Raw genomic sequence first — 72,089 nt, forward strand, 5'->3', positions numbered from 1 at the left:
TATTCAAGTCATTGGATTGCCTTGATCTCCTAGGCCAACCTTTATATAGGAGGCCAAGTCCCACATTGCTTAAAGATGACTATTGTATTGCCTTGGCCTCCTATATAAAGATTGCCTAGGAGTCCAAGACAATCCAAAATCTAACTCTAATGAGTTTAAATTCTTTTTATATTTATAAATTTTAATTTATTATTTTAATTATATTATAATTTTGATCTATGCGGGGGGCGGGGGGTGGGGGAAAAACCCCCATCCCCACATTGATGCGGGGCGGGGTGAGGGGGAGGGTACCCCCCGCCCTGCACCATGCGGGTATCACCCCTATATTGGCCTGTTAACACTGATGGTATGCGAATAAGAGTGTTCAACTGGGTTCTGGACCAGATTTCCAGGTATACCTGGCCCAGAGCCCTGGCTTCAAAACCGGGCCCGGTTTCGGCATGGGTACACCCGGGTTATGACCCGAGCCGAAATCCAGATGAATCCGAGTTTAAGCAACCCGGGGGGGTTTTTTTTTTTTTTTTTTAAAATAAAAGCCTAAAGTATCTAATTTTTTCTAGGAAAAAAAATATTGCTGTGAAGTTGAGCACTGATTTCAAAAGTTAAAAATAGAATTCATAAATTCGATGCTCAATTGTTTAACCAAGAAAAAATAACAAGGATTAATAGATCCATAAGAGATAATATCCCCTTTTCAACAACAAAACATGTTACACTAAAGATCTCTACCCGAACAATAAACCATAAGAAGAGGAAGCATCATCCATTAGACAACAAAAGATACTCAAATAATTTTCAACCCAAACCCAGATCAGACTCACGGAGAAGCCCAGAAATCCAAACCCAGATCTGTTCAATACTTTTCTCTCTTGGAAAGCCAAACCCAGAAATCCAATAGAGAGAGAGAGAGAGGGAGATAGAGAGAGAGAGAGAGAGAGAGAGAGAGAGAGAGAGAGAGAGAGAGAGAGAGAGAGAGAGAGAGAGAGAGAGAGAGAGAAGGGGGTTTCCTTAGGAGGCGTAAAAAGTGGGCAAAGTATCATTTTTCTTTGACTGCAGGAGGAAAAAGTAATCAACGACTTGCGTCCTTGTGTACTGCTTTTGCAGCACCATATTGTGGGCCTCTAATGTAACCAAAGAGGTTACAAATCTAATGTAACTAACATCCAGCAAAGATAACATAAAAAAGCCACCAAAGAGTTATACTAGATAGCCACTGTAGTTGTGTACATATTACACACCTACGTGATTGCTGGTTTTTTATTTTGTTTTTTTTTTTAAAATGCAAAATGTAGGTTTTGCTCAGTAGTGTTTTCTCTTCTTCCCAATTTGAATTTCGCCCGCGTCAACCTCTTGATTTTTCACCCGCGTCGAACCTCCTTTGCCCACCGCCACCAGCGACGCTGTCTGTCTTTCCAGCAACACCGAGCTCGTCTACATACAACCCGTCCCCTATGCCGCGTCAATTTCTTCCTCTCCTCCCTCCTGTTTCTTTTCTTCCTATCCCCACTCCTCCCCGCGTCACCCCCACCACCCGCGACGGCATCCTCTCCCCCACCCCTACACCGCGTCGCCCATCCTCCACCCCCACCCCCACCCCCACGTCTCCCAAACAATGCCCTAGTTGCCCCGCACCCCCTCTGCCCAGCACCCCTTCCCTCTGCCCATCCTCTGATTGCCCAGCTTGAAAAGGTGTTATTTCTACTGAAGAGATCTGCGGGCACGAGCTACTAAGGTATGTATGTTTTCATCTTATGAATCTAATGGAAGATGATGCCATGCAAAGCATTAGTATGCAATAGGGGTGTTCAACCGGATCCGGATCCGGATGCTAAAATCCGGATTTAATCCGGATCCGGGTTATAACAGGATTTAATCCGGATTATAACCGGATTTAATCCGGATTATAATTGGATCAATCCGGTTTTAATTTTTAATTTTTTTAAAAAAAGACTTTAAAACTTAAAAAAATGTTTTATAGCACTTGTTTTTTTTTTTTTAAAAAAAGTAACAAACAAAATAAATAAAAATGCAAAATAAAATAATATTGTTGTTACATCACAATGCAAAACATAAATTTACAAAAAACAAAATAAATAATAATACATCACAACTAATTAACTAAAACATAAATTTACAAAGAACAAAAGAAATAATAATACATCACAAAAATATAAATTTACAAAGAACAAAAGAAATAATAATACATCACAACTAATTAAACTAAAATATAAATTTATAAAGAACAAAAGAAATAAATTTACAAAGATCAAAATTTATTAGTCTTCACATCTTGAATATGGAATAGGGGGGAAATAAGGATGCCCAATACATCACATGCGATCTCCGTAAGGATGAGATATCTAAATGAGTCTTCTTCCACCAATGCTAAATGCAGACTCGGATGCGACGGTGGAAATAAGGATGCCCAATACATCACATGCGATCTCCGTAAGGATGAGATATCTAAATGAGTCCTTCTTCCACCAATCCAAAATATCAAACTCGGGTACTTTCGGTTCAATCACATCCGAAAAATATCTATCCATGTCTGGGCTAAGTACTGAACTGTTTTGCTTCTCAAGATGTTGCTCTAGAGCTATATCAAAATCTTCACAGTCCAGGTCATCACCAATAATACTTGAGGAACTTCTATGAGCCATATTTGATCTTCCACTACTAGTCCATAAAACTTGTGGTATTACTCAATCAAACGATTCATGAGCAATCTTACGTTGACCTCAATTCTATCTCCGCATTCATCTCCTTTGCACCTTTTCAACCAATATGACAAGACTGTAATCTTATATCGAGGGTCAAGGACAAAAGCTACATAAACAATCATGTTCATCCTATCCGTTTTCCCCCAATATTTATCAAACTTAAGTTTCTTAGTAGAAGCCATCCTCATCAACATATCATTCTCAATCTGACCCATGTTATTCAAAGTGTTCTCAATTGTACAAATTTGTTGAAATAACATATTAGAAGTCACATACAATGAGTTAGAGATTTTCAAAGTGACATCATAAAAAACTTTTAGAAACTTAATAAAAATACGAGCCATTTGCCAATCTTCAAACGGAGGCACCAATAGTTGTGACTCCTTCACTACCATTAGTACAAAAGCTCTTTCGTATTTTTCAGCAATACTAAGCATTAGGTATGTTAAATTCCATCTAGTAGGAACATCTAGACACACCATTTTTCCACACACAATATTCAGCTCATTTGCACATGTTTTAAACATATCAAGCCTTGCCAGTGAGGACCTCACAAATTTTATTGCTTCTCTAATCTTATTTACAACGTCATGAATAATTTTTAAACCATCACATACAATGAGGTTTAAAATATGTGCAGCACATCGCACATGTATGAACTCGCCTCCCAAAATTGTGAACTCATTATCTCTTATGTTCCTCCTCACATGATCAATAGCAACATCATTGGAGGAGGCATTATCCATGGTGATCGTACAAAGATAGTTAATCTCCCAATTCGTCAAGCAAGACTAACATCCAAGCAATGGTCTCACCCCTATGATTAGGAATCTTGAAAACCATTATAATTTTCTTGTGTAATACCCAATTTTGATCAATATAATGGCATGTAACACAAATATAATTCTTGTTTTGCACTGATATCCATATATCGGTGGTCAAACTCACTCTTTGACTGCTCAACAATACCTTCAACTTTGCTTCTCCACCTTATATAAACCAATACACTCTTTTTGGAAGGTGGTTCGGGATGACAAGGTGTGTCTAGGCTCTAAATAACTCAAAAGTTTAACAAATGCCAGATGCTCTATAACCTTGAATGGCAATTCACACTGGATAAATAAATTGGAAATCATCGCCTTTAATTTTTCACGATTATATTGTCCTAACACTTGAGGACTAGATCATTTACCATCCATCTTAACTCCAGTGTGTGATAGTGATTTATCATTCCCAAGATTTTTATTCTCTCTAATAGGAGAGTTTGAACAAGCATATTTTAGATGGTGTGACATTGATGAAGTACCATTTTTATAATGGCATTCATAAATTTTAAAGCAATAATTGCATTGAGCTTTGGGTGCAATGGGATCAATAGGTTTAACCCTTGTAAAATGATCACATACAAGAGATTGGTTCGTAGTCTTCTTGGCTTTTTTCGACTTTGGGAGGAGAGATGGTGTGGGGTTTTGGGTATTCATAGAGGAAGGCACTAAAGGACTAGTGTTTTCCTCTATGTCCAATGAAATAGGCACTGATCCACCAATACTATCACTAAAACTACATTCCATCTGTTTTAAACATAAGAAAAAAAAAGAAATATAATAAAAATCAAACCAACAGCTAACGTAAAACTTTGGTTCATCTAGTAGTAGTACTAGTACATATGCTAAAGCAAGCAGCCTTATAAAACTTTGGTTCATCTTTTCTTATTTATAATGTTTTTTTTCCTGCAAATTAGGTGGGGAGTAACATTTCTCTCCAATAGCTGCTATCATACATTCACAATGACTTATACACAGCTGAAAATGAACAACAGACCCAGAACAAAAGACTTTACAGTTACTCATCCTTGAAAAGAAACTTTTGGACTTGAAGTGAAAGATGAGTACCCTAAAACTTTGATATGTACCCATTGAACAAAATAATGACTGCTAGTGACTAAGATCTAATTCACATGCATGCTTTCAATGCATGCATCTATAAAACAGGATCAATCTTTTGTCATGCATTGGTAAAAGGGAAAGAATAGAAAATGCCAGGGAATTAATCTTTTGTCAAGACAATGCATGCATGCATATAGTTGTTTATTTTGTAATTGTCACCTAAAACAGGATCGAACACTGCATCAAATAATGCCATAAACTGCAAGCCAACATTACAGCCAAGAAAAACTAGTTTTTTTTATTGGTACAACCAAGAAAAACTAGTTGAGACCATTATGGTTCTGCTCATCCACAAAATCAAGAATTTCTTCTCAACTAGGAGAGAATGATACATAGAAGCACTTCTGTCTCTAATTAGATTTCTTTATGACAAGTTGAATTGGGGACCTACTCATAAGAGTAAAACCTTTCCTTTTTTCATTTTAAGAGAAAGTAACAATCGTAGATAGCCATTGAAATAAACACCAACAACGTCAGTTCGAAGATATTTGACCTTAAACTCGAACTGCTCGCACAAGGTGTGAAGAACCAACCTTGAGTGCAACTGTAACCAGAGTAGATAAGCTGCATGACAGATTGATCAAATCGCACTCGTGTTAGAATGACCTAGATACTTAATATAATTTCTTATAAAAAAAACATATAACTTAAGAACGTCTTCCTTGTACGTAGCACAAAGCTAATATTGTTGGTAACATATGTAATGATTCTTTTTTTTTTTTTGGTTGAATAACATGTGTAATGATTCATTCCCAACAAAAATAACAAAATGAATGAAAGAGGTTCACAGTTTTCGTATATAATTCAAAACTTCAGGTTTCTAACGTATGTACTTAGGGGATGCTTAGGGAATGAGATGATTGAAGTTAAAGCATACACTTTAAAAAGATATATTATAACAAAATATATTAATAAATACAATAAAAAGTTAAGATAGTAATATATTTTAGCTAACTCAATTAGTTAAAGAGTATTTGCAACATGAAAATCAAGTGATTGACTGATTATATAGTTTAAACTCGGCTTATTTTAGAAATCTCCAATGCTTTACAAAACATACACTTTTTTTTAGATAAGAACTTTATAAAACATACAAAATAAGGACTCAAAATAATGTATATGCTTGAGTCAAAATATACCCATAAGGCAATGACCACAAAAGCACAAAAATTGTAGATATTGACTTCTGTAGTTCTGTGCCAATATAGAATGCAATCCTGAAGTATATAATGGTCCTTCATAATTTATTTTTAAAAGCTAATCATCCTCATTATTAAAGCATAGGACTATAATCATTGTCATCAAAAGGTTTGAACACTCATCATCTTCCTCATCTACTTAATCTAAAATTAATTGGACAGGCAAACGGTAATAGAACTCATTTTATTTAACTTTTTCAAAAAGTTACAAAAGCACTTTTTTTGCACTTAAGCTCACTGGAAAAAGCTATAGAAACCGAACTTAATTTTCATTTTTGCACTTAAGTTTGCCTTTACCAACACTAGTGTCATTGGATTATTGCTCCGTTTTAGTTCGTCTTCATTACAGATACATCTTTCTTTTATCATTGTCAGGCTATCCCATCTAAACACTTTAAAAAAATTCGATATTGGTTTCAAACCAAAACTATGAGAGCAAACAAAAAGGTATAATGCCATAAACCCACTGTAATGGCAAGAAAACTAAATCCCATGTGAAAAACAAAGCAAAAGAAAAATAATATAAACCAAACAAACCGAGTATTACATAAAACAGTGATTAAAACTAAATCCCATGTGAAAAATAGAACAAAGGAAAAAATTCACTAATAAAGTGTCGAAATAAGCTTACAGAGCAAAGGAAAATATCTTAAGAGCTTAGAGAGAGAGAGAGAATATGGATGGTAGCCTCCGCGTGTCTCACCCAGATGCGCAAAGCACTTTGAAGATTCTGTTTTCGTGTTTCGGTGAGGTCGAAAGACTTGAGAGAGAAGGCCAAAAGGGATTGGAGAAGATGAGAAAGCGAGACCGAGAGACTAAGAGAGAAGGCATATTTGAGACCAAGAGAGCAAACCCTAACGATTCGAGAAAGCAAAGCCCAGGATGTCGAAGACAATTTCGATTGAAGACAATAGAAAGGGGGGGATTTTTTTCGTTTTAAAAGACCCGGTTACGGATAACCGGGTCACATAACTGGATCCGGAATTTTTTAACCACCCGGGTGTAATCCGGGTGGATCATCGCCCGGATGCACCTTGATTTCTGAGTTTCGGACCGGATCCGGAAAAAAACCGGTCCGGTTGGACACCCTTAGCATGCAACGCCGCAACAACAACATATTGGAATGCATTGTTTCACTTGCAATGGATTGAAGCACAATGTTTTACCTTTTAAAAGTTTAGGCATACATAAATGTTCTGATATTTTTTTTGGGTGCTTGTTTTTGCATAATGGTTTTTTCACCTAATTGTGAACAAAATTTTCTGATATTTTTTGGGTTCTTGTTTTTGTACAATAATTTGAAATTGTTGTTGAAACTATTTTGGAAATTTTGTGTTTGGTTTGAGAAGCAAAGGAATACCAAACAAAGCCTTAAGTACCCTTTCCATGAACTAAAATGCCATGTCTTCTTGGTGTTCACATAGATCTGTCGTTGTTTACACAATCTTCATTGTTATGATCATCCATGACGGCGCATGCGCCATCATATTGATCGAGAGTTATACCTCCTTCTCAACATTGTCATTGTGACTAATACCACCTTCAATTGCATGGTCCTGTTGGCAACACCATTGGTGTATGTTGCATTTTATTTTTTATGGAATTCCTATTACTTGGACCTGACATGTATTGGAGCATGTTCTTTTTAATTTTTCCATGTGGCAAAAATCAGGAGCCACTCAAACAAATGCTTTTGCTCATTAATGGCCACTTTGTTCTTAGTTCTCAAAGCAATAAACTAAACAACTCTGCCTTGATGCCCACTGTGGCCTGTGCTGGGTTTGAACCTAAGCCTACTTGGTGAAAGTAACCATACTAAAAGACCTAGTATAATTGCAAATCCCCCCAGCCATACAAGTTGCTTCTAACTGCAAACCATTGTAGTTTCCCTTGTCATTTCATACTTATAAAAAAGTTATCCCTTTTCATTATTATTTTCTCTCAAATAATATCTCATCATTTAATTTTTGACTTCATAATAGTTTCATGCTCAAGCAATTTGAATAAAAATTGCCCTGCCTTTGCAATTAGTAAATCTCCATTTGTAAATGCCTACATAAGATTGTCTAGGATGTACAGAGATTTTTAGATCATATGGACACCACTGTCTAATTGTGCTTACACTATTTGATTGTTGGCCAGACTAAAAGTAAATTATGTCGATTTGGCATCTATAGGTTTTGTTGATTTTGTCATATGTATTAAGTGTTACTTTTCAGATTTTGTATCAAGTGTTATAAGAGTTTAAGGTTTACTTTCTCTTTTTTATTTTTCAGATTCTTTTTTATTTTTTATTTTTTATTTACTGCTATCAATTATGAGAGTTTAATGTTCCTTTTTCTTCGTTTGCCTCTCGGAATACATTCTCAATTTTAGTGTGATGGGAGAAGAGGAAGATGGAATGACAAGTCTTCGATGTGAACTTCACAATCATTAATGACGCCTCAAAAAACATGCGGAAATCCAAACATTTACCATGTGAGTAGGCAGATTGATGTCTTTCATTTTTTAATAAAGTGTGTTTGATGTGCTCATGAATCTAATTAATTGCATAATGGCAGCATCATTTTTTAATAAAGTGTGTTTGACGTCCTCATGAATGGGAGAGGAGTCTCAACCTTTAGATCCCCTTTTTGATAAGTTGGTAATTTTTTTTTAGAAGAGCCAAGGTTCACCTGTCCATGAGTGACTCTGTCCCAAATTTTATTAATAAACCCTCACTTGTGGCGGAGGAAAACCGTGATTACAGACCGGCACCTGGGGTTACAAGATAAAGTTCCTAAACCAGGTGCCAAAATTACTGAAAGCCTCTAACCAAAAGAAAACTACATCAGACAAGACATACTAAAATATTTAGCAAGAAAACCATTCCTGTAAAAGAATCACAAACAACGTTAACTCAAAAACATAAAATCTTACCAATCCAACCAAAAATCCACATGAATAATGACGCTAATAGCAACGCAAAGATGGCAAACCTAGTATATCCAAACGGATTAATCCTCGAAGCAACCTAGGCACATCCCTGAGAAATCTCCATTTAGAGTTCAATCTAGTCGCACCTCTCCGTGCCAACCCATCAACAACTTTATTTTCCTCTCTATAAACATGTCTAACTATGCACACCATAGAATCCATAAGTGCTAGAGTCTCTTCCCAAAAATATTCCAGGTACCACACCCCACACCGTCACCTATTCCACCATGAGATCACAACTTGAGAATCTAATTCAATTTTCACAAAATTAATCCCCAGATCCTTACAGGCTTTGAGACCCTGCAGAATAGCTAACAATTCAGCTATATTATTTGAACCATAACCAATATAAGAATTGAAGGCATAAACCATATGGCCTCGATCATTTCTAATAATACCACCCACTCCTGAAGAACCTAGGTTACCAAGACTACTACTGTCTGTATTCAACTTAAACCACCCTTGAGCTGGCTTTTGCCAAGCAACTAGCTTTAAAAACTTCCTATTAGGAACCAAAGCCAGAATATTCAATATCTGTAAAATCTGTAAGTCATGTCTAGAACATTTACTAACCTTTTTCATATCTCGACTTACTAAACGCATCCAACTTCTAATAGAAAGCCAGACCGAACTAATAGACTGAATACTACCCTCCATGCGTGCAGTACATCTCCTAGATTTTTCATAGACTGAATCTATATAGCCTAGCAGATTTAGAAAGGTGACCAAAAACACTAGATTTTTCATAGCCTCTACAGTACCTCTCCCCCATATACAACAAAATGCATGATCAAGTACCTAATCAGGGTTTGCCTAATTCAAGGGGGAGTACCGTTCAGTTGATCCATACAAGAAAAATAAAGAAAATATCCACCTATTTCATGTGCCCTATAGTTTATCCGAACCAAGCAAAAACTATTACAATTGATACAACCCAGTACAAACACAATAATATTCATGCATTTCTATTCTCGACCCTCCTCAAATTTTGTTCAACCTCAACCTTCTGAGCATTTGTCTCTTTCTCTTTAGTTTATCTTCCATTCTTCGCAATATGTCCTCCTCCCTCTTCTGAACTGCAAATCCATTATAACAAGCATACTGTGAAGCATCCAAGTATGTGAATCATTAACAAGTAGATACAGACAAATGGGATAAACAGGGGCATATAAATAAAAAAGGGTGACAAAATCAGTATCAATTCTTATGGAAGTGTTGGACAAACAAGAGATATTAAAGTTATAAAGTTATCTTGAGCACAAATAGAACAAATACATAGCATTCATAGATATTCTACAATCAAAGGAAAATATTGAAGAAGAGAGGAGGACGATGAGATGAAGGCACGGGGAGATCGGGCACGAGGAGATGAAGGCTCGAGGAAGTCTGGCTCTCAAGTTATGAGGAGATGAAGGGTCAAGGAAAAGGATCATCCAAATCGATCATGTTTTTCTTGCAGACTTTCTTTTGCATATCCTACCCATTATAGCTCTTATTTTCCTGATTATTTACAATACAAGCAAATCATATTTAGAAGAGAATTTGGCTAGATGGAGATTATAAAATTCTTTAATCTAATATCAATCTAGGAGATGATGGTTTTATTATAGTTGCATCATTCAAAACTGGAGGAGATAATAACAAATCCTAAAAAAAATCTATTATTTTCTTAGAATCTTTGCGAGAAACTCCAAAATAGATGCTTCTTGCCGATAATACATGCACAGCAGTTACACTCGATTAATCTTTGTAGGATATAGTCTTGTCATTAATTTTGTCAAAAATTATGTAAGACAAGTTCAGATTAGAATGAAAAAATCAAAATTAATGAAGATTCCATTTTATATGTGATTCCACTCATGAGCTTAAATACTATTCATCATCATTTTAACTAACAACATTTTATCATTTCTTGAGGCATCAACTATTAATAAATAAGTGAAAAATAACAGACAATTTTCTAATAATTTATTCTACATATCAAAAGATGATAGGATAATAGTTAAGAAGAAGAAGACTTCTATTTCATTTTACCACCAATGTATTACTAAGGTGACCAAGTGGTTGAAATTTACTTTCGAAATTGTGTTTATGCATACATGTAATCAAAACCACAAAATTTGTTTTTCTCTATTCACATCAATGAATTGGGGAAAAGAATGTAAGGTAGCCACACAGTTGGATAAGAAAAATAAGAATGCAGTAATTTTTTTTTCATTTTTACTCAGGAAATCATTTCAAACAAGAATCCGATGATCATATCAGCTGAATGCCTTTGGATGAGACCCAGGAAAGAGGTGCAAGGCTTCACTGTAATGGAATACAGAAAATTCTAGTAATGCAACCCAATTATTTCCATGATCAAAACAGCTAATGAAAAATATAAAAATTTGCGCACCATATCAAGAGAAATTGAGGAATAAGCATAAACATTGGTCTTGATGACAATAGGATTACTCCTTGTTCCATGATGAGCGATCCTTCTGGTGGCTGCCAAGAATACGAGAAATCTCTAGCCCTCTGCTAAATGCTTGGTTAAAGAGCATACAGGTCTGGAATTCAGAAACAAAGGGAGAGGATTGGTGGTAACATGGGCAACTAGGGTAGAGGATGGATGAGACAGTGACAACTAGGGCAGAGGCTAAACGTAATAAACATTTCTCTAACAATGGTGGTAACAATGAAAGCAATATTAAATGTAAGCTATCATACAATCAAACCCTAGAATTTCATATACTATAACCCTATATTTCATATAATCCTTTTTGAAAGCATTTTATAAGAATAAATACCTTAGCTCATCAGAGGGGGTGCTAGGTAGAGGGAGATTTGATGACAACGGAGGTGATGGGCAGAGGGAGGGTTGGGGGAGAGAGTGGGCGACGCAGGGGTAGGGGGAGAGGATGCGCGACACGGGGGTCGGGTAATGACACTGGAAGGGATGGGGGTGGGGGAGAGGATAGGCGAGATGAGGGGGTGAGTGGGGGGAGAGTGCAGACGGAAGGAACGCGAGGGATGGGGGAGAGGATGCCTGCTGGGAAGATTCAAATGGGTGGAATCTGAGAGACGTGTGAGTTTTGTTGCGGGGAGAAATTGATAATTTTGCTAGGGTGCGTAATGGCTGCTGCCAAATAGTGGCTTTTCCTGAGATTTTTTCTTTAAATAATTACCTTTCAACTTCTCCCATAGCCACAACCATTTCTTTGCAGAGCTTCATTGGTGGTGGAAACGGCTTGCTTTGGATCGCGCCCAAGAATGAACCCAAAATCAACATGGAAAAGACGCCCATCATGTCATCTGTAAGGAGAAGCTTGTCGAGGTGCCTAGGGATGGAAGACAACTAATGGCTTAACAAATGAACTTCAAATTGGTATATGGATAGAACTGCCCTAGGAAGTGGAAAAGTCGGGCATGCTTTCCTAGTGACCTATCCATGACAATCCACAAGACAGACACCAATAACATAATCTATCCATAAAGGGAATGAACGACATTATATTCTAAGTCTGGGATGAAAAACCTAAACCGTGATGTTGAATTCTTATGAAGCATAAAACATGTCCAATGAGCTTGTATATTCTGTAAGTAATATTAACAGCATTATCACTACTGATAAATAAGTGTTGCAACAAAACAAGAGAACTTGGACAGAAAAATAGTTCTATGCTTCTATGGTCAAAGCACTTTTTAACATTTTATCCTTTTGATGCCAACTTCTTAGTTGAACCTCACGTCGATGCCAAGAAGAGCAAAAAAAGAATACAAGCACATAATCCCTCTCTATAAAGTTGGAATCTCTCCAAGAAAATAAATCAACAAGTTTCTAGTGTCTCACCAGACTAGTCCCATCTCAGGATCAAACATGCAATTTCATTAATCATTCAAAAGTGCCTTTAATTGTACATCATTTGATCCTTAAATTGCCAACAAAATAGAATACTACTCTAACTAGGAAATAACAATTGCAGATAGAATAAAACTTGGAAATACTAATCTAACTAGGAAAGCAATAAATCTTGATTTGCATCAATTGCCAGCTCCCCTAAAGAACTTGACTCTAGCAAGTTTTGATGAGTGTAAGCAACAAATAGATGTGGATGTAAATGGTGGACTTCCGATGCTTGCAACCAAATTGATTCCGAATTTGGACAATTTTTCCACTGCACTAAAAACTTGTAATACCCTCCTCGTCGAGTTGTAACAAATTGATGATCAAGTATGGAGGCAATCTCATCTCGGGTAGTTGTATTTTCTGGGACACAAAGAGTTGGTGTTTGTGATGCCTCTAGAGTTGGTAATGTGAAAAATTCATTTTCATCACCCTTAAACTCAGTGAGACATTCTATGTTAAAAATTGGGCCAACACCAAAATCAGAGGGCAAATCAATGACATACACGTTGGTGCCCAATTTCTTGGTGACTTTAAAAGGACCCGCCCATTGTGCATGAAGCTTGGTAAAACTCCCCGGAGGAAATCGTTCTGGTCTTAAACGAATAATAACCATATCACCCACACTGAATTGCCTATCTTTGCGCCTTGCATTTGCAGAAACTGCATAAGAATTTGTATTAAAGGTAAGGCGTTGTTTGCATTGTTCATGAACGTCCCTCATATAGCTAGAAAAATCTAGTGCAGCTTCCCTTGGTCTGGGGGGCAATGGTAAGGAGCTGTTATCGATTGAAGTGCTAGGTCGGAAACCATAAACCACTTCAAATGGGGGTGCACCCTGTTGATCTGTTAATAGAATTATCGAAAGCAAATTCTGCTTGTGGAAGTACCATATCCCAGCTGGTGACATGATCTGCGATGAGTTAATGTAATCAATTTCCCAAGCTGTTGTTGGTTACTTCAGTTTGACAGTTTGTTTGGGGATGGAATGCACTAGGAAACATTAGTTTCATCCCCATTTTTGTCCACAATGTCTTCTAGAAATAACTCACAAATTTTACGTCCCTGTCAGACACGATAGAAGCTAGAACACCATGTAATCAGATTACTTCTTGCAAGAATAATGCAGCAATCTTTGAGGCATCATTATTAGTCTTGTGACATGGAATGAAATGCGACATCTTTGAAAAATGATCTACGACCACCAGAATTGAATCATGTTGCCGAAGAGTTTTAGGTAACCCAAGAACAAAATCCATGCTAATGTGCTGCCATGGCTTGTTTGGAATGGGAAGGGGTGTATAGAGCCCCGCTTGTTGCTTGGTTCCTTTATTTATTTGGAAAATCCTACAACGATCAACCGCTAGATGCATGTCTCTATGCATCCGAGACCAATAGAACTGATCAACAACATTAGCAAAAGTTTTATCATATCCGAAATGCACAGCTAAACCCCCGTCGTGGATTTCCATAATTAGGAACTCGTGGAAAGACCCACGCGGAATGCACAACTGTAAACTGTAAAATAGATACCCATCTCTCAAAGAATATTCACCACTAGATGTGCGCACATGAGTGGAGAGATTACTCCACACGTTGCTGAAGTCCTCGTCGTTAGCATACTGCATTTTTAGATTATCAAATCCTGCAAAATTAGCTGAAAACATATGTAACAAGTGAGGTCTCCTACTTAAGGTGTCAGCCACCTTATTTTTAGTCTCTGACTTATGCCTAATAACAAACTTGAACTACTGCAAATCGTCCATCCAACGAGCATGTCTGGCATTTAGCTTACTTTGGGAATTTAGATGCTTCAAAGAGTCACGATCAGTGTAAAGAATAAACTCTCTATGAATCAAATATGGTCGCCAATGCTTGAGAGTTTGAATTAAAGTATAGAATTCCATTTCATATACTGAGTATCACCGGCGAGTGTCATTAAGCTTCTCACTATAAAAAGCGATAGGGTGACCTTCTTGACTCAATACTCCTCCGATTCCCACATGTGAGGCATCACAAGCCACTTCAACAACTTTAGAGAAATTAGGCAACTTAAGAACTAGTGCTTGTCCCATTTTCTCTTTAATTTCGGTGAAGGCCTTGGCAGCTGCGGCACTCCACAAATATTTTTTTGCTTTCAAGCACTTGATGATTGGAGCCATTATAGTGCTAAACCCGGGAATAAATCGCCGATAGAACGTGGCCAAACCGTGAAAGCTCTTGACTTCTCAAAAATTTTGGGGCGTTGGCCAATCTTGAACAACTTGCACCTTTGTGGAGTCGTCCTCGACACCTTGATCAAAAATTATAAAACCCAAAAATTTGGCCCTTGTCTTCATAAATGAACACTTGTCTCGATTGATATAGAGTTGTTCAGCTCTCAAAGTCTTCAATACCTGCTTGACATGGTCTAAATGGTCCTGCAAACTTCGGCTAAAGACTAGGATATCTTCAAAATAAACAACGACAAATTTGACCAAGAATGGCTTGAGAGCTTGTGTCATAATGCGCATGAAGGTGCGTGGCACATTGGTTAATCCGAAAGGCATGACTAGCCATTCGAACAAACCATCTTTGGTTTTGAAGGCTGTCTTCCACTCGTCACCCGGCCGAATTCCAATTTGGTGGTATCCACTTTGAAGGTTGATCTTAGCGAAAATAGAGGCACCACCTAGCAAGTCCAACATGTCATCAAGACGGGGAATGGGAAATCAGTATTTCAGGGTTATCTTGTTAATTGCTTGGCTATCTACGCACATCCGCCAACTACCATCCTTCTTGGGCGTAAGTAAAACAGGAACAACGCAGGGACTAAGACTCTCTCGGATGAAGCCTTTGTCTAACAGTTGTTGAATTTGCCGGCTGAGCTCTTCATTCTCAATGGGGCTCATGCAATAATGCGGTAAATTAGGCAAGGTTCACCCGACAATCAAGTCTATAGCATGCTGCACATGCCACATTGGAGGTAATTGGTTCGGCATCTCATCCAGCATAATATCCTGAAATTCCTCTAGCACTATGGCGAGTTCTGCTGGAATAGAACCATCCTCTTGCTTCATTTCGCGCCTTACTACCATTAGCACCATATTGTCATCATGCATGACTTGAGAAAATTGACGCATGGTCAACACTAGGACAGCTTCCCTTTGAGTCTCAAATTCTGGGATCTGCAAAGGATCCAAAACAAATTTCTTACCTTTAAAATTAAAGGAATAAGTGTTAGCATAACCATCATGGGAAACCCTCCGATCATAAAGCCATGGACGCCCCAATAACATGTGACAAACGGTCATAGGGATCACATCACACCAAACTTTGTCCACATATTTTTTTCCCAACGAAAATTTAACCAAGCATCGATGTTTCACTAGGACTGAGTTGTCTTCATTAACCCAATTGATCCGATAAGGAGTAGGATGCTTCTCAATCTTCAGCCTCAAACATTCATGACAGTTTTAGAAATCACATTCATGCTGCTGCCATTATCAATAATGACATTCAAAGCTCGACCATCATGTTTCATGCATGTGTGGAAAATGTTGGTACACAACCACTCAGGATTATGTTATGGATTGAGGAAGTGCTGGAGTGGAAGGCTTGCAGTCTGCTTAAGGGTGCAGTTAGGGGGCAAGGTGTGATGAGGATGGAAGCTTCTGTGTTGTGTTCGTAAGCCAGGAATAGAAAGGTGGTTGGTGACAGTTAGTTGCATACGTGAAGCTAAGAACGGTGTCGTGTGATGCATAATTAGTTTCATTCCTTTAAATAGAACGTTGTCGTTTAAATATCCCTTCTTTTCAATAGTTGTAAACGCAGTCGTTTTCTTTTACAATAAGTGTTGTTAAACACTACCGTTTTGTTCAAACAAATACTATAAATAGAAGGAATTGGGGGGAAAGATCCCAAAGAACAATTCATGCAATTAACAAACTTGCTTCTTCTTCTCCTTCTTCTATTCTCCTTCCTTAACCTAATTCTGGAGAGTGACTTCTCGAACTAGTCAAGTTGGGTCCATTACAGTTGGTATCAGCCATGGCAGAAGGAACGCGTTCGTATACTCAGATCGTGGATTCTATGAATCACTTACGACAACAACAAGATCGGCAACAAAAACAAATTGAGGATGCGATTGGTTTATTGTTTCAGCAGCAGGAGGCTGCGAGATCCGAGCGAGAAACACAGGATAAGATGTTTCGGGATATTTGACAACAAATCTCGAAGATTTCATGTAATGATTCTGAAGATCCTGGTAACTCACGTCGAGATAATCAAGAGCAACAAACGTTGCACAGAAATGAAGATATGGAGGAACGCATGGAAGGAATGCGTAACAGAGAGCTTGTGGATAGAGGTTTTGTAAGAGGAATTAAGCTAGACTTTCCTCGCTTTCGTGGTGGTAATCCATCACCATGGATTTATCACGCGAATCAGTACTTTTTGTATCATCAGGTTCCCCCTGGTCAACGTATCTTCATTGCTTCATTCCACATGGATGATGAGGCATTGGTTTGGTTCCCGGATGATAGTGAGGTAGGAACATTTCACTCTTGGGAGGACTTCATCAAAGCTGTTCAGATTCGATTTGGATCTACTCCATATGATGATCCAATGGAGTCAATTACTCGAATCAAGCAGGTTAGTACAGTAACCGATTACAAAGCTGAATTTGAGATTCTTTCCAATCGTATTAAAGGCTTGTCAGAAAAGAATAAGTTGAGCTGTTTCTTGAGTGGCTTACGTGATGAGATTAGGTTACCTGTGAGGATGTTGAATCCTTTATCTTTGAATGATGCGTTTGGCTTAGCCAAAATTCAAGAACAATATGTAGTATGTAAAAGGAAGCCTTGGAGAAGTTCACTTACTGATTCAAGTAAGTTTAGTCCAGAGTTAAGTATGTTGAAGTCTGGACAATCTCCTTCAATTCTAGGCACGCCAAGAGTTTCACCCCTAGTCAAGCTTCCTTATCATAAGGTCTCTGAATCTCAAATGATAGAGAGGCGTAAAAAAGGCCTCTGTTATTTCTGTGATGACAAGTGGCAGCCAGGGCATAAGTGTGCAAAGCCAAAATTATTTCTGTTAGAAGGTATGGAATTTGATGATTCCATTTGTGAACTGGATGTTAATGCTAGTGGGGAAGTGGTTGTTGAGCCTGTGGAAGTTGAAGCTGAAATAGCTTCTATCTCATTTCAGTCTATTGTTGGAGCTGGAGGACCTAAGACAATGAGGCTTATTGCTTCTATTGGCAAGAAAAAATTGGTCATTTTAATTGACGCTGGCAGTACACATAATTTTGTGGATACTGCAGTGGCTACCCGATGTAAGTTGCTTGTGCAATTAACCCAAACTATTCCTGTTAAGGTGGCTAATGGCAATCTTATTAACAGTACTGGCAAGTGTACTGCTATTTCCTTGTTAATTCAGGGTATGTCATTTGTAGTGGATTTTTTTACTCTTCCTTTGGGAGGATGTGATGCAGTTCTTGGCATTCAGTGGCTATCTACATTAAGTCCTATTCTCTGGGATTTTGTGAATATGAACATGCAATTTCAGTATGCTGGTCAGACAATTTCCTTGAAAGGATTGACAGTACCTCAGTCTGATCTTATTGATGATGATGAGTCTTTCAAGACCTTTGGCTGTGGCAGCAAAGGATTTTTTCTGCAATTAATTGCTGGTAACTGCATTGAGTCTCCAGCTTTGCAAGATGAACAAGTGCATCAACTCTTGCAACAATATAGGGATGTTTTTGAGGAACCTACTGGATTGCCACCCAATAGATCACATGATCATAAAATTAATTTGAAGGCAGGCACTTCTGCTATCACTGTGAGGCCTTATCGATATCCATTTTTTCAGAAGACAGAAATTGAAAAAATTGTTAAGGAGCTCTTGACTTCTGGTGTTATAAGGCCTAGTCAATCACCCTTCTCCTCTCCTGTTTTGCTAGTCAGGAAGTCTGACAGTACTTGGAGAATGTGTATTGATTATAGGGCTTTAAATGAAGTCACTATTAAAGATAAATATCCCATTCCTGTTGTGGATGAGCTCTTGGATGAACTTTCAGGTTCTGCATTTTTCTCGAAATTGGATCTGAGAGCAGGGTATCATCAAATACGCATGAGGGATGAGGATGTTCATAAGACTGCTTTCAGGACTCATGAAGGGCATTATGAGTTTCTTGTAATGCCTTTTGGTCTTACTAGTGCCCCTTCAACTTTTCAAGGCCTTATGAATTAAGTTTTCTGACCATTCCTTAGACAATTTGTCATTGTTTTTTTTTATGACATACTGGTTTATAGCAAGGATATGCCTTCTCATTTAGCTCATCTAGCTACTGTGTTGCAAACCTTACAGCATCATCAGCTTTATGCTAAACAATCGAAGTGTAGATTTGCATGTCAAGAAGTAGAATATTTGGGGCATTTGATTTCAAAGGAGGGAGTGAAGGCAGATCCTAGGAAGTTGGAGTCTATGGTCACTTGGCCAATACCTAAAAACCTGAAGTCATTAAGAGGTTTTCTAGGATTGACAGGTTACTATAGAAAATTTATTAAGGGCTATGGTCAAATTGCTGCCCCTTTGACATCTTTGTTAAAAAAAGATGCTTTTGCTTGGACAGATTCTGCTACTAAGTCTTTTGATGCCTTGAAAGTTGCTGTCACAAGCCCTCCTGTTCTGGCTTTACCTGATTTCACAAAGAGATTTGTCATTGAGTATGATTCTTGTGCAACTGGTGTGGGAGCAGTTTTGATGCAAGATCAAAGACCATTAGCCTTTATGAGTCAAGCTTTGAAAGGCAAGAATTTAGTTCTTTCTACTTATGAAAAAGAGTTCTTGGCCTTGGTGTTGGCTATTAAGAAATGGAGGCCATACCTTTTGGGAAGTCCTTTTGTGGTCAGAACTGACCACCATAGCCTTAAATATTTACTTGAGCAGAAGATTGGCACTGTTGCACAACAGAGGTGGCTTTCTAAACTCCTTGGCTATGAGTTTACCATTGAGTATAAGAAAGGTGTTGAGAACAAGGTGGCTAATGCCTTGTCTCGCAAAGATCAAGTTGATGGGATTGGGGAACTGGCAGCTTTATCATACCCTACACCAATATGGCTCTCAGATTTAAAAATAGCTTATGCTGCAGATCAGGGTACACAGAAATTAATCACTGCATTACAACTTGATCCTACTTCTAATTCTTCATTCAAATCGAGGCATGGCATTTTGTTCAAGAAAGACAGAATTTATGTGCCTGATTCTCTGCCCTTGAAACAATTATTTGCACTCTAGTCCTACTGCTAGCCATTCTGGGTTTCACAAGTGTTTGCATAGAGCAAGATTAGAATTCTATTGGCCTGGTCTCAAACATGATGTTAAGCAGTTCATTCGAGAATGTGATACCTGTCAAAGAAATAAGATTCAAAATGTCCTTCTATTTGGGTTTTTACAGCCCTTACCTATTCCTGAGCAAATATGGACTGATCTTTCAATGGATTTTGTTGAAGGATTGCTCATTTCCAGAGGGTATTCTGTCATTATGGTAGTAGTGGACAGATTATCAAAATATGCTCATTTCATGCCTTTGAAACATCCATTTACAGCTGCTCAAGTGGCTTCATTATTCTTGAGTAATGTTTTTAAGTTACATGGTTTGCCTAAAACCATTGTTTCTGATCATGGTTCAACATTTACTAGTTCCTTTTGGAGAGAACTTTTCAAACTGCAGGGAGTTAATCTTTCTTATTCATCAGCTTATCACCCTCAAAGTGATGGTCAAACAGAAGCTGTCAACAAATGTCTTGAACATTTTCTGAGGTCATTTTCTGGTGACAAACCAAAGTTGTGGGTGGATTGGCTTTCATTAGCTGAATGGTGGTATAATTCCACATTTCACACTTCCATAAAGTTAACTCCATTTGAAGCTGTGTATGGGATTCCTCCAATTAAACTTCAGGCTTATATTCCTGGTTTGACTTCCAATCAGGCAGTGGACCAGCTGTTGCTGACTCGGGAACAGATTCTTCTTAAACTCAAATCCAATTTATCCTTGGCTCAAGACAGAATGAAGTTTTATTATGACAAACATAGAACTGACAGGGAGTTTTCTGTGGGGGATTGGGTTTATCTTAAACTTCAATCCTATAGACAGCAGTCTGTAGCAGCCAGAAGGAACCTTAAACTTTCACCTCGATATTTTGGCCATTTCAGATCACTCATAGAATTGGCAAGGTTGCATATCGTTTATGCCTACCTTCAGATTCACTCATACATCCAGTTTTTCATGTTTCTGTCTTGAAGAAAAAGCTTGGAGATCAGTTTACACCTACTTCTACTTTACCTCCAGTTGATTTGCAAGGGGAGTTAAGGCCTCGGCCTGAGAAAATTTTGGAAAGACGAACTATCAAGAAGGACAATAGGGCATTCGTGGAAGTCTTGATTCAATGGGAAGGTGCTGGAGTGGAAGCTTGTACATGGGAACCTTATTGGCAGCTTCGGCAGCAATTCCCTCACCTTGTGGGCAAGATGCTTTAAAGGGGGAGAGTGTGTTATGGATTGAGGAAGTGCTGGAGTGGAAGGCATGCAATCTGCTTAAGGGTGCAGTTAGGGGGCAAGGTGTGATGAGGATCGAAGCTTCTGTGTTGTGTTCGTAAGCCAGGAATAGAAAGGTGGTTGGTGACAGTTAGTTGCATACGTGAAGCTGAGAACGGTGTCATGTGATGCATAATTAGTTTCATTCCTTTAAATAGAACGTTGTCATTTAAATATCCCTTCTTTTCAATAGTTGTAAACGCAGTCATTTTCTTTTACAAGAAGTGTTGTTAAACACTGCCGTTTTGTTCAAACAAATATTATAAATAGAAGGAATTGGGGGGAAAGATCCCAATGAACAATTCATGCAATTAACAGACTTGCTTCTTCTTCTCCTTCTTCTATTCTCCTTCATTAACCTAATTCTGGAGAGTGACTTCTCAAACTAGTCAAGTTGGGTCCATTACAGATTAGCCTGGAGCTCTTTTTTAGTTCCAGTCAACACTCGATGGATCACACAACTAGGTAAATCCGATGCGCCCAGGTGCTCTTCTTCATCGTGACTACCCTCATCGGTCTCCTCATCCGTTTCTTCAACAATATCCATTACCAATAATTATTTTTCACATATGAAGGCTAACTTTTTATCTCTTGTACGACACTCAACAACATACTGCCCAAAGCCTTTACATTTGTAACATTGTGGCCCTTTGCTGGAAGCTTTTGCTTTTCCTTTCTGGTCCCTAATCACTGCGCCCCTAGGTTGATCTTTCAGCAATGGTGGCCTTTGGAATGAAGGCGTTGGCACACGTTCCAGTCTTGGATCCATTGACATCATTTTTCTCCTAGTCGAGATTCCCATTTGCTTGTCAATATGTAGTGCTAATTGATATGCCTCCTCCATATTAATTAAACGTACAGTCAACATCTCCTCGCGTAGACCACTGCGTAATCCCGTGCAATATTGAGCTAAAGTTTGTTGTTCAGTCTCCACAATCTTGCCATGAACAATCAACTCGTGGAAGCGGTTCATGAATTGATCAACACTCAATGACCCTTGTCTGAGTTGTAACATCTCTTCAAACATCATTTGCTCATAATCAATGGGAAATTTTTTTTCCTTAAGTCATTCCTGCATTTCCTCCCAGTTAAAAGCTGATGATGGACATCATGTACGACGTAATTGTTCTTCCACGCTTCCCCACCATGCTCTTGCATGACCCTTCAAGTTCATTTGAACATAACGAACCTTTCGATCCTCCGATACAGCAAACCAATCGAAGTAGTCCTCAATAGCCGCTAACCAATCTTCAAAAGAGTTGGGTTCTAATTTCCCATAAAAATTCGGCACATCTACCTTCATCCTCTTAATCAGTTCATCAAGAGGTTGATAATCTGCACCATGACCTCAGTGAAAATTTTATCTATGATGTCAGATTGGAGGCCCACGATCCTCAAACTCTCGGTCACCTTCATCTTCCCAATCTTCTTCATCATCCCTATCACTTTTGTTGAACACCTCCCCACGAATTGAAATTTTGGTTGTTTGGATTTTGGTTGTTGGCCATGGCGTACGAAGTACCACGACGGGTTACAGGCATGTGGTTGCTAAGCTCCTTGAGGAAGGAACCTTGCTCTTATGCCAAAATTGATGCCAACTTCTTGGTTCAACCTCACGTCGATGCCAAGAAGAGCAAAAAAGGAATACAAGCACATAATCCCTCTCTATAAAGTTGGAATCTCTCCAAGAAAATAAATCAACAAGTTTATGGTGTTTCACCAGACTAGTCCCATCTCAGGATCAAACATTCAATTTCATTAATTATTCAAAAGTGCCTTTAATTGTACATCCTTTGATCCTTAAATAGCCAATAAAATAGAATATTACTCTAACTAGGAAATAACAATTGCAGATAGGAAAAAACTAGGAAATACTAATCTAATTGCAGATAGAATAAAACTAGAAAATACTAATCTAACTAGAAAAGCAATAAATCCTAATTTGCATCACCTTTTTCTTCCGTATAAGAGAAAGAAGGAAAAAGGGAGGCAGGAAGTTGTATGGGGAAAAAGTAAAATCATTGAAGTTTATAGCTAATTCAAGTACCAACAACATGCACGTCGATATAGTCATGATGAACACAACTGTTGAAGCTCACCTGTCTCCAATGCCCAGTATATAAGTGATAACGGAGTAGACAGCACAACTTTTTATAAATGTTTCAAGACAGGTGGATGTAATGCCAAAGGAAAATTCTATATACCATACTACCATCTCAATTTCATCCTACTAAATATGATGTGGCACATTTATCACCATTAAATGATCATTTATTGTATGCTTCTTTATCATCTAATGGTGATGAATGTGTCACATGCCACTTGGTATGATCAAAATAGGATGAGAGTGTGGTGTATATCATTACACAATGCCAAAAGGCCCAAACTCATTAGGATGACACTTCTGGAGATAGCTTGTCATGATACGATGCTCAGAGAGAATCTGGACACAAAAGGAATGATATTATGAACCAATTGCAAAAAAAAAAAATTATAAGATGCAAAGAGTTTAACATACAGCCAAATACAAGTGCAAGCAAATATTGAAACTAGAAAGGTGAGTATTTAGGTGATTTGGAAACTCCGAATCCAAATGCAAAAAAATTAACGAGTAATGTTATACACCACATTCTCATCCTATTAAGTAAGAGGTGACACATTCATCACCATTAGATGATAAAGAAGCATACAAGAAATGATCATTCAATGGTAATAAATGTGACACATCTTATTTAGTGGGATGAAAGTGAGATGGTAGTGTAGTGTATAGAATTTTCATTTCTAGAAATAACCATTGGAAGATAAATATATAGAAGTAGTAAAAGGTAAATGATTGAAAGGAGTGCTGCTACAGGGAAGCCCCTTGTAGTGCATGAATTGCACGAATAGTGCAAAGTCTGATAAGTAAAGAAAAAATAAAATAAAATAAAACAAGAAAAGTAAAATGGAAGCTTCTTTACAATTTCTGTCATTTCTCCCTCTCCTGTACAGCTCTTTCATCCTCGGTCCAGGTTTACGAAAACAAATAAAAATAAAAACATCTCCTGCACTAAGGTGTGTAAGGCCCTGTTTGATTAGTGAAAGTATTTTATTTTATCTCATCATTATAATTTTCTCAAATTCTCACACAAAATATAATAAACAATTCAATTTTTTCAAATCTTAAAAAAAAAATAATATTAAAAAATAGAGTAATGCTACATATAGTCGTGGAGTGCGCAAGCGTTGTGCAGTCGCTTTGAAAAGAGTGATGTCCACTATTAAAAAATTAATTTCTTTTCATGTGGATATCATATTTATTCACTTTTTTCAAAGTGATTGTACGGCGCTTGCGCACTCATGACTGCAACTATCATTTCTCTAAAAACTAATATTCTAACAATACTTTATTCAATTTTCAACTTTCATTTAAAACCATTTCATTTCATCTCACTATCCATTTTATCTTCATCTAGATGTGTATACTTTAGGCATTCTACAGCTTAAAAAATTTGAAAATAAATGCAGAGCAACAATCATGGCCTAGATTGATAGTGTTTTTGTGGGTGCAAAAAAGGAACAGATGTGGGTGCTGCAGCCATGACCGAGAAGGGTCTGATGCTCATGATGAGAAATGCGACTGATGCTCGTGGGTGAGGATGGTGTGAAAATGTAACACCTGGGCCCAACCTGAGTCTGTTAAATATTTTTGGGCTTATGTATGAAAATCTCATTTGAGTTTTAACGAGTAATTTCAGAGCAGCTTATGGGATCAAAATTTATTTTGGCAGAGTATGAATTTTTGATTGGGCTCAAGGATTGGACGAAGGTCCAAATAATAAATGATGGACCAAGGCGGGGCCGGAATAATGAGAATTTGGCCTAATAAAATTTTTCTAAACTTTGAAAAGAGTGATGTCCACTATTAAAAAATTAATTTCTTTTCATGTGGATATCATATTTATTCACTTTTTTCAAAGTGATTGTACGGCGCTTGCGCACTCACGACTGCAACTATCATTTCTCTAAAAACTAATATTCTAACAATACTTTATTCAATTTTCAACTTTCATTTAAAACCATTTCATTTCATCTCACTATCCATTTTATCTTCATCTAGATGTGTATACTTTAGGCATTCTACAGCTTAAAAAATTTGAAAATAAATGCAGAGCAACAATCATGGCCTAGATTTATAGTGTTTTTGTGGGTGCAAAAAAGGAACAGATGTGGGTGCTGCAGCCATGACCGAGAAGGGTCTGATGCTCATGATGAGAAATGCGACTGATGCTCGTGGGTGAGGATGGTGTGAAAATGTAACACCTGGGCCCAACCTGAGTCTGTTAAATATTTTTGGGTTTATGTATGAAAATTTCATTTGAGTTTTAACGAGTAATTTCAGAGCAGCTTATGGGATCAAAATTTATTTTGGCAGAGTATGAATTTTTGATTGGGCTCAAGGATTGGACGAAGGTCCAAATAATAAATGATGGACCAAGGCGGGGCCGGAATAATGAGAATTTGGCCTAATAAAATTTTTCTAAACGTCGAAGATATTGTTGGACCAGAGATTTATTTTGGACATGAGAATTATGACCCAATTTATTTATCAAGTCCAAGCCCATTAACGTGTCCAATTTCAAGCGCACTAAAGTTACAATTTTTGAGTCCCCTTCGTGATAAAATTCCTTAAACCATTGCCTTCTATATATTTAGACCCATGGACATAAATTAAGCCACACCTTCTACGTAAATTTCCATCAAGCACGACGAGGCCAACACAACACTCAGTCTCACGTGCCCAGGAAATAAGCACATCAGCTAACTTCCCACTGCATGCACATCTCTATCCCTCTACGTTCATGACAACTGTCCCTATATGCATACAACAAGCACACATTAGACCCTGTTCACATAAAAATATATCCACAAGTGCACAGAATCGTAACAAGCAGTAAAATGTTTTTAAGAAAATGGATATCGAACTCACAGTGAATGATTATGCTAATGAGTATTGAAATTTACTAAATTAATTACTATTTGGAAAACCAAAATTTGAGAAATGGATTAACTAAATTATACTAAAGAAAATAGCATCAAAATTTAGATTCTAAAGATAATAAGAATAAATCTAGAGCGCTTGATTTCACCTAGCAAATCCCACACAATTTATTCTTCCTTGTTATAGAATTCCAATTATCCCAAGTTGATTATCAAAATCAATGAATTATTAAATATTTTCTCTCAAACAATACCAAAAATTTCTCCAACTAATAACTCAATATCTCTATGTGAGTTTAACTAATTGGAGACTCATTGAGTTCTTTGAATTTTTCTTGAAAATCACACTAATCGAGGTAAAGTATCTCTACTTTCGCTCAACTAATGGTACTTAATCCTGGAGTTTTAATCACAAATCATCTCTTGGTCTCATTGTGATTCAATAGATCAAACAATAGTTTGGTAGAAAATTGCAAGTATTAAGAATAAGGAATAAACACTCAATTATGGAAATATTGAAAATAAAATAACTTAGAAAAATTGTGTGTTCAATGCTAGACTACATCAAAGCTCTAAAAAATAAAATTAGTTCATAATGAAACTAAAAAGAAGAACAAGAAAACTTGTGTCTTCGTTGGAGTTAGTCGATGAAGCATGCGACTCTCGCCTCTGCTCCCCCAGATCTACCTCATTGAAAGAAACTCAAATAATAAACTTTGAACTATTGAAAACTAAACTTAGACTCTATAAAAAACTAAAAAACTCTTACTCCCTATTCATTCCACAAGACAAGATTAAATAAATGTCAAAATTCAAATCCAGAAACAATATAAATTCGGCTACAATCTAGCCTAAAAATCTGAAAAATAGTTTCTAAAGATAAAAGTTAACATAAAAGAAATTATCTCAAGAATAAGAGAATTATCTAAATTGGAAGATTCAATGATATGCAGCTTAAATTGCAAAGTTTGGGAGGATTTGGTCACCAGCAGATTGATTACGGAACTCGGAACTCGGATTTGGTGGTCAACAGCAGATTGATCCCGGTTGGGAGAAATTATCCCACTGAGTAGATGTCGTGTGTTGAATATAACTAGCTTGGAGGTCATAAACGAATGGGCTTGGAAAAACTCCCGATCTGGATGATAGAACCCTCTCGCCAACCCTTTGAATGGTACAGTTGCTCGTATTTTGTCTCATTGTTGCCCAAGATGTCGTTTAGGTTGGTCTGTTAAGTTGATCATTTAGACTAGTCGCCCAGAGCCTTGCGCCAAGTCTTCGCGCCCAAGAAGTAAATTATATCGCTCAGCGCCTAACTCTTGTCGCCAATTCTGGTCACCATTGAGTCTCCTCGCCTACTGAGAGGAAAGTCTTCTTACCTTTTGGGCTAGAGAAATTTCTTTGCTGTCCATGGGACAAGGCTCCTCGCCCAAATCTCCTCGACTCTCTTATGATCTCGTTACCTTTTGAACCAAAATTCTCTCATTTTGCACTAAGTCTTCTCATTTCTTCAAATCCAAGAAAATAAAGAAAAATATATAGAAATAAAATAGAATTAAAGGAAAACTGACCATTTTCATAAATAAAAGAATGATAAAATCCCATAAAAATAACACTTATCAAATAGCCCCAAACTTAACTTTTGCTTGCCCTCGAGCAAAGAATAAAAGAAAGACAATTAAACAATGATTGGTTTGATTCATCAAATTTATTGCCTCAAAGATTTCCTAAAGTCTATAATTCAAATGAATCAATTAAGATCAATCAAGTCCAAAAGTTAATTCAAAACTCAATTCCACTGCATTATCCATCCCCACGTTTATGCATACCCATCATTTTCACTTCATCATTAGCTCTCCAGATAGCTTTTCAAATCACTCTCCACTAATGTAAAACAAAAACTAGTACCAGGGATCAATAGGTCTTTATTAGGCTTGTAATGTAAGGTTAGGGTGATGGCTACAAAGAAAATGTATGATTCAAAAAATGCAAGAGAACTTAAGTTTGAACACCAACAAAACAAATAGAGCATTCTCACTTCTAACACAATCATCTCCTCTCAATCCTTTTAAACCTCTCAACAGATCTCTCTTTATTGCACTTTCAAGTATCTCTTTCTTTACTCCTCTATTCGGCAGGTTGGACATTTTTTTTTTTGGAAATAGTCCATACTTTTTCGACTGCCTATGTGTATGACTCTCGTCGACCTTTTCTTGTTGGACACACAGTGGACGAGTTGACTCTTCACACCCCCAAACTTATGATTTTGATAATATTGTTATAATTAACTTTACGTGTAGACCTTCCACCTCTCTTGCTTTTCATACTCTTGTGAGTTTGTGATTTTGTGTAAACTTAGTTCTCTTGAAAGGTAACGAAATCAGTGTTTAAGCTCAAATAGTGTAACACCCGGACCCAGAATTTGTATGGTTGGACTGTGGATTTTTTATTTATTTATTTAAGCTTGATATTTAGGTTATTGTTTTTAGTTTTTATGTTATGGATCGAGTAGTGATTTTATTTTGAGCTTTTGGCCCAGCAGTTTGCGGAACAAGGCCACACCCATTAGTTTAAACCTTGGAAAACCTATAAGTTTATGAGCAGTTTTCCTCACTTGCATGACTCTATTCCCATCCGCATGCACATTACTCTCTCATCTCTAGGGTTTTCTTTTGGTCATCCATTCATCTATATATTTATATGTTCACATCCTCAACGAAAACCTAGAATAGCCACTTATTCTTTTTCTCCCTCTCCTCTCGGTTTCCCACTGCCACCGCACCACCTTAGGGTATCCATTCCCCAGCTAAGCGAAATCTTAGCCAGCCACCCCCGGCGTTGCACCCTCACAATCTTTCCACAGCCGCAGCATCGCAAGTCCAGCCTCCATCCCCACGTGAAATCGACAGCCACCTAGATTTCCCTTTCATAAATCGCAACCACCTACATGCATGGAAGACCACCACAAGTAGCTGCCGTGGAAGCTGTACGTCCTCTTCACGAAGTCAACCCGTTGAGCCTCTGTTTTATCTCCCAAAAATAGAGCATCTTTGGAGGGCACCTTGAACCACAACCACCACCCCACCTTCGTTCGTGGCCACTGATCTGCACCCCTTTGCCTCAACCATCTCTCTCTCTCTCTCTCTCTCGGTAACACCTCCATGCACACGCCGTGTTTCACTCTTTCTATCATGACTTTGTCTCTCTCTCACCGTGTTTCTCTCTCTCACTCTTCCAGTGCATCGCAGGTGTAACCACCACCACTAGTGCATCCTCCGCATCTGCCCAACTCCGTCACAGCTCCACTTCTCTCTGTGAGCCTCTACTTCACAAGTTGTTGTCTTATGAATGGGTGGTCTTATAAACAAGCCTCACGTAAAGCTGGTCTTGCATAAGATATTTTGTGTTGAAATTACAATGTTACCCTTTTAATTACAAGTCATGTTAGTCAGTTTTAATTTTTTAATTTGTAAAGGTGAGCATCATTTTTATTTTATAATTTTCTAAAAACTCTTAAATACAGAAATTTTTATAAGTGATTTAAATTGTTTCTTTTAAAGGTAAGTAAACAATAATGTTGTATTGTTTTTATTATGATCTAGTTTATCGAATTTTTTATGTATAATTTAAAATATTTTGTTATAATTATATTATTTAGTAATAAATTTTATAATTTGATTTCGATAGTAAATAGATTAGATTTTTATGTCATAGTCGGAGTTATTAAATGGACATTGATGATTTTAGAAAGTGATGATTTATTTTGAGGTTTTGAGAATTTTAGGTCTTGAGGAATTAAAATAAGTTATTTTAAAAGTTTAGGCTTAAAAATTGAAATATATGTTTGATTGAAAATTTAAGGGAATTACGTGATTATTTTACATGTGAAGATTAATTATTGTTCAGCGTTTTGAGGAAAATTTTGAATAAAACTAAGAAGTCTAGGTAAGCGGGGTTCCTATGCTAGATTTTGCATTAAAATAAAATGAGCTGAGGTTGATTTTTTGGAAAATATACATATTTGGTTATGAAAAGAAATTTGAACTACCTCAGTTATTTGTTCTGCATTACTCATGAGATTCTGCTTAAGGAGAAAGTATTTTCTGTCATGACTGGTGTAGACATGAGCTTATTTTTGGTATTTTGTTTCTGACCTTTGCAAAAGAGAGCGAATATGAAATTTTGTGCATAAATTATGTTTTTGTGATCTGATTCTGTTATGTTCTGATATGATACTCTGATATGATATGATGTGATTAATGAAAATCTCTGGCATAACATTCTGTTTTCATTTTTGTTCCATTATGACCTTACCATGGGTGTAAAACTGTGGCATATGTTCAGGTTGGTACCAACTTTTTTGTTTCTGGTGCACTCACTTTGGAAACAAAGTGATTTTCTGCGAGATCTTTCCTATGTGCATACTCGGGGCTCCGAGAATGAATAAGGGGAAGATTCACATTTTCTTTCTGCTCGGTTAGCTACCAGGGTTTGCACAACCCTACCACGAGGGTTAAACATGGTATCTATTCTGATATGATAAGATAAGGTGTGACGTTTCAATTTATGCTATGCCAAATGAATTTTGATTATGAATATTTTTTATAACATATTATGACGCTGCATTTTGAAAAAAATATTCTGATTCTACATTTTGAAAGAAAATATTTTGTTCTGCATTCTGAACTCTCTAATGCTTATGTTTACACACTAGTATATGTCATCTGCTTACTAAGTTGTTGATAATTGATCCTTTATCTCCATATATTTTTCAGATAATTTTGATGGTTCGGCTGGAGAACACGAGTAGGAAGTTTTAGCAAGGTGTGATAATCGTAGTGGAATAAGTGCCTGAGGGTACAAGTGCTTATTTGAGAGTCGTAGTTAGTAAATTGATTTATTTTCGATTTTTTTGATTTGATGAATTAAAGATATTTTCGAGTCTTTGGAGAGTTTTAATTTATGCTATTGAGAATTGCTTTATTGTTCCAATGAAGGAACATAGATTTTTGGGTTGAGTAAATGAATTAATATTTTATGGAATTTTCTGAATTTTAAAGTTGTATTATTGAAGTTGTTGATATTAAGTATTAAGAGCTAACTCTCGGACCTCCGAGATCGGGGTGTTACATAATAGGTAAGCTTGAAAGGCTCAATCGGTCCAAAGAATGCCTTAATCATTTCCCTAGTAATATTCTGTCTAGGATTTTGCCTCGAGCGTAATCAAACAAGTTTTAGAGTACGTTGAGACCATACAAATTTACAAAATTTACATAAAATCTCTCTAGGTACTCAAAACAATTAATGATCATAAGAATCATTTATTGAGCATAGAAAATATCAAATTAAGTAAGATCAAGTAAATAATTAACAACTAGACTTAAGCAATGAGAATTTTTCCTAAAAATTATAATAAATTTCAAACATATTCTTATCATAGGCTTTTTTATTCATCAAACCATATTGTTTTTATCATCATTATACATATATATTTAAATAAATAAAATAATATCATTTCCCCCCAAATTTAAATATCACATTGTCTTCAATGGGAAAAATGGAGAAAAACTAAAGCAAAGAATGAGAGAAGGTAAGAGATGCTCCCCTGATTTTTTATTTTTTATTCTTAGCCTTTCAATTGAATATTTTCCTTGAAGGTGCAGTCGTGTACCCCTTGGAGATCTCCCCGGCTTCTTCGTTCCTTAAATTTGTTAGAAGCAGTTTGGAAATTCAGCTCCATAAGGCTCGTCGGCAATGACCAAATGTCTATCACTTATTTGAAAACAAGAATGTGCCTCGGAAGGGAATTTCATAGATTTAAATACGTCAAAAGTGACATGCTCCTCGCCGAAGGAGGGAGGTACCAACACTGCTATGGACATACGTCCAATAGCCTATTTCACTTTATTTTTCCTACAAATAACACCAACAAACAAAACCAATAAAAACACATCGACATAAAGTCAGAAATACAGGAAACGGAAACCACCAAACAACACCACCAAAACATAATTGAGAAAACAAAAGGGCAGACAGCAGAATATGAATTTACCCTTAAGTCACATAAACCTTTATCAAAATATGAATTTCCTATAGTGCAAGGGATCGTGAAACTCTCCGTATCTTTTAACTTAGGCGGCAACTTCATTTGTAATATTGCACTGCTCTCCTCGGTTAGCATTACAGTCTCATGCTCCTCTAACTTCCGCGTGTTTGATAATATATCAAATTTATAGAACTGATTATCAATCTTATTTTTTCTTAATCTTTGCGGAAAAAGAATTGGTGGATTATAAATTGAAGGAGAAAATTTTTTAGGAATAAACACCCTGGATTTCTTGGGTTTTGCAGTCCCTTTATTCTCCTTAGTCATTTTAGCTTGCTGGTCGGTCACATCCCGATCTGCTTCTTTTATCTCGTACTCGATTTCCTCCTTCTCAGACTCCATATTTTCGACATCTTCTGCCCACTGCTCGGTATTTGCTGTCTGTGGATGGTCATATGTCCGCCCACTTCTCAATCTTATGGCTTTGACATGTTCCTTCGGATTGGCCACAATGTTGCTCGGTAAAGTTCCTATTGTCCTCTTGGTAAGCATGTTTAAGAGCTGACTGATTTGCGCCTCAAGATTGCGGATTGAAGTCGAGGTGTTTTGGTTCACCATATCATTATTTTGTATGTCTTGCATAAACATATCCTCAAGTGTCGGTTTCTTCTCTTGCTGTGAAAACTTTTTGAGGTGGTCTAACCGGCACTTGGTTATTGCTCCATGAAAAGTTAGGGTGATTTCTCCATCCGGGATTGAATGTGTTTGAATAAGGATTATTTTGACATTGAAAATTGGACACGTAATGAGCTTGTTCATAACTTGGTTGGGCAAAAGGATTCCCCACTTGCAATCTACACTTGAATGATTTCCTGCGCAATGATCACAAACAACATTAGTTTGAATAGAATTAACATTCATCTTACCTATTTTTTGTGATAGATTTGCCATCTGAGCCGCCAATGTGGTAATGACATAATCTTTGAACGCCTTGTACTCTTGGTCGGCCATATTAAATTTAGATGTGGCAACCTCTTTCTACTTCTTTTTATTGATCCGACGCAGGTTCTTTCAATCTCTGGATTGAAAATTGTATACTCTAATGATTTAAATCAGCGCATGCACTTCTGATTCCTTAAAAAATAAAAAATTGAGATATAATTTAAACCAAATATATATATATATATATTAAACTAAAATAAAATCCAAAGTAGAAAAAATCCAGCTAGTGTCAATATCAATAACAAATAACTATTTCCCAATAACGATGCCAAAAACTTGTTCGCATAAAAATACATCTGCAAGTGTACAAAATCGTAACAAGTTGTAAAGTGTTTTTAAGAAAACGGATATCGAACCCATATGGAATAATTATGCTATTGAGTATTGAAATTTACTAAATTAATTATTATTTGGAAAATCAAAATTTGAAAAATGGATTATCTAAATTATACTGAAGAAAATAGAATCAAAATTTATATTCTAAAGATAATAAGAATAAATTTAGAGCGTTTGATTTCACCTAACAAATCTCACACAATTTATTCTTCTTTTTTATAGAATTCCAATTATCCCAAGTTGATGATAAAAATTCCTTAACTATTCAATATTTTCTCTCGAAAAATATCAAAATATCTCCAACTAATAACTTTATATCTCTATGTGAGTTTAACTAATTAGAGACTCATTAAGTTGTTTAAATTTTTCTTGAAAATCATACTAATCGCGGAAAAGTATCTCTACTTTTGCTCAACTAATGGTACTTAATCCTAGAGATTTAATCACGAATCACCTCTCGGTCTCACTGTGATTCAATAGATCGAACAATAGTTAGGTAGAAAATTGCATGCATTAAGAACAAGAAATAAACACTCAATCATGGAAATATTGAAAATAAAATAACTTAGAATATAAATTGTGTGTTCAATACTAGATTACATCAAAGCTCTAGAAAAAAAAAATAGTTCATAATGAAATTAAAAGGAAGAACAAGAAAATTGGTGTTCTTCGTTGGAGTTAGTTGATGAATCATGCGGCTCTCGCCTTTGCTCCCCCAGATCTATCTCCTTGAAAGAAACTCAAATAATAAACTTTGAACTATCGAAACCTAAACTCAAACTCTCTAAAAAACTCAAAAACTCTAAAAACTCTAACTCCCTATTCATCCCACAAGACGAGAATAAATAGATGTCAAAATTCAAACTTGGAAACAATATAAATCCGGCTACAATCTAGCCTAAAGATATGGAAAATAATTTCTAAAGATAAAATTTAACATAAGAGAAATTTTCCTAAGAATAACAAAATTATCTAAAATGGAATATTCAGTGATATACAGCATAAATTGCGGAGTTCAGGAGGATTTGGTCGCCAGCGGATTGATTGCGGAACTCGGAACTCATATTTGGTGGTCAGCAGCAGATTGATCCCGGTCGGGAGAAATCATCCCACCGAGTGGATGTCGTGTGCTGAATATAAGCTGAATATAACTAGAGTGGAGGTCACAAGCAAACGGGTGTGGAAAGACTCCCGATCGGGATGATAGAACCCTCTCGCCAACCTACCGAGTGGTAAAGGTGCTCGCCTTTTGTCCCATTGTTGCCCAAGATGTCGTTTAGGTTAGTATATTAAGTTGGTCATTTAGACTAGTTGCCCAGAGCCTTGCGCCAAGTCTTCACACCCAGAAAGTAAGTTATATTAGTCAACGCCTAACTCTTGTTGCCAATTCCGGTCGCCATTGAGTCTCCTTGCCTACTGAGAGGAAAGTCTTCTCGCCTTTTGGGCGAGAGAAATCTCTTAGTTGCCCATGGGGCAAGGGTCCTCGCCCAAATCTCCACCCGTTCAGCCACCGCTCTGGATGAAAATGGTGACAACCCCATCTTGCTACGCCCTGCACCCCTGTGCTGCACTGCCGCTGCCTCAAGCCACCACCCTTCCTCTTGGTAACATCTCTCCCCCACACGGTGGTGCTCTCTCTTTCTCTTTCTCACTCTCCATTCTCTCATCTCTCTCTCTCTCTCTCACTCTCTCTCTCTCTCTCTCTCTCTCTCTCTCTCTCTCTCTCTCTCTTTCTCTCTCAGTGCTCCTCCCTCAAATCACCACCGTGCTCGGCCCACATGAAGACGTAGCCACTCAGACATGGGGCAACACCACCACAAGTCGTCAGTCGTTGTCCCTTGTTTTAGACAGCTTGAAATAGAGCACATATGGTCCACTGTACCTCCTCAAGTCACCATAGCCAACGATGTTGTTAGCCCTCCACCTCTCCTGTACCTCCATAGAAACCGCCACATGTTCCACCCCATGTAACGCTAGGACCCAGTCAAGCTCAATTTATTTATTTGTTTTTTTTTTTCACACGTTAATTTCCCCGCAAGTTTTTTTTTTCGTCTATTTTTCCCCCCTAGAGTTTTTCCTACATCCACGGCTTGCATGATCTCGCACGTCTCCCTCATTTCTCTAGGGTTTTTCCGTTGCCTATATATATACTTGTACTCCTATCCTGAAAAGTAGTAGCCGCAGCAACCCAAGCATAACTCCCTTTCGTTCACTGCCTCTCCACGTTCTCGGCTCAACGCTCATCAACTTTATCAGGCCACCATAACCTTCCATCAAGTTGCAGTCGCTGCTAGCCTCTTCAACCCAGCTGTTGCACCATCCAGAACTCACGCTGCCCCCCAAACGAAATCGACGCAACCCATGCTTGCATAAAGCCCGCACCGTGCACTGCTGCGCCACCCGAGCGCCTCCACATAGTTGACGTCCAGTTCATCCACCCCTTGTAAACATCCACCCAGACCAAAACCACCAAAACCGCGTTCCACAGCTACGGGAAATAGCAACCCACCACTTCTACCAAGTGAAAATCCTTTGTTTGATCTCCCAAAAATAAAGCATTCTTGGAGGGCACCGTGAACCACAACCACCACCCCGCCTTCCTTCATGGCCACGGATCAGAACCACCATAGCCACTAATCTGCAACCCACTGCCTCAACCACCGCTCTCTCTCGGTAACACCTCCATGCACATGCCGTGTGTCACTCTTTATATGACTTTGTCCCTCTCTCACCGTGTTTCTCTCTCTCACTCACTCTCTCTTCCAGTGCTCTTCCAAGATCACCACCGCTATGTCGCTAAGCTTCTAGCCCCTCGCTACGTCGCACGCTGCCGCATGATCTCTCCTCGAGTAAGCCTTCCCATGCAAGTTATTTGTTTTACGCAAGTTTTGTTGGTTTTCAAAGAATTAAATGAAATTACTTTAATACCCTTTACTACATGTTATATTAATGTACTTTTAAACTTTTTTTATGTATTAGTACACCCTTATATAATTATGATTACACAAAATCACTTAAGTATTTTAACATGTTATTAAGTAAAGATTTATTTTAAGAGTAAACAATATTGGTATAATGTTATTATTTTACACTTTAGATATGATTTAGTCAATTTTAAAAATAGTTATGGTTTATTTTAAAATATTTTGGAATAATTATCTTATCTAGTATTAAACTTTAAACTTTGTTTTCATTAATAAATAGGTCAGACTTTTAAATGTTTTAGTCAAAGTTATTATTAAATCAATATTGATGATTTTAGAAAGCGATGATTTATAATTTGAGGCTATGAGATTTTAGGTTTTGAGGAATTAAATAGGTTATCTTAGAAACTTAGGATTAAATATCGAAATAAGTGATTAATTAGAAATTTACGAAAATTACGTGATTATTTTATAGGTGACGATTAATTATTGTTTGACATTTTTTAGGAAAATTTCGAAAAAGCTAAGAAGTCCAGGTAAGCAGAGTTCCTATGCTAGATTTTGCATTAAAATAAAATGAGTTGAGGTTGATTTTTAGAAAATATACATATTTGGTTATGAAAATAAATTTGAACTACCTCAGTTATTTGTTCTGTATTACTCATGAGATTCTGTTTAAGAAGAAAGTTTTTCTATCATGACTAGTGTAGACATGAGCTTACTTTTGACATTCTGTTTCTGAAATTTGAAAAAGAGAGTGAATATGAAATTTGTGCATAAATTATGTTGTGATATGATTTTGTTCTGTTATGAAGATTTTGTTCAGTACTCTGTTTGGATAAGACGTGATTTCTGAAAACGTTTAGCATGACTCTCTGATTCTTAATTTGATTATGTTTCCGCTCTATTCAGTTATGGCCTTGCCACTGGTGATAATAGTGTATACAGTCCAACCACGGGTTACAATAGTGAATACAGCCTAATCACAGGTAATAATAGTGGATACGACCCAACCACGGGTTATAATAGTGGATACGGCCCAACCACGGGAAATAATAGTGGATACAGCCCAACCACGGGTAATAATAATGGATACGGCCCTGCCACGGGTTATGTGACTTATGTTCTACTTGGCTATCCGCAAATGCACAATCCTACCACGGGGGTTATACATGGCCTCTGTTCTGATATGATGTTCTGATGGTGATGATGATGATGATCATTTATGCTATGCCAAAGGATAGTTTTGAATGAAATTATTTCTGAGTCTTCGCTCTGATATTTTGATAACATGTTTTGCTTCTGCACTCTGAAAATGAAAATGTTTTGTATTGCATTCTGATATTTGTAAATGCGCATATTTACACACTGGTATATGTTCTCTATTTACTGAGATTTGGGATAACTCACCTCTTATCTCCAAATATTTTTCAGATAATTTTGATGCTTCAGCTGGAGAACAAGAGTAGGAAGTTTTAGCAATGTGTGATGATCATAGTGGAATAAGTGCCTGAGGGTACAAGTGCTTATTTGAGAATCGTAGTTAGTAAACTGATTTACTTTCGGTTATTTTGATTTGATGAGTTAAGGATATTTTCGAGTCTTTGGAGAGTTTTTAATTTATGTTATTGAGAATTTCTTTGCTGTCCCCATGAAAGAACATAGATATTTGGATTGATTAAATGTATTAACATTTTATGGAGTTTTATGGATTTTATAGTTGTGTTATTGAAGTTGATATTAAGTATTAAGAGTTAACTCTTCGGACCTCCGGGAACAGGGCATTACACCCCAGGTCCGTCGTCCTTCTCACGGTTAGCCATCAGCACCCTCTACGTTTCTCCCTCTCTCGGCTTACTCTTTCTCCCTCCGTTCGCTCTCTCTTTCGCTCATCACCCTCTCTCTCTCTTACCAGTGCTCAGCTTGTCATCGTGATGACCTCCGTTCACTGAACCTAGGCCGCCGTCACATAAAGTTCTCTCGGTAAATACTTCCCCTCCCTTCACAGTAGAGCTTATTTTTCAACTTGGAATAGTGCATTGTAGTTTTCTCCCATAAATGATAAAGCTTGACATGATGTGGGAATAATTTTGATGAAATTACTTTTATACCCCTTGGATTATAAGCCAAAACTGTATTTTTATTTTTGGACAAAAATTGTAGCTTGGGCCTTAACTAGTTTGTTGATAAATTGCAAAATGAAAGTTACGAAATAATGATATTTTAGAGTTAAGAGAAATTTTAGGTTTTGAGGTATTAAGATAAGTATTTCAACTGTACTTACAAAATAACTATTCAATTGGAGACTTATTCAAGTTACATGAATTTTCTATAGGTAACGATTGATATTCGTTTGACACTGTTGTGGAGATATTTTGAAAAGCCAAAAAGTTTAGGTAAGTGAGGTTCCTTGCTAGACTTTGCATAAGTAAATAAAATGGACTGAGGTTAATTTTGAGAAAATATGCATGTTTTGCAACAAAAAGTAATTTTGAAACGGCCTTAGTTATTTGTTTTGCATTACTCATGAAATTCTGTATAAGAATAAAAGAATTTCTGGAATGGCTGGTGAAGACATGAGCTAATTTTGTGCATTCTATTTTTGGCAAAAATGTTTCTGAATATGTGAAAAGATATGAATTTGTTCAATACTCTGTTTGGATATGTTATAGCATCTGAAAACCTTGGTATAATATTTTAGTTATGTATTCTGATTAAGTATGATTCTGATGTTCTACTCGGTTTCTGTTATGGCCCAACCACAGGTTTTAATAGTGGATATAGCCCAACCACTGGTTTTAATAGTGGATACGGCCCAGCCACGGGTATAATGGTTGTTTATAACCCTATCATATCATAACAGAAGCCATGTATAACCCCCGTGGTAGGGTTGTGCATCTGCGGATAGCCAAGCAGAACATAAATCACTTTGTCACCAATGTGTGCACTCAAAATAGAGACCACTACTATAACCCGTGGCAGGGCCGTATCCACTATTATTACCTGTGGTTGGGCCGTATCCACTATTATTACCTGTGGTTGGGCCGTATCCACTATTATAACCCGTAGTTGGGCCGTATTCACTATTATAACCCGTGGTTGGGCCGTATCTACTATTATTACCCGTAGTTGGGCCATATGCCACTATTATCACCTGTGGTAGGGCCGTAACTGAATATAGCGGAAACATAATCAAATTCAGAATCAAAGAGTCATGCCAAAGGTTTTAAAAAATCACGTCTTATTCAAACAGAGTACTGAACAAAATCTTCAGAATAGAACAAAATCATATCACAACATAATTTATGCACAAATTTCATATTCGCTCTTTTTTTCAAAGTTCAAGAACATAATGTCAAAAATAAGCTCATGTCTACACCAGTCATGACAGAAAATACTTTCTTCTTAAACATAATCTCATGAGTAATGCAGAATAAATAACTGAGGTAGTTTAAATTTATTTTCATAACCAAATATATATATTTTCCAAAAAATCAACCTCATGTCATTTTATTTTAATACAAAATCTAGCATAGGAATCTCGCTTATCTGGACTTCTTAGTTTTTTCAGAATTTTCCTCAAAATGTCGAACAATAATTAATCGTCATCTATAAAATAATCACGTAATTCTCATAAATTTTCAATTACTCACGTATTTCGATATTTAAGCCTAAACTTCTAAAATAACCTATATAATTCCTCAAAACTTAAATTTATAAATTATCAATTTCTAAAATCATCAATGTTGATTTAATAACTTTGACTTAAACATTTAAAAATCTAACCTATTTATTATTGAAAACAAATTATAAAGTAAAATACTAGATAGTATAATTATCCCAAATATTTTAAAATAAACCATAACTATTTTTAAATAGACTAAATCATATCTAAAGGGTAAAAATAATATTATACTAATATTGTTTACTCCTAAAATAAATCTTTACCTAATAACATTTTAAAATACTTAAAATTTTTTCTATAAACCTAAACAAAATGAGTCTACCAGTATATATATTAAAAGTTTAAAACATATTTACACAACTTTTACTCGAAGGGTAATACTGTAATTTCATTTAATTAATGAACCAATTTGCTCGGTAAGGTATAGCTAGATCTCTTGTCTTTGAAAACATACGAAACTTGCGTGAAAAAATAGTTTTGCATGGCAGGGCTCACCAAGAAGGAAACGTGTGACGGCGCAGGGACTAGCTGAGGTCGACGGTGGTGAGGGCGGCACCTGGGCAGTTGCAAATGATAGAAAGAGAGAGATGATCAAGAGAAGCATACGGTGAGAGAGAGTGAGGGAGAGACCGAAAGAAAAGGGAAAAATAAAGAAACGACGTGAGCTTACCAGTAGGGACGCGGCGTGATAGGAGTGGCGTGCAGTGACCGTCGGAGTTCTCTATGCCGGTGGTAACGACGTGGAGGCGTTGAATGACAAGGGCACGGAGTTGTGTTGCTCTGTTTTCGGTTGCTAAAATAGGGGCATCCTTGGTGTTTGTTTGACCGTGGAAGAGGCAGGGTGGCTGGGTAGTAGGAGTTGTACCACGGTGGCTGAGAAGGGGTGCAACGGTGGTGGTGCAGGGACGGCGCTAAGGGGGTCATAACGTAGAGGCAACGACGGGGCTACGTGGGGTTCTCAGTTTGCCAACGGGCTGGGCGGTGGGGCTATCACACGGTGACTTTTGAGTGGAAGAAAGAAGGAGGCAGTTACGTGAACGAGGTGATTCACTGGAAAACAAGTTAGGCTGTGGCAACTTCTTTTGCTGGTGAGAAAAACAGTATTTATGGAGTTGATTCGAAAAAAAAAAACCCTAGATGAGAGACGAGGGAGACGTGCGTGCGAATGAAAGGCTGAGTCATGCATGTGCATGGAGGTAGAGTCGGAGATGTGCGCGGAGTGGATAAAAAAAAAATATACACTAGAGACGTGCAAGATTATGCATGCCGTGGACGAAAGGAAAACTTAGGGTTGAAAAAAAAAATAGACGGAAAAAATAAAACGTGCGGGAAAGTTAACCTGTGAAAAATAAATAAATAAAATGGAGCTTGATTGGGTCCGGGTGTTACATCACAGATGCATCAAAGGTAATCACCATACCTATGCTATAGAACTTGATGGTATGAATTCCATCATGCCTTCATCTTGCCCAGTCGCTAGCACCTTATATGGAGTTAAGTGCAGATGAAGATTTTGCAATTTAAGCAGCCGATCCATGATTGATACCATTTGAACAACCTACAGGAACCACAGAGAAAACCCAAAGCTAGTCATGTTGTTTCTATGTGCATGTGTGTGTGTGTGTGAGAGAGAGAGAGAGAGAGAGTTTAATAGCTACCGATTGGTCTTGCCGAAGATCATCTCCCTTTTTAAATATGATTCCGCAACTTCCGCCATTTTCTGTTCGGAAAGCCGGACGCAGGGGATGCAATGCACTTTTAATTTGAATATTGATGACTCCGATGGAGGACATCTGGAGCCAGTGGTGATTGAATTGGCTGCAGAAGTAACAGGCCAGCACATTTAATGTAACAACTAATTGAATTTTGGAGCAAAGAAGAATAAACAGGATAAAAAGAGGCATGCCAATTAAGACTAATGTTGTCAAAGAAAGAGAGGCAAACTAAAGGAACCAGGTCCTGCATCACCCGAGGCATGAAGCATAAGAAAAGGTGCTTATCTGAGTGAAGTAAGGCAGCCAGTTCTAAACATATTTAGAATACCTTTTATGAATTAAATGTATGAATTTACTACATTGGAATATTATAATCAAGTGACTTTTCTACTAATGGGTAAAGCTGGTCAATAAAACCTGTGATCTGCATTTTTCCTCGATTGTTTTTCCCTTTTAGCCTATTCCTGATTTATAAAACCCGCCAAGTAATCCACTTTTGTTGTTTCTACTTACACCTTTCCTAACCACCAAGTCATCCCAAGACCTTCTGTCTACTTATCCTTATTGGAACTTTCAAAGAGGCACTCACCTCGAGTGCCTGGAACTTGATGCCAGTGCCTAAACGCTAGAGGTGCCTCACCGGCAACTTGGTTCACCTCACATAAAGCATCTTGGCTCACCTCACTACCTTTGACAACGTCACAACAGTAATAAAGCCTCAATAGTGTAACAGATGCATTGAATAACAGGCAGAGGATCTTTAAATTGGAGAAATACCACTTCAAAATAGGTAAGTTCACTGAGAAGACCAGAAAGCAGCTGTCTAAGCTTTCAATCTTCTTCTGCGTATTACCACGTACGTTTCTTACATCTCTCATAATTGAACACAATTGGGCGGTTAATTATGTCTGACGCACCAAACTTTGCCACAATTTAAATCCATCTTCCTCTCCATTTACACCACCTGACAACTGTTAGAAAGTGGATGTAACCAGAATGACTTACATGAAGATATCCATTTCATACCATCAAGCTTAATGTGATCGAAATATATAGGGTAATACCACTTTCATGGCTCAGTTTTACGAAATAGAGAATAATGTTCCATGCAGCAACAATCATATATGAAAATCAACAGTATTATACAATGATAATTTTTTTTTTCTACCCGTTTATATCACATATGCTAGAAGCAGCAGATGCAATGAAAGGAAAATATTTCATGTTTTAAACTATTATTAGTTGTTAAGTTCTGAATGCACAGAGAAAGATTTACTAACACTTTATCATCTAGATACACTTGGCTAACGAAAGTTCATGATCTCAAACCTTCATCATATTCTCTTCCAGAATCTCGTAGTTCCACAGCAACATACCAGCCAAGAAAGCAAGCAAACTCGATATTGCGCAAGGCTGTTAAAGATGATGGGGACTCTCAGATGGTACCAACAATTTAACCGCAATGTGTAGCACTTGAACATGTATTCACACACAAAAAAATAGTTATACATGTGTCACAACCCCATCTCAGGAAGGACGGAATCCTGACTTACATGGCCGTTCTTTTCTTTCCCCTTTTTTTTTTTTAATAACATGCGATCGGCATGGACATGATACACGTGTACTCTAAATTTTTCATTTAATAAAAAGGAACACCTAATGGACATTCTATTCGAACATTCATCCATAAGAGACTCTCAGAGTCCATCCTAAATTAAAATATCTATACATAACGTAACTCAGCATTCGTAACATAACTGTCCTAGTTAGGGAAGGTCCTAAGCGTCTGTGTAACACCCCGTATTTTAGTGTATTTTTAATTGAAAGATTTTTTGTTATTAATTTAAAATTTATTCTCTTGTTTTAAAATTGTTGGATTTTTAGTTGTGTTATTTTTATGATTTTTAGTTTACGAAAATTATTTTTGAAGTACTTTCTCTAAATTAATTATTTTTATGCGTTTAAATTTCTTCTCAAATCAAATTAACTTGTTGTGGGGTTTAACTATTTATTTTCATTTTAATCATTGCGTTTAAATTATTTTATTTTACTTGTTGTGTTAAAATCATTTCCGTTGGATCATTTTTTTGACCCAAGATATGAGGATTGGACCCCATTTCTTTCCCTACATTTTCTCTTCCTCTTTTTCTTTTCTTCCTTTTTCTTTTTTTTTTTCTTTTCTTTTTTTTTTCTTCTCTTCTTTCTTCCGGGTTCTCCCGCGTGCCCCCCTCCCTCTCTCTCTCCGTCCGATCCTCCTTCTCACCCCAGCGCCGCCGTGAGCCGGCGGTGGCCGACACCGCCCGGCTCCCCAGCCTCCCCAGCCGCCGACGATGCCACCCCTCCATTTCCAGCCCTAGCCGCGCCGCCGTTAGCCGCCACGAGCCCATTGAAGCCGTGACATTCCTTGAGCCGCCATCACGCCACCTCCGGACACCATCTTCTCACCACATCATCCTCGACCTTCTAGCAACCCAATGGACCCAACCCCACCTCCGATCTGTCACCCGTGAAGCCCCACCATCAACATTTCCGTTTTGGGTGTTTTTGCACTTCAACCGCCTATTGCGCTGCCACCCACGGCCAACCACCACCACCATTAGCTTCACCGATATCCCTAAGCCCTACCCTATCAATCTCGGGTCTTCGTTTACACCCGTTCAAAAGTGGGTTTTTGAGACCCACGACCACAGTGCATTTGGCACTGTTTTGTTGCTGCGTTGCCGCTTCTAGCACCTCCGTGATCTTTCAAAAATTATATTATAGCATTGTAAGTATTTTTTCCAAAGAACTTTTGAGATTTAAATGTATTTTTGCACTAATTCATTTTTTCTATGAATTTGTTGGTTGTGCCGGACTGAGTTCAAGGAGTAAGGGGGGGTCGGTTGGATTGGTGGTTGAGAGAATATTTAGAGGGGAATTAATTTTCTTTGTCGAGTGCAGTTTAATTTTTGGAGGTATTAGTTTATATATTCTGTTATGGTGTTGTGAATGGGAAGAAGTGTGCTTTGTTTAGTGTTGGTTAAATTGTTAGTAATTGTTTGGGACTGCGAACTGTTGGAATAAGTGTGAGTTATTGGAATTTGAATTGGCATTGGTCTTGATGCTTGTATTGGACAATACTAAGATTGGTATAGAATATTTTGGGTCGAAGTGTGGGCTGTTCAGATTGTTATTTGGTTGTTTGAGTTGGATTAAACTTGCTGAATTATGGTCTAGAAATTGGGTCCTAAGTTGTCTAAGACCAATTTTGTGTTGTTAGACTTTAATATTTAGTTTATATTATTTTTTTATGAATAGGTGACGAGACGGATAGAGACTGTATTCAAGTCATAGATAATGCGCTGCAGGAGTCAGGTAAGCGGGGTTCCTATGCTAGGCCTTACACGAATTATTGGGACTGAGGTTGATTTTCTGAAAACTTTGCATATTTTTATGATGAAATGAGAACTTGGGAAAAACAAAACCAACCTCGGTGTTTATTTGCATACTCATGAAATCTGTACGAAAAAGGAAAAAATATGTTCTTACATGCATTGTGTAGACATGAGCTAAATTCTGTCATGTGGTTTCTGAAATCTGAAAAAGGAGCGATATTGAGAATATGAAAAGTTGTGCATTTATTTAGAAAGATGTTCTGGCTTTTGTGTTCAGTGTGTGTAAACTGTCTGATTCTGTTTTGGTACTCTGCATTATTTTGATATAACATCTGAAAACCTTTGGCATGGTGTACTGGTTTTCGTATCTGACTCTGTCTCTGCTCTGCTCTGTTATGCTCTGCTCTGTTTGGGTTGATACCAACTTCTCTGTCTCTCAGTGCACCTACTTTGGAAACAAAGTGGTTTTATTGTGGTCTTTACTGTGTGCACACTCGGGCTCCGAGAAGAATAAAGGAAAGATTTCACCTCTGTCTCTGCCTGGTTTGGCCACCGGGGTTAGCACAACCCTACCACGGGGGTGAAACATGGTCTCTACTCTGTTTGATGCTTTGTTTTGATCTGATGATGATACTCAGTTTATGTTATGCCAAAGCACTAAGGGTTTTACTTGTCTTAAAACCATCGCTCTGTTACTTTTGAAAATATGTTCTGTTCTGCATAGTAACTCTGGAAAATAATTTTGTTCTGCATGCTCTACTTTGTAAATGCTCATGTTTGCACGCTGGCATATGATTTCTGCTTACTGAGTTGTTGATAACTCACCCCCTATCATTATAATATTTTTCAGATGATGTGGAGAGTCCAAATGAGGATCTGGATTAGATTGCTGAATGTGTTTAAGCTGAGGAGATGTTGTTAGAAGAAGGACTTCTGATGTTCTTAGTTTTAATGTTTTTGAGCTTTATTTATATCTTGGGTTTCAGTGAGATTTATAAAATTATTGGTTGGGTTGTTATGACTACCGGGAGATTACGAACTTCTTAGTTTATTTTAGTTGCGGTAATGACTTTGTGGAGTTTTCAATGTGGTTATTTAGCACTCTTGATATTGAGATTTGCTATTAAAGATTTGGGTTTCTTTTTAGTTGTGTTGGAAAATAAGTTCTTAAGAGGCAGGTAGTAATTCTCCAGGCCAACCGAGTTTGGGGCGTTACAGTCTGCCTCTCCCTCTGTAGTAATGCCTTGCTCCCCAGTCTTTTTATCATTACCTGGACGTTTAAAACATTTAACACAAAATGAGTCGAATACTCAGTAAGTAGTACACCATGTAATGAACATACTAGGCATCTATTCTTTTCTTTTGAAACATGCATACATAAACATTTTCGCTATTCTTAACAATGCTTTCATGCATATAAACATTTCTTTGCTTTCATGCATAAACATTTCTTAGCTTTCATGCATAAACATTTCTTAGAAATAACTTTACTTTACGTTTCACTTTTTTTGGCCGGTACACACTATTACACCCCTTGTGTTGGGGTTAACGGTCTTCCTTTAGACCTGAATTCCTCCCGTAGCCACAGGTTGGGAATCCCTTTTTAGTCAGGGGCAACACTAGGTGCACTACCAGTACTACTTACCCGGCATTGCAATCTGCCCATTCATTGGTACCCTTTTCATTCATTTATATGGCCGTTATGTAAATTTCATACATTAAAGCATTAATTCATTCAGTCATTTCTTTCATTCATTCATGTCAGTTATTTCAGTCCTTTTCTTCATTTAACAGTTCATTAATGGAAAAACATCATTTAAAAATATGAACTTAACATCATCTTTTCATTTAACAGTGCATTCATGAAGAAATATCACTTTTAAAGCATGAGCTTAAACATCATTTTTTTCATGGCATCCATAAAGCGTCAGTTCATAGGAACAAATTTAACATCATTTCATAGAGACATCTTAAAACGTCTTCCTCCCATTATTTAAAGAATCAGTTCATAGGGACATCTTAAAACGCTTTCTTCTCATTATTTAAAACGTTTTCTTCACGTCATTTAGAGCATCTCATAAAGCACAAGGCATGAGACGTTCATCTCCTTCCTTTTTTGCAATCAAAACATTTTCATCATCTTTCTTACTCCAATGCACATGCATTTTTATGAAAATGATATATTTTCATGCTATACTACATATAAGAATAATCAATAAGTTTATTGAGAACATGTATAGAAATATCATGACTTAGAACTTACGTGCATGCATTACCTTATACATGCACACAATTATAATCGATAGGGTGCTTAACAAGGGCTATCAAGGAAGGGCTTGTACATACTATATTCATTTATCTTTTCTTTAGAAGAACATTTGTAATAAGAGATAGAGACATTCTTTCATAAAGAGACCTTGGTGTAAGAAGCACCAATATTCTTACCTCTATGCTCCTCGATACTTTCATTCATCAATATTCCTATTCCAATAAATAACATAAGCGTGTTAATACTCGTACAATATTCTTTAACCCTTCCTTTAAAAGGGAAAGCTACGAAATTACAATCTAATGTCCTTTCTATGCTTAACATTAATCCAATTGACTACTCCTCACCTCAACTTATAAGAGAAATAACTTAAGTATTAAGACATGTTAGCTGTCCATGGAAAGGCTATTTTAAAAGCTTACATGAAAAGTAGTTAAGAACTTATAGGCTTCGAGTAGGGTTTCTTTGGTTCAAACTCGCTTTGGGTTATGGTCATAAGGAGATAAAAATTTGGAATTCTCGACAATGGGCTTTAGAATAGATTTAGACAATTCAAGTAGGCTAAACAAGCTTAGGGAACATGCCCTTTAATCAACTTGTAGTCCCTCATTATAAAAAGGTTAGCTCATCAACATTTTGGACTATTGAGTTAGGTAGAATTTAACCAAACGAGGGACAACATAAATGGGCTATTTTTATGGCATGACATGGACTTAGAAATACTTGGACAACTTTGCATATCATAATACCTCATGCACAATTAATCCCTTATATCTAAACTAATTAAGCTAGAACCTATTCACATAAGCAATATATTAATTAGTTTAGATAAAACCCCTCATTAAAATTAAAGTAGCATAAAATATAGCAAAGTTACCTATTAAGAAACTTTAAAACCTTTAAACACTTAAACTTATGATTTACTCATTTAATACCTTTAAAAGCAAGATATAAAATTATAGGACCAAGCAAAACCTTTAAATCAAACCTCTAGCATCCTAAAATAGATTACCAACCAAATCTCAACACAAGGCACATGATACCAACATATATAATTTAAAATCACTATAATCATTGTAACGCCTCGTCCCCGAGGGTCCGGAGAGTTAACTCATATAACCTGATAATCAACTCTAACAAGGCTAGAGTACTTCCAAATTTAAGAATATATATTTTCCCAAATCTCAAATCAAACGTAAATACTTCAATTAAATAAATCATATAAACTCATCTATCCAATTTTCAATCCAACAACCCAAATAAAATCAACTCTTCTTCATGTCTCAAATAACAAACTAGAAATAATGAAACATTAACATAAGTCTCCATAAATCGTCTAAATCCATTGAAGCAAACTTAAGAAATATAAATAACTTCCAACAAAAACATTAATATCACGAGATACCCAACAACCATTCACTGCTAATCTTCTCCATAAACTCTAATACTGATCCTCAGCTGAACCATCTATGTCATCTGAAATATTATGAAGATTAAAGGGGTGAGTTATCAACAACTCAGCAAGCAGAGAGCATATACTAGCATGTAAACATGAGCATTTATAATGTTTGATAAGCAGAACAAAACATTTACTTTCAGAAGGCAGAAACAAAACTTTGTACAAAAACATTAGAGTGAAATTTTCAGAAAAATAAACTTATTCCAAAAAGAAAATCCATTGGCATTTCTAAACTGAAACATTACAATCATATCATCGTTTAGTATCACATCGGGACAATACCATGTTTAACCCCCGTGGTAGGGTTATAAACCACCATTATACCCGTGGCTGAGCCTTAATAGAAATAGAACAGATTTCATCAGAAATCCGATTACAATCATATACAGAATCAGAACTTCATGCCAAGGTTTTCAGATGACTCATCATATTAAAACAAAATACTTAATTGCTTTAGATTGCTTCACATGTTCGATTAAACAGAATCAAAATAATTTCATTGGCTCATAACAAAACTTTTAGAATTCCTTATTCGCTCTTTTGCATAGTTCAGAAATAAAGTGCACAAAACTAGCTCATGTCTACACCAGTCATGACAGAAAAATACTTTCTCTTATATTGAATTTATGCATATGCAGAACAAACATCTGAGGTCGTTTTTAGATTTCTTTTCAAAAATAAACATGAATATTTTCAAAGTCAACCTCATTCCATTTCTTTTATGCAAAACTAGTATATGAACCCCGCTTACTTGACTTCTTCATATTATCAACACCTTGAGCCAGAACTCTAATAGTAACACCACCTAAACAAAAAACATATATCCAACATTTAATAACCAATCTAGTAGACTGCTATTTATAGAGTAATAAATCAAAACAGTCCCTTCACAGCTCAATAACTATCCTAACAATTAAACCCGAACAACTCTCTCTTCAAACCATTCGCATTTAAAACCCAAAACAGCCACCACCTTCTATTAACACCAAACCAACTATAATTATTTCCAAAACCAACAACAACAGCAACTCCAATAATTAAAACATAACCCAACCCAAACTTCACTTCCAACCTTCGAATAAAACAATATCAGTGCAAGCATCAATACTCTAGTCATTCAACAATTCAAAACTTGCATGAAAGTAATACAACTAGTTCCAAAACACCCATCATTTTACACCAAAAAGTCTCTAATAATTCAAAAACAGTCTCACAAATCATCCAAAATTATACTCCTTAACACCCATAATTCCAACACACTCCACCGCTCCAACAAATAATACATCAACCCAAAAATAAAAGTCACAAAATCTTCTACTGAAAAGAAACTAGTGGTCTGTGCAAAGGGGAATTTATGTCTAAGTGTAATGCATGGCCAACACAAGCAGCGTGTGTGTGTGAGATAGACAAACCGAAGGAAAGAAAATAAGAGGGTCTATGGAATGTGTAACAGCAAGTAAAGAATTAAGAGTAACTAAGGATTTAATGGGTGGGCGGAAGTTACCGAAAATAATCTCAAGAACTCAGAGAAGGAATCCCAACCATGGCACACAGACTTTTGGTACCCACAATTATGCTGCAAAGTGACCAAGCCCAAAGAGAAAAACTCATGAACTGCTGGTGAAGACAGGAAAAAATAAACAGAGAACGAGAAAGGGGACGATGGCTCACCTTCGAAGAACCAGAATGTCGAGATCCACGGAACTAGAAGCACCAGCCAAGGTGAACCAAAAGTCTGCGCAAGAGAGAGGGTCTGAGTAGTTCGAAATTGTGGTGAAGGAAGCACTTCAAGTGCGGAATCGAAATAAAAACCATGGAGTCGTGTGGGGAGCAGTTACACGGAAAAGAAAGATTTGCGGAATGCAGAGCAGGGGAACTCAGCGGAGAAGAGAAACAGTGCAGGAGCAAAAAGGGAAAATTAATCCCTCCCAAAACGACGCCGTCCGCCTCACAACAGGTGCTCGTGGGCTAGCTCCATGCATCCGGGCTGACTTCAAACGGGCTGGGCCTAGAGCCCGGGTATTACATTCATCTCCTATGATTAAACCAAGTTTAATAACAAAATAGCATTTTCAAAATATAGGAAAATACATAGCAAAACAACTATAATACCATTCGGTTTGGGCCAAAAAGAGGGCATACATATTTATTTACAATATAGGAAATTAACTATACATCAAAACATAAGCTAAAACAACATAGTAAGCTTCCAAAATCATACTAAAATCAAATGAGTCAAATTAGTATTTTACCTTAAGCTCTTAGCCCCTTTCAAGAGGCAAGATAGAGGACCAAATAGTGGTAAATCCGTGTGGAAGAAGAGCAACACAATATCACTGTTTTAAACCCCAAAACCGAAACATCATGGGTAAGAAATGGTGAAATTTGAAACCCACATGTAAATCATACTAGGGAATAATTTAAAAGTCTATTACCTTCAATATTTCACCATTTAGAAGATGAAATCAAATTTTAGTTCCAAGGTTTGAGGCAAAACCCGAAAATGAGTAGGGAGGGAGTATACTCGTATGGTTTGAAGAGGATGAGAGAAAATATTTTTCTTCTTCCCTTGCTATGGAGTCACAAGGCTTGAAGGTGATGAGATGAACTTGCTTTCTTGAAGATGGAAAGAGAAGAGGAGGGAAATAGGTGAAGGTTCGCTATGGCTTGCTTGGAGAGGAAGATGAAGTTTTCCATTTTCCATAAGTGTAGATCGACGGGTAAGTGGGAAGAAAGGAAATTGATTTTCAACTCTTTCCTTTTGGTGTTGCTTTGGACGATAGGTGTGAGGTAAAGTCAATTCAATAGCTTTCTTGGGAAGCTTATGAGTTAATGGCTTAATGACTTTCCTTAGAAGCCTTATACTGGTGAAAGGGTGGGAGAAACTTTTGTCTTGGTCAAAGCTTATCATCTACACTTGGAAGATGGATGGTGGAGATAAATCCACCTCAAGAATGCTTTTTACCTATCAATCCAATGGTAAAGATTAATTGGGCCATTTTCTAAATAAATAAAATTGAAGGACTTAAGGAAAAAAATATTTCAAAGTCTTAAAAATAATACATTTGATTTATTTTAATAAACTATATTTTAAAATAAAACATACTCATCTTAACATAAAATAATTGGAAGTAATAAAAATCTTTATCTCAAAATATTTTATTTAAAGAATTAATAAAATAACGTAAGGATTTAATAGTAAGACTTGAGTATTACAACATGTATATCACAGTGCGTACCACGTTTCACAAGGAAATGAGAAAGGCGATATCTATCGGAGCGCTAAAATCTAAGAGCCTGAACAAGTTGAAGTAAATAACACTGGAGCTCTTCATCATCAGCGCTTTCAAGAACAATACACTACAAGAAAACTGCTTATTTGTGGGCAGTTAATTCCAGCAAAATGACTATTTACAGTTAAAATGAGTCTATTTTGGTCACAAATAATCTTTTCGTCGCAATTAAATGACCACAAAAGCATATTTTTCTTGTAGTGATAACAGCATATGCACGTACCTGTGAAGAGGGATTGCAACTAAGGAAAATATGAAAAAATTTGGAAATCGCATCTCTGAAAAAGTAATGAAGACTTTGTCTCGATCTTCTTTCCAGCTGTTATAAGGATGTCAAGTAAATAAATTTAAATGAACAGTTATACTTAGACCATCATGCATCAATTATTAGAAAGAATATAACTATTCTTTTCAAGTGATAACCCATTACAACTGCTCTGAAGGTGGAATATTAAAGAAAATATTATGGTACCTACTAAAACTGATCCGAATAGTCTTCAATATGATACTGTCAGCATAATTAGAAACAGGGGAACATCAATAGAGCCCTTTAAACTATCAGTTGAAGCTGTCAAATGAAATTAATAACTATATCTGCATGGATGTATGTGCATGCAGCCATTACTTATCAAAATATGACAGTCACAGAGAGTCGGAGAGCCGTGTAGTTTTTTCAAGAGTCATTGAGAAAAGTATTAAGCAAAGACCTTATTTTTAACAGCAACCTACCTCCTCGCTTTCAAAACAGGAGATAGAAGCTCCAGTGCATCGCAAACATCAATGATTTCCCACCACCCCCATCAATTCCAATGCCTGTTTTGCTTCCTGCAAAGACATCAGCATTGTAATCTTTTAATTCAACTACTGTTGAGTACCTTGTACTTATTTTTAGTTTAGGGTACGTGAGAAGTATTGAGAATGTTTGTGAATAGTAGTAAAAAAGTAATGAAAAATAATAATAAAATATTGAATAGTAATAAAAAATAAGTGAAAAGTAATGAATAATAAAAAAATAAGTAAAAAATAATAAGGTACTCTCACTTATCAAACATAGCCTTATTTTACTTGTGTTCCAGCTATACTGTGTAGCTGCTGTTTACTGCAGCTTGTACTGGGCTATGGCCCTACCAGCCACCAGGAAAAAAAAAGGCTAACCCTGCCAGAGCAATTTAGAATGAAAAATGATTTATATATAATATTTTTTATAACATTTTAATCAATTATGTTTTAAATGAAATGTATTTTAGTAAAAATATCTTATAAAAATAATATGATTTTATAATATTGTTGTGTAATATATTATATATATATCATTACTCATCCAGAAAAAGATTGGATATTGCCCCAAGCCTGGCACACCATGTTCCAACTTCCATTTTTGTCCATAGGACATAACCATGTAATCCCCAAGATACCCTCCCGACACCTATAAATCAAGGGCATGTAAGAGCATAATCTATGTCACAAACTCCTTCCACCAATTGCTTAGGCAGTAATACTCTAAAATTCACTTGAAAACTATGGTGAAATAATAAAAGAACAAACTTTTCTTCCTGAAATCAGTCAGGACGTGTCCGGGTGTCCCTGCTCAGATAATTCAACTGTCTGCACTACATTGATTTTATGCAAACATGTCGAGGAAGAAAGTCCAACTTGGGAAATGAATCTGAGAGCGAGTATTTCTACTAGTGTTTGATTTAACAGTCACTTTTTGAATTTTTATGTGGTTAGATATTTGAGAATATGATCTTTCACGTAATAAGTTGTCCTGAGAATGGAAGTTACACTCTCCACTTGTAATGCCCCGATCCCGTAGATCCGTAGAGTTAGCTCTTAATACTTAATATCAACTTCAATAACATAACTATGAAATCCAAAAAAACTCCATAAAATGTCAATCCATTAAATCCACCAAATATCTATATTCCTTCGTGGGGACAAAAAAAAAAAATTCTCAATAACATAAATTAAAAACTCTCCAAAACTCGAAATTATCTTTAACTCATCAAATCTAAATAACCAAAAAATAAATCAATTTACTAACTACGACTCTCAAATAAGTACTTGTACCCTCGGTCACTTATTCCACTACGGACGTCACACCTTGCTACAATTTCCTACTCTTGTTCTCTAGCTGAACCATCAAAGTTATCTGAAAAATAATTTGATATAAGGGGTGAGTTATCAACAACTCAGTAAGCATATGACATATACTAGTGTGTAAACATGAGCATTTACAGAGTTCAGAATGCAGAACAAAATATTTTCTTTCAAAATGCAGAATCAGAATAATGTTTTCAAAATGAAGCGTCAGAACGAGTTATCAAAAATATCAGAGCGAAAATTCGAAAATATTTATAATCAAAATCCCTTTGGAAACATCACATCTTATCTTATCATATCAGAACAAATATCATGTTTAACCCCCATGGTAGGGTTGTGCAAACCCCAGTAGCTAACTAAGCAGAAACAGAATGTGAATCTTCTCCTTATTCATTCTCGGAGCCCCGAGTGTGCACATAAGAAAGACTACGCAGAAAACCACTTTGTATCCAAGTGGGTGCGCCAGAAATAGAAAAGTTAGTACAACCCCGAATAGGGGCCACAGTTTTACACCCGTGGTAAGGTCAAAAAGGAAGAGAAACAAAAACAGAATGTTATGCCAGAGGTTTTCAGAAAACAAATCATATCATACCAGAGTATTGAACATTTCAGAATAGAACAGAATAAGATCACAAAACATAATTTTATACACAAAATTTTATAATCGCTCTCTTTTGCAAGATTCAGAAAGAAAATGTAAAAAATAAGCTCATGTTTACACCAGTCTTAAACAGAATTTCATGAGTAATGCAGAACAAATAACTGAGGTAGTTCCAATTTCTTTTCATAATCAAACATGTATATTTTATAAAAAATCAATCTCAGCTTATTTTATTTTATGCGAAGTCTAGCATAGGAATCCTGCTTACCTGGACTTCTTAGTTTTTTCAAAATTTTCTTAAAAAATGTCGAACAATAATTAATCATCACCTTTAAAACAATCACGTAATTCTCGTAAATTTTCAATTAATCACATATTTCGAGATTTAATCCTAAGCTTCTAAAATAACCTATTAAATTCCTCAAAACCTAAAATTTCATAAACTCAAATTATGAATCGTCACTTTCTAAAATTATCGATATTGATTTAATAACTTTGACCAAAACATTTAAAAGTCTGACCTATTATTATTGAAAACCAACTATAAAGTTTAATACTAGATAATATAATTATCCCAAAATATTTTAAAATAAACCATAACTATTTTTTGATAGACTAAATCATTTTTAAAGTGTAAAAATAACATTACACCAATATTGTTTACTCTTAAAATAAATACTTAATAACAAGTTAAAATACTTAAGTGATTTTCTGTAATCATAATTAAAATGTTCAACATAAGATTTCACACCTGCTGTAAAAATAATATTTTAAGTACAATTTAAGAATCCTATGTATTCTCTGTACAATATCTTATATTTCCCACAAAGACCACGTAAAACTGATTTAATATAAACAAAATCCCAACTAAAACCATCCAATAAAAGGGCAATATTGTAATTTTATAGCAAAATATTATGCAAAACTAAGTTTACGTAGACTTAAAATGTTTCATGTGATTTGATGCAACAGACGGCGAGGACAGGGGTGCGAGGTACTCACCAAAAAGGGAGGACCTGCGTGTGGTGTGGAGAGGAAGGTGGTTGTCCTGGTGGCAGAGCTGGGGGCAGCGGCAGAACACTAGTTAGAGAGAGAGACCAACTAATGAGAGAGAGACGGAAAGAGACAGAGAGGAGAGTGGGTGAGTTCGGTGGAGGCTTATCGAGAGGAGGGCGACGGATCTGGATGGAGTGCAACGCCTGGCGAAGTTCCCTGTGCGACGGCGATGTCGAGGAGGGGGTTAGCGGCGTAGGTGGTAGGTTTGGTTGCACACGATGGGGAAAGCAACTTCCTCTGTTTAGGAGGTAAAAAATAGATTATGTCGTGGGTGTTCTTACTTCAACGGCTGGGTGACGGTGGTTGGCTTTCCGTGGTGGTGAGGATGAACTGGACGGTGGTGCACTGTTTGCACGGAGGAGTTGCTGTCTATGACTTTGTGTGGAAAGGCAGCGGAGTGACGGAAAAAAAAAATATTAGTGTTGCGTTACGGGCTTGGCCAGTGGTTGGGGGTGTTGCACGGCTGTGCTGAGGGGAAGGTCTCTGAGATAAAAGTGTAAATTTATATGGGTGATACGAAAACCTAGAGAATAAAAAGAGGTAGACGTGCATGCGAATAGGAAAAGAGTCGTGCGGGTGAGGAACTACTCATAAACCGATAGGTTTTATTTCCAAGGTTTAAACAAACGGCTAAAATCTCAAAATAAAAAAAGAACAGGTGAAAATAAAAGTAAAGATTAAAAAAAAAAAAAACCTAAATATCAAGCTCAAATAAATAAATAAATAAATATCCATAGTCTAACTATACAAATTCTGGGTCCGGGTGTTACATTCTCCCCCCCCCCAAACAAAAAAAAAAAAATTTCGTCCTCGAAATTTGTTACACCTAAAGCAAAGTCCAAATATTTGATCCTTCACACTTATTCGCGCACATTGAATTGCACTTCGATCGATCATATCTAAACTATAAACCTCAACAATACAATTAACGACCAAAAATAAATTTCAAATTCTCCACCTAATATAAAAACCTCAATAATATAATTAAAAACCTAAAATAATTTTGAACTCTCTACATAAACCTTGAGCCTTATAAAATTGGCGAAATAGACTCTCAAATTATCACTCACCAAAACCACGCATTCGTTGCTCACTCTAACAACTTATAGTCCTAAAAATATTGAATCTCAATCACATACATCGAAAAATAACTAACCTCAACATTTAACCAAACCGTACATTTTTTTTTTTCCAACGGTCACAACTAACTAACAGAGAACCCCCAACATGAATATAGTAAAATCAAAAGTTCCAAGCTAAAGTCCTGAATAACCTCGATTCACAAATTTCAAATCCTTAGAAAATCTACTTTGAACCGAACTTCAATATTCTAAGCTATACTATTAAAACAGAACCATGCAAGTGTGATTAACCTCGACTCAAATAAAAAGATTTCAAGGAGAAGTAGGGTGAGGTACCTGTGATCTCATTGTTGTCGTTCTCAGCATCTTCAGATGTTAGTGCAAACACTCGGGCCGGTCCCATTTTGCATTGATTATTACCCAAATTCGTTTGTTGGTGACCTGGATGTGGGTTAGGCTTCTTGTTGTCTGTCAGCAGCACAGGTCATTCCCAGATAAGATGTTCGGTCTTACCGCATCGAAAACATGCCCCCCACTTCCCTTCTGCACTCTTCAGTGTGTCCACGATTACATGACTTACAGAGACTATTTGATTGATTTTCCTGCATTTGCTTTTGCGCCGAGCTGCTCCCATCATTTCTCTTTTTCCACAGCCCGTGATCCATCGTAGATTGAGACACCTATGGCGTGATCCTCTTCCTCTGTTCCAACAATGCAGCACTTCTTTGAAGGCTCCGTTCAAATATTGTGGCCTTATTCACCAACTCTAAAAAGTTTCGGATTTGAAAGCCCACAATTCGTTCGTAAATCTTTTCATTCAGCCCCTATTCAAACTTACGAGTTTTCTTCTCCTCATCAGGGATCAAATATGCAGCAAAATGTGATAACTCGATAAATCTAGCTGCATACTGGTGTACTGTCATAGCTCCCTGTACCAAATTAGCAAACTCCATAGCCTTGTCGTCTCGGACTGAGGTTGGGAAAAAACGTTCCAGAAAAATCTGCTTGAAGTGCAGCAAACAGACTATTTTCATCCCTTCCACTTCTCTGATAGTTCTTTCATAAATCCACCATCTTTTTGCTTCTCCCGTTAGTTTGAAAGCAGAGTATAGAACCTTATGTTCTTCCGTGCAATTTATAACGCAAAGTATCTCCTCAATATCTTGGATCAAGTCTTCTACAAAGGTTGCGTCGCCTTGACCATTGAAGGTGGAGAGGATGCATTCGATTAAATTGTTCTAAGGTGCATCCCCATTCATCATTTGTCGCATTCATACCCGATACACTTCTTTCCCGACAACGAGGTGGCATCCTGACAACTTGGATTATTAAAAACATTACAAGAATAAAGGGTTCGTACAAAACGAGCAAATGGTGATAATAGTATAACAAACATAAATATATGTATATATATATATATATATATATAAATGTACACGCAACAGTAGTAACTATATAACTCCAGACTCTGAACCTTCAATCTTGTCAAAAGCCTTATAAGCGGTCTACAAAACCGAAATGAACCTCAATCAACATGACCATCTCAGAAGATCTATAAAAATCATACCCTTCAAATTCCATAAGATATCTTGCCTAACACCTGAAACTTCTAATACCCTAAGTACTGATAAAAATCACCTCCTACAATCCACAAATGTCTACACCACAACTCTGAAAATTATTTCCTCAACGTCATGATCCAATGCCTACGAAATTCTAAAACCTTAACTCTCATCAATCACCTCATTGTAGTATGCAGAATCTCCAACCTACTTCTGATACCAACTGTAAGGTCCCGATCCTGTAGCTCCGGAGAGTTAGCTCTTAATACTTAATATCAACTTCAATAACACAACTATAAAATCCAAAAAAACTCCATAAAATGTCAATCCATTAAATCCACCCAAATATCTATGTTCCTTCATGGAGACAACAAAGAAATTCTCAATAACATAAATTAAAAACTCTCTGAAACTCAAAATTATCCTTAACTCATCAAATCAAAATAACTAAAAAATAAATCAGTTTACTAACAACGACTCTCAAATAAGCACTTGTACCCTCGGACACTTATTCCACGAGGGACGTCACACCTTGCTACAACTTCATATTCTTGTTCTCCAGCTGAACCATCAAAGTTATCTGAAAAATAGTTGGAGATAAGTGGTGAGTTATCAACAACTCAGTAAGCAGAGCAAAGATGCTAGTGTGTAAACTTGAGCATTTACAAAGTTCAGAATGCAGAACAAAATATTTTCTTTCATAATGCAGAATCAGAATAATGTTTTCAAAATGCAGCGTCATAACGTGTTATAAAAAATATCAGAGCAAAAATTCAAAAATATTCATAATCAAAATCTCTTTGGCATAGCATAAACTGAAACATCACATCATATCTAATCATATCAGAACAAATACCATGTTTAACCCCCGTGGTAGGGTTGTGCAAACCCCTGTAGCTAACCAAGCAGAAACAAAATGTGAATCTTCCCCTTATTCATTCTCGGAGGCCCGAGTGTGCACATAGGAAAGACCACGCATAAAACTACTTTGTTTCCAAAATGGGTGCACCAGAAACAGAAATGTTGGTACCAACCCGAACAGGGGCCATAGTTTTACACCCATGGTCAGGTCAAAATGGAACGAAACATAAACAGAATGTTATGCCAGATGTTTCCAGAAAACACATCATAACATATCAGAGTACTGAACATTGTAGAACAGAATAGAATTAGATCACAAAACATAATTTTATGCACAAAATTCCATATTTGCTCTCTTTTGCAAGATTCAGAAACAAAATGTAAAAAATAAGTTCATGTCTACACTAGTCATGACATAAAATACTTTTTTCTTAAACAGAATCTCATGAGTAATGCAGAACAAATAACTGAGGTAGTTCAAATTTTTTTTCATAATCAAACATGTATATTTTATTAAAAATCAACATCAGCTCATTTTATTATATGCAAAGTCTAGTATAGGAATCTCGCTTACCTGGACTTCTTAGCTTTTTCGAAATTTTCCACAAAAATGTCGAACAATAATTAATCGTCACCTATAAAATAATCACGTAATTCTCGTAAATTTCCAATTAATCACATATTTCGAGATTTAATCCTAAGCTTCTAAAATAACCTATTAAATTCCTCAAAACCTAAAATTTCATAACCTCAAATTATGAATTATCACTTTCTAAAATCATCAATAGTGATGTAATAACATCGACCAAAACATTTAAAAGTCTGACCTATTATTATTGAAAACCAACTATAAAGTTTAATACTAGATAATGTAATTATCCCAAAATATTTTAAAATAAACCATAACTATTTTTTTATAGACTAAATCATTTCTAAAGTGTAAAAATAACATTACACCAATATTGTTTACTCTTAAAATAAATCTTTACTTAATAACATGTTAAAATACTTAAGTGATTTTCCGTAATCATAATTAAAACGTTCAACATAAGATTCCACACCTACTGTAAAAATAATATGCTAAGTACAATTTAAGAATCCTATGTATTCTCTGTACAATATCTTATATTTCCCACAAAGACCATGTAAAACAGATTTAATATAAACAAAATTCCCAACTAAAACCATCCAATAAAAAGGACAATATTGTAATTTTATATCAAAATATTATGCAAAACTAAGTTTACGTAGACTTAAAATGTTTCATGCGATTTGATGCAACAATCAGCGAGGATAGGGGCGCGAGGTACTCACCGAGAAGGGAGGAGCTGCATGCGATGCGGAGAGGAAGGTAGTTGCCTCGGCAACACAGTTGGGTGCGGCGGCAGAACACTAGTTAGAGAGAGAGAGAGACGGAAAGAGACAGAGAGGAGAGTGGGTGAGTTCGACGGAGGCTTACCGAGAGGAGAGCGATGGAAATGGATGGAGTGCAACTCCTGGTGAAGCTTCCTGTGCGGCGGCGAAGTAGAGGAGGAGGTTGGCGGCGTAGGGTGGCAGGTTGGTTGCACACGATGGGGAAAGCAACTTCCTCTATTTCAGAGGTCAAAAACAGAGTATGTCGTGGGTGTTCTTACTTCAACAGCTTGGTGACGGTGGTTGGCTTTCCGTGGTGGTGAGGACGAGTTGGCGGGTGGTGCGCTGTTTGCACAGAGTTATTGTTTACGACTTCGTGTGGCAGGGCAGCCGATGGGAACTAAGGTGGGCCTAGACTTAAAGATATGTTGCAAGTTCCAGATGGACGAAATATAAGTTCAAGGGCTTAAAGAATGAAGATTCAATTTTGATTCATTTGATATATAAGTTATGGAAAGGGCAACAACATGACTTAAAGGCTTTGGGCACTTGAAGGCTTTCAACTTATTTAATTCATTTAAATGACCTATTTTATTAGTTTAGAATAATTGGGTTTATTATGGGAAGTACTTAAGGGGGCCTATGCAAGGGCATGTTGGGAAAGTTATTATTTTATTAAACTAGGGTTAGGGTTACTGTAGCCGAGTTACTGTAGCGCCATACTGTAGCTGCGACACTGTTCACTCAGGGTTATTTTTGGAAGATGGGGCATTATTTTGGCTAGGGTTTTAATTAGGTTTTGGTTTAAATACTCTTTGTAGCCTCATTTTATTCAGTTTATGAAATTTGATGAATTTATTCATTGTGAGTTGAGTTCATCTCCTCTTGTTCTTAATTGAACTTTTGAACTCATCAAAGGTAAATCACAACCTTTGTAGCATTCATTCTTTTATAATTTGGGTTCTTGAGACGGGTTCTTCAACGGGTCTAGATTTTAATATAATCTAGGTTCTTGAAATGAGTTCTCATCGGGTTTAGGTTCTCCATCCATTGACTTGATTTTGGCTTTCTTCGGGAGTTTTCAAATTGATTGTGGATTTAAGGGATTCCATTCCCGCGGGTTCATATCATTTGGTATCAGAGACAGGTTTCCAATCAGGTCTGATTCTATCTTTTAATTATTGTATATTTTTAAATTTAATTATAGGGCTTCATTGTTCTAGGGTTGTAAAAAAAAAAAAAAGAAACAAAATGTAGGCTGCCGAAATTCTTAGGGTTTTGGGTTTGGCTGAAATTTGCATCACCAAGGGTTTCAAAATTCTAGGGTTTGTTGCATGTTTAAGTTTATCAGTTGCTTGGAGTGCCGTTCCAATGATTCTCTTCTACTTCATTGTCAATTCTTGTGTGCTTGAATTCAATTGCTTGATTTTCACAATTGAATATTGCTATTTGTGATTGAATTAGAGAAAAGAAGAGAAAAAAAAAAATTCGAAAAAAAAAATTATTTCTAGGAGTTGAATACATATTTCTAGTTGTAATCTTGTTTTATAAATACTCTTTCCTTGGTATAAATTCCTTGAGTCTCGTGTCTTTTTGTTCATTCCTTGTTTCTTGGATTTATATTACTGGTTGAAATAATACAAGGTTGTATTGTCTTGATTTATTTCAATTTGTTCTTAAAGAACATGAGTGGGAAAACTAATGAGGTAAAAGGCAAGAGAGTATGAGACTATTATCGGGAAAAAGCCATTAAGAGTGAAACACGAGTGAAGTGCCATTATTCGAGTGTAAACACGTAAGGGAGTATGTGAGATTTTCCACTAACATTGTTTTTGTGCAGCACATTATGATCATTCATAGGAGTAACTTTTCACCCAAGGGGCTGGCAGAGAACTCATCCTTTGTGATGCAAACCATGCAATAACAGTTTGAGCAGTTGAACTCGTTGTTGGATGAAGTGAGGGATAGTATGGATAATCAAGAAGCAGTGATTAGAAATCTGAAAGGTGAGAGAGATAGGAGGCGACGTGAGCCTAGTATTGAGAATGGGTATGAGAATGGAGATTATGGTGAGGATGAGGAAGACCTAACATCTGAAGTTGGATTGGGTAGACATAGAGGAGTTAGGCGTGGAAGAGGCCTTAGGGCAAACCTAGGGGGTCGAGATGGAGTAGATAAGAACCTTGGGAGCATCAAAATGAAAATACCATCATTCCAAGGTACAACTGACCCTGAAATTTATTTAGAATGGGAGAAAAGAATAGATGATGGGAACCAAGGTGAACCTAGTCTTAAAGATATTAAGCAAGTTCTAGATGGGCCAATTACAAGAATTGATGCAATCCACTTGGGACGAATTTAGCAAGAGCCCAACATTCAAGATGAGCTTAAAGGATGAAGATTCAGTTTTGATTCATTTAATAAGCTATGGAAAGGGCTACAACATGATTTAAAGGCTTTGGACACTTAAAGGCTTTAAGCTTGTTTAATTCATTTAAATGACTTATTTTATTAGTTTAGAATAATTAGATTTATTAAGGGGCACCTATTCAAGGGCAAGTTGGGAAAGTTATTATTTTTTATGAACTAGGGCTTTTGGGAAGCCCTGATATTTTGGCCAAGGGCTTATTTGGAAAGTAACATTTTAGGAACTAGAGTTTCAAGAGATTACTGTAGTCGCCGTACTGTAGCGCCGTACTGTAGCCGCGGCACTGTTCACTCAGGGGTATTTTTGGAAGATGGTTCATTATTTGGTTAGGGTTTTAATTAGGTTTTAGTTTAAATACTCTTTGTTGTCTCATGTTAAAAAATTTATGAAGTTTATGAAATTTGATAAATTTATTCATTGTGAGTTGAGTTTTACTCCTCTTGTTCTTAATTGAACTTTTGAACTTATCAAAGGTAAATCACAACCTTTGTGGCGTTCCTCCTTTGTAATCTGGGTTCTTGAGACGGGTTCTTCAACGGGTCTAGATTTTAATATAATCTAGGTTCTTGAAACAAGTTCTCATTAGGTCTAGGTTCTCCATCCGTTGACTTGATTTTGGCTTTCTTGGGGAGTTTTCAAATTGATTGTGGTTTAAGGGATTCCGTTCCCGCAGGTTCATATCAATAGAGTCGGTGTTTGATTGTCATAATTACTCTGAGGAGAAGAAGGTGAAGTTGGTTGTAATTGAGTTCACTGATTATGCAATTATTTGGTGGGATCATTTAGTGACCAATAGGAGGAGGAATCTTGAGAGGCCTGCAGAAACATGGAGAGAGTTGAAAACTATCATGAGGTGGAGATTTGTACTTAGCTACTACTATAGAGACCTCTACCAAAAACTACAAAATCTTACACAGGGGTCTAAGAGTGTAGAGAATTACCATAAGGAGATGGGGGTGGCTATGATTCGGGCTAATGTAGTGGAGGATCGGGAGGCCACGATGACAAGATTTTTGAGTGGGTTGAATAGGTAGATAGCCAATGTAGTTGAGTTGCAACATTATAAGGAGGTAGAGGTATGGTGCACATGGCTATGAAGGTGGAGAGGCAGCTAAAAGGAAAGGGTACATCAAGGTATACTTTGGTTTCTAGTACTCATTAGAAACCAAAGTGGAACAAAAATGACCAAGCTGTAACAAAGGAGAAGACCGAACCACCTAAGGGAAAAGATTTTGGTGAGGCTGAAACCTCAAGAAAAATAGAGAATAAGTTGAAAAACAATTGTGAGGCCGAGAGTTCAAAAAAAGAGGAAAGTGAAAAGAACAAAGAGAGTGAGAGGAAAAAAGAGAATGAGGCCGAAACATCAAAAGAAAGAGAGAGAGAGAAAAAGAAAATAGAGAGGTGGTTGAGAGTCAAGAAAAAAGAGTGGAGCTACAAGAGGAAAAAGAAAGAGAGATTGCAGAGAGAAATAGAAAGACAAAAGTGAGTTTTTATGCTAAGGCAAGCTTTTATACTAACGAATTTAACAACTCTTTGCCTAGTGTTGTTGTTTCTTTATTGCTGGGATATGAGATTGTGATTCCTAGTGGTGTGTTTAGTGGATTGCCACCTATTAGGGAGATAGAGCACTACATTGATTTTGTATCAGGTACGACAATTCCTAACCGACCTTTATTTGAAGAACATGAGTCCTTGACACATTTAAAGGGACAATGTAAGTTGTTGAGTAGAATGCATGCTAAGTCGGAGGACTGTAATGAGACTTTTCCTCATGTATTCAAATACACACAATGTATGAAAAATTTTGTGATTGATGCTTTAGTTGGAAGGTATGTTCTTGTTTTCATTTTAGATGCAAGATTGTTGAGATTTGAATATAACAAAGAATTGCATGCTAATAATGATGACTTTGCTAGTGTGTATGGAACAAGTGAGAAATCATCGTTCGGTAAGTTCTATAAACTAGATTGGTACTTGTTTAGAGAGAGTAGATTTTGTGTGCCTACAAGTTTTATACGTAAGTTGCTTGTGTGTGATAGACATTGTGGTTTGTTGGGAACCTTTGGTGTAAGGAAGACTTTCAATGTGTTGCATGAACATTTGTGGGACTATCATTTGCCTCTCATTCAATTTGCATATAATTGGACATGTTATTTGGTATAAAGAAGATTTTAAACATGTTGCATGAACGTTTGTGGGAGTATCTTTGCCATACATTGACTTGTTGCATGAACGTTTGCGGGACTATCATTTGTCTTTCATTGAGTTTGCATATAATTGGAGTAGTCATTTAGGTGTCAAGAAAACTTTAGACATTTTGCATGAACATTTATGTTGGTCTAAGATGAAAAGAGATGTCAATCGTATTTGTTGTAGGTGCATTACATGCAGAAAGACCAAATTTAAGCTTTTGCCACATGGGTTGTATACACTCTTACCTGTTCCTAGTGAGTCATGTGTAGACATATCTATGGACTGTGTTTTAGGGCTGCCTAGGAAAGAATGGAGTAGAGATTCTATTTTTGTGGTTACGGATGGATTTAATAGAGTTTGCATATAATAGGACCATGCATATTACCACTTTATATTCTCCTATTGAAATTGTTTATAGACTTAATCTATTTACTCCTTTATATTTAATACTTTTGTCTGTTGACAACATGAATAGCTTGGATGGATTTTTTCAAATTCTTGAACAAATTAATGATAATGCATACGAAATTAATGATAATGTTACTAACATTTTTCCTTTGGATCCAGGTGGAAATTCGAGGTCGAATCCTTTTGAAGAGAGGGGGAATGATGGGAACCAAAGTGGGCCTAGTCTTAAAGATATGTTGCAAGTTCCAGATGGGTGAAATACAAGTTCAAGGGCTTAAAGGATAAAGATTCAGTTTTGATTCATTTGATATATAAGCTATGGAAAGGGCAACAACATGACTTAAAGGCTTTGGGCACTTGAAGGCTTTCAACTTATTTTATTCATTTAAAGGACCTATTTTATTAGTTTAGAATAATTGGGTTTATTATGGGAAGTACTTAAGGGGGCCTATGCAAGGGCATGTTGGGAAAGTTGTTATTTTATTAAACTAGGGTTAGGGTTACTGTAGCCGAGTTACTGTAGCGTCATACTGTAGCGCGGCGCTGTTCTCTCAGGGGTATTTTTGGAAGATGGGGCATTATTTTGGCTAGGGTTTTAATTAGGTTTTGGTTTAAATACTCTTTGTAGCCTCATTTTATTCAGTTTATGAAATTTGATGAATTTATTCATTGTGAGTTGAGTTCATCTCCTCTTGTTCTTAATTGAACTTTTGAACTTATCAAAGGTAAATCACAACCTTTGTGACGTTCCTCCTTTTATAATCTGGGTTCTTGAAACGAGTTCTCATCGGGTCTAGATTTTAATATAATCTAGGTCCTTGAAACGAGTTCTCATCGGGTCTAGGTTTTCCATCCATTGACTTGATTTTGACTTTTTTCGGGAGTTTTCAAATTGATTGTGGGTTCAAGAGATTCCATTCCCGTGGGTTCGTATTAGCAGTGACGTCATGGAAAAAAAAAACAGTGTTGCGTTACGGGCTTGGCCAGTGGTTGGGAGTGTTGCACGACTGTGCTGAGGGGAAGGTCTCACAGTGAGGAGAAGTAGTGGCTACGAAGGGGTAGGGGTTGGGCAGTGAGCAGGCGATGGTGGCCAGACGTGGTGCAATGGTTGCCGCGGTTGCTGAACTTCATGCAAGAGCAGGACGTTCTCACTGTAATGGCTTGTTTCTGCGGTTGAGACAGTGAAAGAGGTGGTGGCGCAAGGTGAGGCTTTGGGCCCTGGGTAATGGTCGTTTACGGTGGGGGGATGGGCGTCGGACTAGGAGAGGCTAAGTGATTCTTGTGGCTGGTTTTCCAAAGGCATGAGATAAAAAGAGGTAGACGTGCATGCGGATAGGAAAAGAGTCGTGCGGGTGAGGAACTGCTCATAAACCGATAGGTTTTTTTTTTCCAAGGTTTAAACGAAAGGTTAAAAGCTCAAAATAAAAAAAAATAAAAAAATAAAAAAAGTAAAACACCTAAATATCAATCTCAAATAAGAAAATATCCATAGTTCAACCATACAAATTCTAGGTCCGGGTGTTATACCACTTATGGCTTCTATACAAGAATCATTGCTTTTTTTAAGAACTTTAATGTTTAATTAAAATCTCAATAGACATTATCGCAAGTATACAGAAAGTATACAAGAGGAATGCCTAACTAGAAAGAGAAAAGCAGAAAAGAAAGTCATGAAACTCAGCCCATTAAAAGTATGGAAGATGTCCAAAGAAACACATTATTGAGAAAGTAAATTTTAAGCTCCTCCACTGTTTGCTTGCTATCTCAAAATTTCTATCATTCTTTTCTGTAGCACCCAGGTCCAACACCATGCTGTTCTCTAAAATTTTTGGGTTTATACGGATGAAAAGCCCACTTGAGATTAATGAGTGTTTTTCTTAAATGGACTACTGTAACGCCCCGTTCTCGAAGGTCCGGAAAGTTAGCTCATATTGCCTAAAATATCTCCAATATCAAAACTATAAAAATTAGAAGACTCTATAAAATATTAATTCATTTGCTCAACCAAAATATCCATGTTCCTTCAAAGGGACAACAAAAAAAATTTTCAATAACATAAATTAAAAAACTCCCCAAAGACTTAAAAAAATCCTTAACCCAACACATTAAAATATTTGAAAATAATCAATTTACTAACTATGACTCTCAAATAAGTACTTGTACCCTTGGACACTTATTCCTCTACGATCATCACACCTTTCTAAAACTTCCTACTCTTGTTCGCCAGTTGAACCATCAAAATTATCTGAAAAATGTTTGGAGATAAGGGGTGAGTTATCAACAACTCAATAAACGGATGACATATACTAGTATGTAAACATGAGCATTTTCAGAATTCAGAACGTAGGACAAAATATTTACTTTTAGAATGCAGAATCCAAAACATTTACTTTCAGAATGCAAAATCAAACATGTTACCAAAAATATCAGAGCGAAACTTTCAAAAACATTACTATTCAAAAATCTTTTGTCATATCAAAACCTAAGACCTCATCTTCATCAATCAGAACATTACATCGAAACATATACCATGTTTAACCCCCGTGGTAGGGTTATAAACTACCATTATAACCCGTGGAAGGGTTGTATCCACTATTATAACCCATGGTTGGGCCGTATCCACTATTATCACCCGTGATTGGGCAGTATCCACTATTATTGTGATACCCCATATGATATGGATAAGGGTGGGTGGTGTATGAGATCCCATATTGCTTGGGAAGAAGAAGTTATTGTTCTTTATAAGGTTCTAATGGGGCTCCAGTTGTATCATTGACTAGTCATTTTGGAGTATAGGCCATGTGGTTTGGAACTGAGGACCTGGATTAGTAATGGTGAGCATGATTAAGCTGAGGAAAGGATGTTAAAAGAAGGAATTCTTATGTCTTTTAGATTTGATGTCTTTTAGATTTAATTATGTTTTTGGTTTAGTAGGACTTATGGAATTATTAGTTTGGCATGTTATGACTACCGGGAGATTGTGGAACCCTTGGTTTATTATTATTGCAGTAATGACTTTGCGAAATTTTTAAGGTGTTTATTTAGAAGACATGAGATTGATTTTGCTTATGAAATTTTTAGAGATTTTTGTTAGATGTGTTGGGAGACATGTTTATAAGTGACAGGTAGTAATTCTCCAACCCACCCGGGTATGGGGCATTACATTTGGTATTAGAGTCAGGTTTCAATCCTGGGACCTGTGGGTTATGAGCCCACCACACTTCCGCTGCGCCATTCTGATTTTGCACCCGCTACCCCATGTAGAAGATTTGTTTGATCAGCTTCAGGGTGCTCAAGTATTTTCAAAGACTGATCTTCGATCGGGGTACCATCAATTGAAGATCAGGGCAGAAGACGTGGCTAAGATGGCTTTCAGGACCCGATATGGCCATTATGAGTTTTTGGTCATGTCTTTTGGCCTGACTAACACCCCAACAGTATTCATAGATTTGATGAATAGGGTGTTCCATGAATTTTTGGATAAGTTTGTAGTTGTTTTATTGATGATATACTGATATACTCCAAAAGCAAGACTGAGCATGAAGAACATTTGAAGTTGGTACTTGGGACACTCAGAGATAAAAAATTGTTTGCTAAATTGAAGAAGTGTGAATGTTGGCTGGATTCAATCACATTTATGGGGTATGTAGTTTCGAAAGATGGCATTTCAGTGGACCCAGGAAAAGTGGAAGTAGTAGTTAATTGGTCGGCACCGAAGAATGTTCATGAGGTTAGAAACTTATTGTGATTGGCGGGTTATTACCGTCGATTCATTGATGGTTTCTCCAGGATAGCAGTTCCTCTCACTGCACTCACCAGGAAAAATAATAAGTTTGAATCGATAGCAAAGTGTGAAGAAAGCTTACAAGAGTTGAAACAGAGATTAGTGACACCTCCGATGTTAATCTTCCCTACTGCTAGAGGTGGATTTGTAGTCTATAGTGATGCATCAAGGTATGGATTGGGGTGCGTACTAATGCAACATGGGAAGGTTATAGCATATGCCTCACACCAACTGAAAGTATATGAGCAGAATTATCCCACACATGATCTAGAACTTGTGACAGTCATTTTTGCACTTAAGATTTGGAGACACTATCTGTATGGGAAAAAGTGCAAAATTTATACAGATCACAAGAGTTTGAAATATTTCTTCACCCAAAAGGAATTAAATATGAGGCAGAGGAGATGACTTGAGTTAATCAAGGATTATGATTGCACCATCAATTATCACCTAGGCAAAGCTAATGTTGTAGCCGACGCCTTAAGTTGGAAGTCAATGGGACCAACAGTTGTAGCCCTTACCACTCAACATAGGTTGTTAATGGACTTAGAAAGTGCCGAAATTGAGGTCATCACTAGTGACACAAATACTTTCATGGCTAGTTTGATAGTTCAACTAGCCTTGACAGATAGAATCAAAGCTGCTCAGAAAGTGGACGCAGGGTTGGTGAAGCTAGTGGAAGAAGTCGGGAACGGGGACAAACCTGATTTTAGCGTTTCCGAGGATGGAGTTTTGAGGTTTAGAGGTAGGTTATGCGTACCAGCTAATGATGAACTAAAAAGGGTAATTCTTGAAGAAGCACACTGTTCTTTGTACACAGTTCACCCATGGAGTGCCAAGATGTATCTAGATTTGAGACAGTCATTTTGGTGGAATGGTATGAAAAGAGAAATTGCTAAATTTGTGGAACAGTGCCTAACTTTCCAACAGGTGAAGGCGGAGCATCAGAGACCAGTAGGATTATTACAGCCACTCCAGATTCCAAAGTGGAAGAGGGAGCATATCTCCATGGACTTTGGGATAGGCCTACCAAGAACATTAAGCAGACAAGATGCCATATGGGTGATCGTGGATCGCTTAAGTAAGACTGCTCGTTTTGTTCCCATTAAAGTTTCTTATAAACTGGAGAAACTAGCTAAGTTGTATGTGTGGGAGATAGTGAGCTTGCATGGAGTACTGGTATCCATTGTGTCGGATAGTGATGGGAACCAAAGTGAGTCTAGTCTTAAAGATTTTTTGCAAGTTCCAGATGGATCAATCACAAGATCAAGAGCCAAGAGGATCAATGAGGCGATACAATCCACTTGGGACGACTCAAGCAAGAGCCCAACTTGTTTACTTCATTTAAAGGACATATTTTATTTGTTTAGAATAATTATATTTATTATGAGAAAGACTTAAGGGGGCCACCTATTTTGGGGCAGGTTGGGAAAGTTATTATTCCTTTTGAACTAGGGTTTTTGGGAAGGCCTTGTATTTTGGCCAATGGCTTATTTGGAAAGTTACTTTTTAGGAACTAGGGTTTCAAGAGGTTACTATAGCCGAATTACTGTAATGCCGTACTGTAGACACGGCACTGTTCACTCAGGGGTATTTTTGGAAGAGAGGGCAATATTTTGGCTAGGGTTTAATTAGGTTTTAGTTTAAATACTCTTTCTTGCCTCATGTCAACAAGTTTATGAAGTTTATGAAATTTGATGATTTTATTCATTGTGAGTTGAGTTTATCTCCTTTTGTTCTTAATTGAACTTTTGAACTTATCAAAGGTAAATCACAACCTTTGTGGCGTTCCTCTTTTGTAATCTGGGTTCTTGAGACGGGTTCTTCAACGGGTTTAGATTTTAATATAATCTAGATTCTTGAAACGAGTTCTCATCGGGTCTAGGTTCTCCATCCATTGACTTGATTTTGACTTTCTTGGGGAGTTTTCAAATTGACTGTGGGTTCAAGGGATTTCATTCCCGCGGGCTCATATCATTTGGTATTCAGAGCAAGGTTTCCAATCAGGTCTGATTCTATCTTTTAATTCTAGCATCCTTTAATTTAATTCTAGGGCTTCATTGTTCTAGGGTTGCCAAAAAAAAAAAAAAATAGAAACAAAAAGTAGGCTGCCGAAATTCTTAGGATTTTGGGTTTGACTGAAATTTGCATCACTTAGGGTTTGAAAATTCTAGGGTTTCCCTGCATCTCTAAGTTTATCGTTGCTTAGAGTGGTGTTCCATTGATTCTCTTCCACTTCGTTCTCGTGCTTGAATTCGATTGCCT

The 72,089-nt window shown here is 36.8% G+C and overlaps 1 long non-coding RNA gene and 1 pseudogene across 1 annotated transcript; both read right to left on the reverse strand.

Moving 5' to 3' along the window:
- Positions 1-9,054: 9,054 nt before the first annotated feature.
- On the reverse strand, positions 9,055-57,900 carry LOC109013715 (annotated as a pseudogene).
- On the reverse strand, positions 47,814-51,734 carry LOC109013730. The gene is made up of 3 exons (XR_001999621.2): positions 51,536-51,734; positions 51,353-51,436; positions 47,814-47,853 (listed from the first exon to the last, which is right to left on the reverse strand). It is a non-coding gene; the product is annotated as an uncharacterized LOC109013730 (long non-coding RNA).
- Positions 57,901-72,089: the final 14,189 nt, after the last annotated feature.

Source organism: Juglans regia, chromosome 13, assembly GCF_001411555.2.
Source record: "Juglans regia cultivar Chandler chromosome 13, Walnut 2.0, whole genome shotgun sequence".
NCBI lineage: Eukaryota > Viridiplantae > Streptophyta > Magnoliopsida > Fagales > Juglandaceae > Juglans > Juglans regia.